The following is a 70,075-nucleotide window of genomic DNA, read 5'->3' on the forward strand; positions in this document are numbered from 1 at the left end:
ACCACGTCTCCTGGAAGAAGCTTGCACAGGAAGCCGCAGCCCTCCGCCAGGCTTTTATCGCTGACGTTCCCAAGCACGCCCCTGGAGACGAACGTGACGACGCCTTGTGGGGCCACGCCGATCAGAAACTTTAACACGTTACAGCTCGGCCCCAGCCCTTGCTGTTGATGCTGCTGGTGGCCCCGGGAGACCGGCTCCTCAAAGGGCACCGTGAAACAGTCGATGATGACGGCACAGTCAGGGTGGGAGGCACGGAGAGCCGCCGGGAGGTTCTTCCTGAGCTCGGCTCTTGAAGGCCAGAAGACGGCCGTGGGCACCAGAGTGGAGGACATGATGTTGACCATCTGATGAACAGTCCTGGTCACCATGCTGACTTTCACTCCAAAGCGGTAGGCCAGGTCCTGGTTGCGGAGGTCCAGGCGAAGTCGCATCAGTGTCAGCAGCAGCTGCTGAAACTTGGAGAGCTTCACGTTCTTCATCCCCTCCATGTGAGGCGCCAGCAGCCACATGACTGTCTCTAGGACGAAGAAGTTTGGTAAGCCCGTGTAAAACTTCACCTTCTCTGCATCGTTCCTCAAAGAGCTCTCAGAGAGCGACATTCTCTCCACAGACTCCCTGAGCGCCTGGTTCTCCTTCTTCAAGACTTTCAGAGCGTCCTCAAAGTTCACCGACGCATCAGACACCTGAGCAAACTTCCCTCTCTTACTCTCACTCATAGATTCATCATCGTCATCATCCTCTTCATCCGTGCTAAGAGAAGAGGAGGCACTCTCCTCCAAGTTGGCGTCTTGCTCCTCCTTCTGAGGATGCTCCTCCGGGCCCGTCCCCCCGGACACAGAGCTGCCCTGACCCTGCAGGAACAACAAGGCGTTGGCAGCTTCCACCCGAGCTTCCTGCTTGTCCAGGACCTCCAAGGCACTCGGCTCCTTCATCTCCGGGGACGAGGGAACTGATGTGAAGACAGAAGGAACATAATCTGGCGAGCGCGGATTCTTAACCTGTTTACCTGCATGTGGAGAGACGATGGAGTTTTGTTAGTCTTGATTTGTCTGCCTGAGTTTTGTTAGTCTTGATTTGTCTGCCTGTGTTTTGTCAGTCTTGATTTTGTTAGTCTTGATTTGTCTGCCTGTGTTTTGTCAGTCTTGATTTGTCTTCCCTTGGTTTTGTTAGTCTTGATTTGTCTGCCTGTGTTTTGTTAGTCTTGATTTTGTCTGCCTGTGTTTAGCAGTCTTGATATTGTCTGCCTGAGTTTTGTCAGTCTTGATTTGTCTGCCTGTGTTTTGTTAGTCTTGATTTGTCTGCCTGTGTTTTGTTAGTCTTGATTTGTGTGCCTGTGTTTTGTTAGTCTTGATTTGTCTGCCTGTGTTTTGTTAGTCTTGATTTGTCTGCCTTTGTTTTGTCAGTCTTGATTTGTCTGCCTGTGTTTTGTTAGTCTTGATATTGTCTGCCTGTGTTTTGTTAGTCTTCATATTGTCTGCCTGTGTTTTGTCAGTCTTGATTTGTCTGCCTGTGTTTTGTCAGTCTTGATTTGTCTGCCTGTGTTTTGTTAGTCTTGATTTGTCTGCCTGTGTTTTGTTACTCTTGATTTGTCTGCCTGTGTTTTGTTAGTCTTGATTTGTCTGCCTGTGTTTTGTTAGTCTTGATTTGTCTGCCTGTGTTTTGTCAGTCTTGATTTGTCTGCCTGTGTTTTGTTAGTCTTGATTTGTCTGCCTGTGTTTTGTCAGTCTTGATTTGTCTGCCTGAGTTTTGTATTGTAATTGTCTATCGTATGATTTGTAGCTGTGAGGTTTTAAAGTCTCACTGTGTCTGTGTTGTGTTGTAGACGTACCTGCCTTGGGACTATGTATGAAATTTAGCATCTGTGCTAAGTCTGGCACATTTACATTGATGCTCAATGCATTAATTTTGATTAATGTGCATTGTTCCAACTCATTGAATAAATAAATGAAATTAAAATATATAAACAATTTTTTTTGGGCATTATAAACATTGTAGTAATTCATCATTAATGATTACAACTTCATGATTTGGGTGAATAATGCCACAGTTTATATTTCCTTACTGTTTGTAATGTTAAATGCGCCATAATGTGAAGCTCTTACCATGTAGTTAGATGAAACCATGTCTTTTAAGATGGATCAATAATCCTCCCCTGTCTGAATGTAAGTTGATGCATTTAAAAGTCTAAATTAAAGCTCTATAATATAAAACAGCCCTGTACTCATCCCCTCGGCTCTGTGCTGCATTCATACCTGAGATGAAGTGAGTACTACACAGCCGACTGCCGTCGTTCGGCACCCAGCCCTCTCTGTTCACAGCAGCGATCCAGCGCTGCTTCCTCTCCGGGTCCCGGGGGAACCGGTAGAAGGATAAGGTGGTGCCCGGGGTCCTTCTGTTCCTACAGCCTGACACCACACATGTGTGAACCATAGTAAGGCCACGAAGAAGCGTGGAGGTGTGCGCTACTATTTGTTGGGAGTGTTTTGACTCCCAAAATGGCGGCCGAGGAGAGGATGAAAAAAAATGTCGTGATGTCATCAACGGTTGTTTGTATGCAGGGTTCTGATTGGACGGCGAGGCAAAGACGTCACTGTAATGCGATCCATGCCTCCCTGCTCGTGCGTTGATGCAGCAGAGAGCTAACGGTTAACAGTGACACGAGATCATCCAAGAAATGATGATTTACAGAAATTATATTAAATTAAATCAATAAAATACACATTTGTTGTCTATTAAAAAGCTGCATGATTTAATTAACCAGTTTAACAGTGTGTTAGCTGAGTGCTAAGTACAACTAATTATATTCTACAATTCATGGTCATATTACATACCATATTTATTTTTATTTATTGCTTAGTTTGTCATTACCAACCATAATCACACCATGTCAACCTGTCACCACTGATTTTTTTTTAATACTGCCTGTAATTACTTATATTTAATTTAAATTCCATTTGTAAAATTGTATATATCCAAATTGTACTCTAGCTTTATTTACCTATTGTTATTTTTATTTTTTATTTTTTTCAACAATATATTTATTGTGTTTTATGACAAGACAAATACTAATGGTACAATTGACATACAATACACATTATACCAACAACATAATCCCTCCAAATGGATGAATGAAAATGAGTAAAATACAATAGAATAATACATGAATAATACAATTTAAAAAATAAAATAAAAAGCAAGGCAAAAAAGAATAATAGTAATTAAATAAAATAAGTAAATACACAACACAGCACCACTTTTCAATCAATTCACTTCGTAATGTCCGAGAAACTCAATTAAAGGTGACCAAATTTCTTGAAAATCTCCCCCCTTTCCCCTGACAATATAAGTAAGTCGTTCCAATACAATGCATGATGCCATCTCCTTCACCCACATATGCATTGAGGGCACATCAACTTTCCTCCAGTATAAAGATATCAACCCCCTGGCCTGCAGGAGTCCAAAGTCGATGAGTTTTAGTTGTCTTGAGGTAAACGTACAGTTCTCTGGGTGTTAACCCAACACACACATCCTTGCTTGAAAAGGCACACTCACTCCAGCGATCTTAGATAAAGTTTGTACGACTGACTTCCAGTAATTCTGTAGTTTTGGACAGTCCCAGACACAGTGAAACAGAGTACCCTGTCCTTCCAAACATTTACTACAGGTATCTGGGATGTTGGGTGACCAACGATTCAATTTGACTAGGGTAATATAAGTTCTCATCAACCATTTTTATTGTAGGAGTTTCATCCTTGTAATAATTGATTGTTTTTGAGCCTTTAAACATGCCGCTTCCCAATCTGCCTCATGTATATCCTCCTGATCTCCACGCACTATTTTTAATTTTAATTTTTACTTATTGAAACTTTTTCTTGATTGTACTTATGTCTGGGTTGCTGTAACAACTGAATCCCCCCCCCCCCCCGGGGATCAATAAAGAAATATCTTATCTTATCTTATCTCTAATGTTGTAGTTACCACAAAGTTGTATTAACCGACTTCTTGTAATAACCTTTTTATTTACAGTCTATGGTAATAACAGACGTTGGTCGAATAAATCAACATGGCGGTCAGAAATGAAGGACAAGCACAACAATATATACAGAAATATTGTGGCATTCATTCACATTAGACAACACATGAGTCACTTTAATTAAAAAGAAAAAAAGAAAGGTACTTTATTAATTCGATTTTTCCACTCATGGTACATTCTTTGGTCATGCTATACGCACAGTTTGGTGTATATACATACAATCTTATGCACACACATGCAGTGAACATGCTTAGGGAGAGATGTCAGAGTGAGGAAGCTGCCATCAACCAGCGCACCCCAAGTAGTTAGGGGTCTGGTGCCTTGCTCAAAGGCCCCTCGGTAGTGCCCAGGCAAGTGAACCAGCACCTCTCCAGCCACCAGTCCACTTGCCAAACCTTGTCCATGCCGGGACTTGAACTGGCGACCCTCCGGTTGCCAAGTCAAGTCCCTGTGGACTGAGCTACTGTCTCTAAAAGTAGTATGGGAGGTAGAGCCTTCACTTATCAGGCCCCTCTCCTTTGGAATCATCTACAAGTCAGGGTCCAGGAGGCAGACACCCTCTAATTTTAAGATTAGGCTTCAAACTTTCCTTTTTGATAAAGCTTATAGTTAGAGCTGGATCAGGCTTGGACCAGCTCTTAGTTATGCTGCTATAGGCTTAGACTGCTGGGGGAACTGGCACACTGGGATCCTATCTCACCCCCTTCCACCCAACCCCCCATCACTTACTTTAACTCTCCCTGTCCCATTAAAGTTACTAACCATAGACCTTTCTGGAGTCCCTGAGCTCCCTTGTCTTGTAGGTTCCTCTGAACTGCTCCAGCGGCTTCTACTACTCATCTCATCACTATCACCGCTCTCTCTCTCTTATTCTCCTCTATCCCTCTTTCTAGACCCAACCTGGTCGAGGCAGATGGCTGTCTAGCATGAGTCTGCTTCTGCTCAAGGTTTCTGCCTGTTAAAAGGAGGTTTTTCCTCACTGCTGTAACTAGCTAAATACAGCTAGGTGAAATGCTCGTGGTGGATTAAGGTAGGGTTAGACTGAGTCCTTGAAGTTGGGTCTCTGTTCATAATTTGACATAGAGTGGTCTACGAAATTAAATTATTAGTAGTGTAGAATGGATTTCAGAATATAAACTAACACTTTGCACTTCTCCTTGTCCATCATTAGTCAAACTTTATTTTTAAAGTTGAAAATCTCAAGTTTATTAATATTCTGAGCAGAACTGTGTAATCTTTTATTATATACAAGACAGTTTAAAACTACAACAAAGCCACAGAAGTGCACTAACGAGCCATGCTTCAGTAACATTTACAGTGTAGGTATTTAACATCAATTCATTTTTACCAATCTTACTTTATAGTGTCAAGATAACACGTCAGGATTCATCTTATTAAGTGTTGTCTCTTTTTTGCAAAGTACATATATGAAAGCACGAGACACAGCAGGGGGCCGTCATCTCTGTGACAGGTTTCATCTGGATGAGAGTGATGCAGCCTTTAGTTGTGCATGCTCAGAGTGTACACAGAGGTGTTTCTGGCTCCTCCCACATGCTTCAGCCTCTTGAGCTCCGTCAGACAGAGGATGTACACGGGGGTCCGGGGTCCAACATTAGTAATCCTCCTCAGCTCCTCCATCTGAAACTCTGCCTGTTCTCCTGCAGAGGGCGCCACAGAACAGTGAATGGTTAGAGGCATGAGAGGTCGAAAAACTTGAATTACTTTGGTCTTCAGTGTGTTGAAGCCGGTTGAAGCACAGACCTGAGTATCTGTTGATGCTGTGAACAGCCTGGTTTAAGCTGCTGAGAGTCATCTGCTTCAGGTAGCTGGGTAGACTCTGGAACTCGCTCTCTGACACCAGAGGTAGACTCCTCGCTGTAGAAAGAGGACTGGACAGAGGAACATGTGTTGAAGTTTAAATCTTATTAAAAAGAAACTAACATTTTTAAACCACAACATATGTGTTGACTTTGCATCAATGTCACATTGGTGGCACCTGGTTTTGGGAGTTACCTGTTTCTGTCTTTCTCTGGTCTGATATTTGGGTTCACAACGGCCACGGCAGTCTTCTTCTTCTGAGCCTCGGACAAAAGCTACAAAATAAAATAAATTATTCATGTTTAAAGTTAGATTTTTTGAAGCTTTTACACCTTTTTTTTTTATTCATAGAGGAGAGGACAGCGTAGGTTACTGGGAGAGAGTGGGGGGAATGACACGTGGGAAATGGGCTGCAGGCTGGTTTCGAACCCTGGCCACCTGCTTAATGGGCGCGCAACTTAACCATTAGAGTAAGTCCACACCAAGAAATTATTAATGTTAAAAGCAGATAAGAATAGAACAGCATGAACATGTCAATTTGCCTTGTTTTGTGGTTCTGGATGATCCACCCAGAGTCCATTCATGTTGTTTTCTTTGTAATTAAGAAAAAAGAGAGGATCATGTCTGAAATGAATCCACTTAACCCTGCTTGAGGTTTCATCCACTCACTTTACAGATGTCCTGTGTGACAGAGCTGAGGTCAGGCATCTCCGGGGTGCTGGGGTCCTCGTAGTCCATCCTGGCGTTAGGGGTCCTAAGGCTGAACTCCTGGCTGTGTCCATCCAGCTCCAGACTCTTTACAGTGGGCTCCTTGGTCGTCTCTTTATACTCACTGGTCTTCTTCTGCATTTTTGCACTTCTCTGCAGGTTAAAGAAACATTAATAAACAGAGTGTGTATGCAAATGAAGTATCTAATGATGACTGTTTTTCTACAGTGGTGTTTAAGGATTGAACATTTTGTTTTAGTCGTACACTTTGTAAAGTATTTCCGAGCAGGGACTCCAGGTTTGGCATCTCTGGCATCTGCTTGTCCTCCGCACCCGTGATGGATATATCCGGTACATTGTATTCCCAGGTGCGTTTGGAGCCGGTTGTTCCGTTAGGAGGGGTTGTTTGGAGTTCAAAGCTGTGGCTGTCATCATCAGTTTGCATTTTGATGGGCTCATCCTGCCATGCTCTCTGAGTGGACAACAACATTTGCAGAATGAGCAAGCTGAGATATTTCCCCTTCACATTTCTGTTCACCAAAACCACAAAAAATATGAAACTATGTTTTTATTTATTTACCTTTTTAGAGCTGACCAGTCTGTTCACATACGGGGTTTGAAAGGCAGGGACCTCAGGGGTGGTGGACAGGTTTTCAGGCAGAGTAGGGGACCCTGGATCATCACTGCCTGGAGCCTGAGGGGTGCAGTGACTGTTTGTCTTCTTAATCTTGAACCCTGGGGTGCAAAATACGGGCGCCTCTGGGGACTCCAGCTTATTTGCTAAAGAGAAAAAGGAAGAAAATTTAAGATAAGATAAGATATTACTTTGTTGATCCCTGTGGGGAAATTCGGTTGTTGCAGCTTCACAGACATAAGCTGTTAGTTGCTGTTAGTTATCACAAAGCAGGTTGTTTCATTTCTCTTGCTTGCATTTTTATGTTTTGTATAGAAGACAGTGGCATTCCTGTTCATTTCCTCAGTATTTTAAAGGTTTAAGTTGCTGAAATCATCTTAGAGTATCTTCATCAGGTGTTTTTTCTTTTTGATAACTGTATTCATTGGAAGCAGTTTCACAGGTAGTGAAGCAACAGTACAGTGTGGTACAGAGGACTTCCATTCTTCCCATTTTTCCCCCTCTTTTTTCCCTCTCACAGACCCAACCCACTTGTACTTCTAAAAATATTGTGTAACCAATACAGACTACATACAACAATTACACAAATAAGGAAAGTAAGTGAAACAGAACCAAATGTTAAAAAAATAAAAAATTAGAAGAAAGAAAATAATTCAATAAAGAGGGGGGGAAGTGGGGGCCTCTGTCACCACAATCAGGCAGGGGAGTTAAAGATTCAATCTGATTTAAGAGAGGACTCCAAATTTAAGGAACCATAGAGGGAAAACCTGAGCTTCTCAAGTCTAATAGACAGTAACAACTCTTTCACCCCTCTGTTATAAGATGCAGGTTGCGGGTGTTTCCATTTGAGGAGTATAAGTCGCCCGGCCAAGAGGGTGGTAAAGGAAAGGACAGTCTGTATGACTTTAGAGGTAACAGGCTGCAGGGGCCAAACAAGGCCAAGAAGGGTTCAGGAGTGATAGTTATATTATATTCTGTGCTAAGCGTTTTGAATATTTCAGACCAGAATGTGGAAAGCCTGGGACAGAACTAGAACATATGAGAATGGTCGACTAGGGATTGTTTGCTCCTCCTAGCTCACCCCCTTCCCCCCAACCCCCTCATCACTTACTTTAACTCTGCCTGTCCCCATTAAAGTTACTAACCATAGACCTTTCTGGAGTCCCTGAGCTCCCTTGTCTCGTAGATTCCTCTGAGCTGCCGTAGACGTCCTCCTGCTGCGGACGATCTGGACTCCAGCTGATACGGACGTGCTGGACTCCAGCGGCAACAGCTACTACGACTCGTCTCATCACTATCACTTCTCTCTCTTACTCCCCTCTATCCCTCTTTCCAGACCCAACTCGGTCGAGGCATGATGGCTGTCTAACATGAGTCTGGTTCTGCCTGAGGTTTCTGCCTGTTAAAAGGAAGTTTTTCCTCACCACTGTAACTTGCTAAATACTGCAATGTGCAATGCTCATGATGGATTAAGGTGGGGTCAGACTGAGTCTTACCCTGTCTTGAAGTTGGGTCTCTGTTCATAATTGGACATAGAGTGGTCTAGACCTCCTATGTTTGTAAAAGCGTCTTGAGATAACGTTTGTTGTGATTTGGCGCTATACAAATAAAGATTGATTGATTGATTTTACATGAGTCAGTTACATTGGGTTAAATCCAAGATAGTCTCAAATTAGTGTAGTGAGCTTTGTGCACAGGAGGCCTTGCTTTGCACAGATTGAGGAGGAGAGAACCAAACGTAAAACTTGTTGCCAATAAACATCAGGAAACAAGGTTCCCAGCTCCTGCTCCCAAGGATCCCTGGGGTAGGGTCCTGGGCTGTTAATGGTAGAATTAGTAAGGCTGTAGATGCTCGAAATTAGACGCTTTTGTTCAGGATTAAAAGCCAGTAGGGAGTCTATTAGAGTTTTCAGGGGACAGGTGTTTTTATCTAATCCCTAGTATTTTGTTCTTGTGCAAATACTACATTTTGGAAGGTCAGTGACTGCTTCTGATACTTGAACAATTAACCCTTTTGAATCATGTTTATCAGATTTATTTCTGTTAAGCAATTAAAGAAATGTGGCTTTTTTCCATTTGAATAAAGAACAGTAATATTTGTCAGTGTTATGTGTTTAAAAAGTACCTCGCCTGAGTTTTAGAGGTTTTCAGAAAAGCTCCCAAAAGACTTTAAGTTCAGTAAAACATTGAACCCAACAAAGAGAAGGAGGAGATCCAGTAGAGTGACAGGAAACATGCAGGGACTTCTTACTGGTTTAACAATCTTAGATCCACCACATCAATAGGATAACAGTGAGAGCTCAGTTATATTTAAAAGTGAAGCTATGGAGGTTCAGAAGGAGGAAGATGTGTAAGTGTCATACCTTGAGTCTGCAAACTCTCCATCAGAGAGTTACCTGGAGGTGCAGGCATGTCCTGTGATGCTCTGTTAAAGAAGAGGACATTCATAAAGCACTGACTAAACCATCTGAGTGCTGCAGATCCTGCACCGTGTCAGTAAAGGCCAATAAAAGGTCAACACTGAATACATCTCGTTAGACTCATTATCTCTCTACCTTTGGGGCTTTGGAACGTTCTTCCGGAAGAGATCCATAGTGAAGTCGTTGTTCAGACACATGGTGTGCTCGGAGATCCCAAAGTCATGCATTTGTGGCGTCTGAAGCTCATCATCATCCATCCGCAGGGCACATTTTGGAGTCAAGGGCATGGGTGGGGGCGCTGGGGAGCTGAGTGCAGGGTGAGGGAGACTCATTTCTGGCATCGGGGGCACTTCAGCGCACCACGCCGCCCCCGCCAGAGCTCTTTTTAGTTGCATCTCAGACAGGCCAAAGTCAGAGAGCTGAGGGGTTCGCATCACATCGGTGAAAGGCGGAGGACCTGGGTTTGAAGGCGACGTGGAGTCATCGCCTCTCGCCTCCTCCTGGCTTCCCTCTTCTTCTGCTGCGTTAGCTTCATCCTCGTCTGCTGCTTCATCTTCGGCTTCTGAGCCCTGACTTTTAGCCTCTGTGGAGGAGAATGCAGAGTGGAAAATGAGTCATTGAATCAAAGAACCATAGATGAACTAACTGTCCATAACCTTTGTAGGCAAGGCAAGGCAAGGCAAGGCAGCTTTATTTGTATAGCGCATTTCATACACGAAATGTGTAGACATAATTACTTCTACAAACACTTCTATTTTGTCTTCCAGCTGCAGTCATTACTTACTGGTTTGTTTCTGGGTGTCTTGTGGAGCTTGGTAGCCATATTTTTCCCAGTGTCCCCTCAGTGTCTGGATGTCCTGTGTGACCCTCTGCTTCATCACTCTACAGGACTTAATGAAGCTGCTCACTTCACTCTCTCGGGCTTTCTGCTGAGCCAAATGTTCCTGGATCTGTCCCTGTGAGAGGACAGAGAGGATCAGCTCGGCACACTGCTATTAAAAGTTATCAGGCCAACTGACTCATGAAGCATTTAAAGACAGAACTGACACGTTAGTACAGAATATCATGAAGAGGGATGAGTTGTGATTTTGGAATATCTGATTAATCGTCACATCACTATCATCTTTCTCCCTCTATCCCTCTCTCCAACACGGTAGGTCTCAGCAGATGTGTGTCTAACATGAGTCTGGTCCTGCTGGAGGTTTCTGCCTGTTAAAGGAAGTTTGTCCTTGCCACTGTAACTTGCTAAATGCTGCAAAGTGCTCTGCTCATGGTGGATTAAGATGAGATCAGACTGAGTGCTGTCTGGAAGATGGGACTGGATCTGATTCTGTCTTGATGTAATGAGGTAAAACAGCCTGACAGTGGTTTCAGGGAATCTGAAAGCAGTTTGCTTAATGCCACTAAACAACAAAAAACATCCACAATGACATTCCAAATAACATAAGACACCATAAGAGCCATCTCAGGTAATTTGGTAAACTCTTTGAATAATCGGCGAATAGTTAGCAGTGATTACAGTATTTCTCAATTGCTAAAACACATTTCTTGGCATCCTACATGCTTTTCTAAACACTATAAGCACAAAACCCAATTTTCAAACTACATTCACCAAACCTCTGACTCTTCCTGCAAAACCAAACAATGTTGTCAGATCATACCCCAGGTCAATCAGAATCAAAACAATACTCAGCAGTCATTACACCCTACATCAAAACACTGAAAACACAAAGCTCAGGACATGAAATAAACAAATACAATTATTATTATTATTATGAAGCTTTAGACATAATGTTTATTGTAAATGAGAAGCTTATTACAGTGTAATCTACAAACTCAAACTGAAGTGTTTACAGTATCTACAATCATTCAGCCACAGCATCAGGTCTACATACTGGGTCAGGCCACAGGACTTCATCCACATCACAGGCTACATTCTCCCTGGCCAGGCAACAAGGGGAAAACCCCCCTGGTGTGCCGGATCCAGGCTTATATTGGTTTCCTCACATCTTTAAAGTGTGATCAATTTTGAGTGGTTGTGCTTCAAATGTGTTTCACTTTTGCTACCTGTGCTTACCATTATGCAACACAAGTGCATCACAGTGCAACATGTGTTTTAGTGAGTGGGAATATGTTTGGAAGTTGTGTCTAACAGGTGAAAAGTGCTTATGGTTTTGCCAAAGGCGTGACTGATTCAATACATGGGTTCAATACGGTTTAGTGTTTTAACAATTGAGAAATGCTCAAGGAAAAGCTTTTGTATTTCAGTCTGTGGTGTTAAACTATGGAACAGTCTCAGTATGGAACTAAAGCAATGTCTGAACATAATTCAATTCAAGAAGAAGTACAAAGAAATGATTTTAATAAGGTACAAGGAGGAAGACAAGTGTATATAATCACGAGGGGTTTACTTTTGTTTGTTAGCATAAATATGAAGATAATAGATGAAGATTTGACATGTGGGACTGCACTCATATAATGGCAGAAAACAGTGAATAGAGGGGTAGGATTAGATAAGTTTTAAACTTCTTCCTACTCCTTTTCATACATGTAGAGTAAATTGTTTCACTGCTTGCTAATATTGATTTTGTTTCTTTTGTAAAACTGTTTCTTTTTATTTTATGTTTGTATAACTCTTTCTTCTTTTCTGCTTTTTTTTTTAATTGTATTTTTTTTACTTTTACATGTTCGAAATAAAGTCATCAAATCAAATCAAATCAAATGCTTTAATCTAATAGTATTTTTGCTTGAAATGCCCATCCCTAAAAATAACCTTGTAAAAACTCTTTAGAAATACTTTATGAGAAAGTATTAATTCTTTAAAATTTTATTGAGTATTTAATGTAATATATTTGCAGCTAAAAAATTATTTTCACATTAAATTATTTGATTCTTTGTCATACCAAATCCCATTTAAAAATCCGTGATTATTCGGACACATGACAGAGATACAAAATGATCTGATAAATTCTGATCAGCTGATTATTTACATGTTTCATCCTTTTATATACAGTCTATGGTTTTATCCCGTACCTTCATGTTACCAACATCACAGTTCATCTCATGATACGCTCTCATCGCTCTCGCTGTAGTTTCTGTAAATAAACACACAGTCGTATTAATACATGGAGAGCATTTAAATGTTTATAAAAGCTGTAAAGTGTCAGAAAGTCTTAAGTCGTCGTTGTCTCACTCACCACTGTCATCATCATCATCTTCGTTGTTGTTTCTGTTTTCAAAGTCTGTCTTCAGCTTCTCTGTCTCAGTCTCTAAAGTCACAGACAGTTTCCTCAGCTTGGAGAAGAATCGAGCCGTTGGATCCATCTTCGGTTAAATAGTCTGAGTTGTGAGTTTGAACCATAGACTGTAAATAAAAAGGTGTTAAATGTACATTTAAAATAACTCTCTATGATCCAAACTCCTCACAGGCGGTTTGTTTACCTTTTATCCTCTGGGAAACTTTTTGATTTTGGCGCCTCTTCCGGATTAAACCGGATGCTGCTTCTTCTTCTTCTACTCTCATTTTAAAGGCGGATCGCAAACAAAATTACTGCATACTGCCAACGACTGTACCGGAGGGTAACATCACAGTTTATACTTCATTCTACATAATGAAAATATAAAAACAAATAACTAAATAAAAAAAAAAAAATGAAGCAACTAAGTAATATATATATTTATATACATATAATAGAAACAAATGATAATACAAAATATTAATATATGTTTTTAAAAAGTAAATGAATTATAGAAATAAATCAATTACTAATAACAATAAATAAATAAATAACTAAATAAATGATATCATAAGATGTAAACTTGTTTCTATCAGCAATTAACTAGATGTTTCGTCTCCTTCTAGTACTTTGAATTACACTTAGGACGCAAACTCTTTGTGTACGTCCCCAATCTTGACTCATGTTTTTTCTTTATTCTCAGAAAATGTTATGTTTTTATTTTTTTATTCTTTTTGAAGAGAATTGTATGAATAAACAGTTTAATAATGTTTTGTGGATGATTAACGAATTAACTGCATGTAAAAAAACCCCACATATGAGCAGTAATTGCACTTTTTAAATACTACTGAATATTTTAAATAATTATTGAAGAGCCATCTTTTCTCTTTGGACTTCTCCTCGAGGTGAGAACATTAATATCCCAACAGATTTTACTTGATTTTACTATTCTATATAAATATAATGTGTTTTTTATTGTTGTCTTCTTTTCCTTAATACCTTGTTAATCACTTTGGTCAACATGGGTTGCTTTTAAATGTGCTATATAAATAAAGTTGATTTGACTTGACTAATACATGTGGAATTATCTGTCCAATAACTTGAGCACAGTATTTATTATCAGTGTCTTGAACTGATTGATCATATGTTCCCTGTGTGTGCTGTGATGTGCTGTTGTTTCACTGCAGCTGTAAATAAAGTATATTTATCCATTCTGAGTGATTAAAGTTTTTTCTTATCTTATCTCATCGTAAGGGACATCCACGTCATCTATAAAACCTATTCCTACATGTTTCTGAAAATTAAAACCTCTGTGTTAGTTATTAGAATTGTGTTTGTAAAGTTTGTGATTTGAACGGACCCTATTGTTATTCATTAGAAAAATGGGCTCACTCTCTATTTGTAAACATGATTTATATTTAAATTAATTCAGTTTTAATTGTGTTGACTCAGCAAATCAGTAAACACTAAACTAAGGTTTATTTATTTATCTATTTTGCTAACACAATAACAAAGAAACAGTCAGAGGTTAAACAAAGAGGCACTGCCAGAGGGCGCTGTTGTCAGTCCTAAAGGTCAGGAACACTGACCTCTGCTCAGATTTAGATTTGCTGCACGCTTTGCTTGAAACTGCAGTCAAAGAGCGGGCTGCTGGCTGGCTTGCATTCTTCAGATTAAAGGTTCTGGAAAGAAAAGTGATAATGAGGATTAAAAATGTTAATATTTTTGATTCCACTGCAGGATTTTGAAGCTTTTTATTTTCAAACAATTATTCAAAATTCTTGCAATGTAAAATGAATGATTGTTACTTTGGCAAATATGAACTGTGCAGTGAGCAGGTGATGGGACAAAGGGATAACAAACTGGGATTATTGAAAATCTTTTTCAGGAGTCAAAATTGTGTCTTAATTTAAAAATAAACTATAAAGTTGGTTAGTTTGTCTAAGAAATGAAACAGCAGAACGGACCCATAAACAAAAATGTGATGGAGCCATTTCTGAACCCTCCAAGCTTTGTTTTCTGCACAATATGTTCTTTGAAAAGTGTTCTAATGATGTGCAGATATCTGTGACAGACCTCTGCTGACAGTACTGCTGATATATAAGACAGGTTTTCATTCTCATTCCCAGAATTCGCCTCAGAAAATTAAGAACAGCTGAATCTTTTATTCATCCTCCTGATGCAAGAATTTTGTTAGCATTAAAAATTGATGCCATGTTACTTTGTTTTGAGCATCAAGTGTGAGAGGAAAACTCCACTCCCAACGCTGCAGATTACACTTTTCTTCTCAGGAAAGCATCAAAGTTACCCACAGAACCAGACTCTGTGCTTTTTAGAACACTTCCTGGGGCTTTTAAGGCGGAGCTGACCTCGTGGTGGAATAACACAACCCAAGCCGGGTCTCACAAACTGGTGCGTGACTGTGACTGGACTCATCATGCTAAGCGTGTTATGTAAATGTAAATACGTGTCCAGATGCATGACAGGAACATCTGTGTGCTTCTCTTAGGCTAGCATTAACCGGCTCATGCCCTATTTTTGTTTATTTATTTATTTATGCTGTTTCACTCTTTAAGCTAATGAATGGGAACTGCTGTTAGCTAGTCAGAGTCCTGCTCACCGTATGTGTGCACCAGTCTGCCAGAACAACCCACTCACCATTCATTACCTCTTATAGCTGTATTTATTAAATATTCAAACACATCTTGTTTATTTTTCATACTTAATTTGTTTACGGTAAGAAAAAGAAAAGAGACAGAAACAGCAGGGATTAGATGATTCACCAAATCCTGCTCAGCTTATTTTAATCTCCATCAGTGTAAATGTTCCTTTAAAGCTGCTGTGGGGAACTTTTGTTTTGTGTCAATTCTGGCGCCCCCTTGTGGACAAAGTGATACCTCTTATATCTTGTCCTAAACATGCAAAAGTAGTGTTGTTAACAAAAACCTCATCCTGTTGTCTTTTAACAGTCAACTTTATCAGGCAGTGTGATTATGTTCCATGAAAACAGTCAAATAAAGGCTGTTTCTGAAGTGAGATGTCCATCATCTGGTCTGACACCTACTCCACAGGCATTTAAAATGACAACAGAGAAGGTGTCAGTGTTGTTGCTGATGGTCTTGTTGGCTATTGAGGGTCATAAAGAGGCATCGGTATCATTTTCAAGTTAAGCTAACTTGGCCATTACTGACTTTAAAGGCCCTGTGAGGAGTTTCTCAGCCGGTTCAAAACTCCTCACAGGGCCTTTAAAGTCAGTAATGGCCAAGTTAGCTTAACTTGACAAAGGCTACAGTTAACCGTTAAGTATGGAAACATCTCGTGCTGTGAGTGTAACAGAAAAAATATGATCATTTTAAAATCAGTAATCATACCCATATCAATACTTGGTGGAGTATTATTGATTTCTAAAATAAGTAGCCATATAAAGGGGTAGGATTAGATACATTTAAAGGTGACATATCATGCAAAATGGACTTTTTAATGGTTCTCCACCTGAAATATGTGTCCCTGGCATGTCTACAAACCCCCGAGAATGAAAAAAATCCATTCTGCCCCTGTTCTGATTTCTCCACCTTTCTGTAAATGTGTGTGAAACGAGCCGTTTCACACTTCCATGTTTTTGTTACGTAACAACAATATCCGGTCTGTCACGGAGTCAGAGCTCGGACCTTGTTCAGCCCATAGACTGTATAAAATAATACTGAATCCCTCCTCCGTTTTTCATTACCTGCACACATGTGTGCAAACAAGGAGCTTAGGAGGGAGGCATGCTAGTTGTAGGCTGTCTTAATAAACACAAAGGTCGGTTTGACTCCCCACGTCTGCAGATTTGAAGATATAGTGGATGATTTTTATTTATCATGGATAAGTGCTAGCGCTAGTTAGCATAGCTACATAGCTACATGTTCATAGCTGTAGCTGTGTACCAAGACACACGTCGACATACTGACAAATAAAACAACAAGAAACACTAAATCTGTGACCAATGGTTCAGAAAGGTCCTGCTACAGGCGCCTCTCCGTCAGGATCAGATTCTGGATCAGATTCAGAGGGTTGAAGTAACGTGATCTCTGAGCAGCCGTGTATATTCAGCCAACATGTAAACATTAGATCAACGTGCTGGAGAGCCGAGGCACATCCACTTCCTGAGGGGGCGTGGTCAGAGAGAAAACAGAGTGTTCTGAGGAGGACTGAAGAAGAGGGTTTTTCAGGCAGACCAAAATCTGATTTCAAAGTGTTTTTTTGAGCATAAACTTTAAAGACATGTTTTGGGGACCTCTTAGACCAATATATATTGATGAAAAAAGCGTGATATGTCACCTTTAAGATATCCTACTCCTTTTCGTACAAATTGAAATGTTTCAGTGCTTGCTGATGGAAATGATTAATTTTGTTTTTTGTTATTTCTTCTTTGTACTTGTATGTTTTTTTTACTGGCATATTCACTCTAAACTGGACTCTCTGCACCTCACTAGTTTTTAGTTTTTATTTATTACTTTTTGTTTGTTTGTTTGTTTGTTTTTATGATGTTTTAATGATGTATGCTTTTATGATCTGTAAGGTAACCTTGGGTGATCTGAAAGGCACCCAAAATATAATGTATTATTATTATTATTATTTATTTTTACATATTCCAAATAAATACACCAATAATATGGTCTCTCTAAATTGCCCGTAGGTGTGAGTGTGTGCGTGAATGGTTGTCTGTCTCTCTGTGTTAGCCCTGTGATAGGTTGGCGACCTGTCCAGGGTGTACCCTGCCTTCCGCCCGAAGCCAGCTGGGATAGGCTCCACCCCCCCCGTGACCCCTAACGGGATAAGCGGTCAAGATAATGCATGGATGGATAATGATAATGATAATAGTACCTTAATTAGCTTAGTACAACCGTCAGTTTAACTTGTACATTTCCAGTATTTGCAAAATTCTATGTGCTTATCTTTTATTTTTCAACAGATTAAAAAGGTTTAATAAAAAAACAACAAAAAAAAAAAAAAAAAAAAAAAAGTTCATGGAGTGTTAACAGTAGGAAGTGGGATTAAAGTCTGTTAGATTTGGCACACTATTTTTATTATTATATTATTATACAGTCGACGTTTGGCACATGATGTTTGGCAGTTTCCAGTTCCTCATAATTAAACATCTCTCTCTCTCTGAGAGTTTGAACCTTTTGAAAATATCTCCTGAAGCCCTCGTTATGATGCTTTTTAGAAGTAACAAGTGAAGCCTCATGATATTGGGAAGCAATGTCCCTTAAATCCTCCAAACTAACCCAAATCTTTATTTATTTATTTACAAACATCGACTAATTTACATTTTACTACATTTACAGTCAACAGTGAGCTGATAATATGATTAAATCTGCTAGTGAGAGAGGAAGTATACAGGATGCAAACACACAACACAGGACTAAAAAGAAACAAGAAATGACAAATTGGATGCCAAAGAATTACAAAGAGATTCAACATGAGCACAGGGACACAAAACGCAACAAGGGGATTAAAAAAAGGCAGAAAAACAACCACAAAGAGACTCAAAAACAACAATTGGGAGATGTAAAAGTTCCACAACGAGATGCAAGGGGACACAAAATGTTTAAAGATACAAAGAAAAAGAGAGAAGAGAAATCTAGTAGATAGAAAAATTGAACACAACAAACCTGCATTGTGAGTTCCAGTCTCAGTCTCAATGACTTGTCCAGAGGCCCTTTGTATAAAATGCTGTTCATGACTCAGAGTTATTAATGGAAACTAATTAATGACATAAATTCACATTGCAAGATTTCACATGATTAAATATACACCATACATTTAATGTAACTATCCATAATGTGATGATGACTTGTGCATTATGTCTGTAACTTGAAAGACAGATCCCTCACCCCTGCTTGTTTCAGGTCATTGCTGAACCAAGAAGGTGACACAGGTGTCCCATGTTCGAGCAGCACCTGAAGAGGCGGCTGACGGCGCTCTACAACCGCCTGATACCGACCTGCAAACCTAAACAATGGGTGTTGAGGGAGTTGTGTGTCAAGGTCGGCGGAGGTGCATTACGGGTCTTTGTGTTTGACTCGCCTCCCTGAGGGGGTCATTAAACTTTAATTCTCTCTTATTTTACGAGTCATTATACAGAAGCATGCACCCCGGCGTCACTGCAGCTGCAGGAGGTCTGAGGTGACACAGCAGTCCAGCATCCATACATGTACACAAAACAATGCATTTACAGCATTCAGAAATCACTCTAAAGTGCAGCTGTTGTGTCATTATGCATTCTTTGTTAATGCATCTGAGCAGGGAATTAAGAGAAATTAATTTAGAAGTCCATTCAGGAAAATAATGCAAAACCAGTTTATCTCCTCACTCAGCGACACAGCTGTGCAGGATTAAATATTCAGTTTCCAGACCAAAAAGAAACATTTTGACGGAAAAACATTGGGATCCCGTGGGGGGGATGATGCATGCTGCATCTCTCTTTTTGGTACGAAAATAAACTGAATATTTAATTTAGCAGAGCTGTGACCTTCTACTGTCTTTTCCTTGTGAGCTGAGTTGGCAAATTCCCTTTTGCCTACTCTGTTGGTGAACGAAGCAAACGTCTTTTTATCTATGAAAAGGAGCAACGGCAGAAAGCTGCAACTCAAATTAATCTCAATACTTGTTCTCTGTGGAGTTACTCACATAGGTGTAAGTTTTGGACCCAAGACAGCCAGTATTTACCTTCATGCATGGGGTCAAAGCTTTCTCATCTGTCTCTAAAAGTGTAGAGCTCTCCATCTGTCCTTCTGCCTTTAAGAAAGACTCCAACAAAGACGGTCCACTGTGAGGAGAAATGGACCGAGAGATTATCAAACATCAGTGCATGACCTTTGTTTTACCCCACATGAAACTCTCTATACAAGCCAAATGTGCAAAATGGCAACACAGCTGCCATAAAGACAGACAGCTTCATCAGCCCAGAGTTCACTCATCAGGAGGCTTTATGGTGTGAGGGAGCCAGTTGCAGTGGATTAGACTTAATGCTGAAGTGATTTTGGCTTGAAATTGGTGCTGAACGAGTGATTTGTTTGCGTAATGCTCCTTACAAAGACTTGTTTGCATGTGTAGGGCAGATTTGCATAAACGCAACGAGTGGTGTAAAAAAGCTCGGTGCTGTCAGTGAAGCGCAAGGGATTGTTTAATTTGGCTTCTCTGTGCAGTCAGAGCCGATCATGATGAAATTAACCAATAAGCAGCTTCACTGACTAACTGTGTTCTGTGTGATGATGTTAAAATGAGACTCCAAATGTCAGGATGACAATATCTATCATTTCACTACTATTATATGAAAAACTGAAAATGTGACCCCTTCCCTTCCCAAAAAGTTACCATGGACTGTATGAAATGATCTCCCCCATTGCTGCGCTCTATAACACCAAGCATATCATATTTGATACATCCATTTTTTGAGACCTCTACATCATCAGTGTGATATATTTTGTCTGGTGTATACAATCAGATCCATGCAGTGCATAGGTGATCCACCAGGTGTGAGTAATTCATGCACCAGAAGGACGTCACTTGAGACATCCAAAAAAGTCAGCGGTGGATCAGAGACCCACTCGAGTTTTTTTTTACAAATCTAGAAAAAGTTTGGGTGAAAAAAACTTTCAAATTGTTACTTAAACTTCAAGAGGAATAGTTACTGGATTGATGCAATGTAAAACACATTAACCCTCCTGTTATGTTTGTTTCTTAGGGACAGCAATAATGTTCCTGGGTCAATTTGACCATATTTAATGATTCAAAAGTGTCAGATCCCAAAAAATTCCCTATAAACATTTTTTAAAATCTCATTATTAACTCAATTACTAACAATTTAAATCAATATTTAGTGCAATTGTGTTTTTAATCATGGTTCAATGAGCATAACTCGTTGACTCATTTTTTTTAATGAAAATTCATGTATTCAATGTACATTGGAAAGCCCTAAATATAATTACAATAGTTCTACATGACTTAGAATTTAGTTTATTTTATTTTGTATTTTATTTTACTTTATTTTTTTATGAAGTGATGTTGATAAATTATTCTACATGTTGATTGCGCTAATTAAGCCAAGCAGAAGAATTTTCACACTGAAAAAATACTTTCAACATTTTTCTTTAGATTTTTGAACTTTAAAATGGGACAAAATAACCCGCAACATAACAGGAGGGTTAATATTTCATTACTTAATTTATAGTCAAACCATCTTGACAATGTGTGTCAAAATTGATACAGCAGGTATTTATTTGCAGATCTGTCAGTCATAATTTTATTAAATTGCATACATTATGCATTCCATAAAGCAACATACAGTCTTTTTATAATTGAAGAACATGTTTAAATGACATAATGAGGTATATTTAGAGTAGACATTGAGATATTTATAACGTATATTGTATTTTTATATTTGCAACCTGCTGTATCATGATGATTGATGACTGGTTGAGTGTTGCCTTGTCTCCCTAGTAAATAATTGTCTTTTGCTCATTGGTTTCAACTAAAAATTGAACAATTCAGAAAAGAAATATACAATAAATCAGTTTTTTTTTGCTACAAAATATGTATGATGTTGTCATGCGATATGGAAATAAATAATTTCTAGGTTTGAAATTACTTGGGAAAAATTTGAAGGACACTCAAAGTTTAATAGGCTAAAAATGTTTTTTTTATATGTTTTAGTTTAAAAAAAAAAGAAGGAACTTTGAGCAAAAAAATTGCACCAAAATCCCTGATGTATCAAATATGATACAAATCAAAACTCATATATGAACACTGCTATTTAATTTCTTCTTTTTTAATTTGTCAGAACGTCCAACAAACACTCCATTTTCAAAGAATTAGAATTTCCTGACAATCATTTGATGCTTCAGGCTTCACAGGTTTGGATCCTGTCCATGAAGACTACAATGAATGGTTGACCCTGACAGAGGGCAACACACACCGGGAACATGTCTGATTTTGTGCTGAGTGTGCACAGCTCTCACTTTGATAACACAGGATCCGGATCGCTCGTAGTAATGGCCCTGTAACCCCACACTCCTGCAGCATCCCCCGTGATTTCCCCCCAGGGACAGGATCAAAGGCGTTCTCCAAGTGAGAAAGACAAATGTAGAGTGGATGAGCAAAGGCCAGAAGACTTGCAATTAAGAGGGGGGGAGGTGCTTTATTTTATAATTCCTCCATTCTGATTATATAAAAGCAGATCATTTATATAATGAGGGGTGTGTTGTTGTTGTTTACCTGGAGGCTGCATGCTCGGCTTGTGTTGACATGATCCAGAAGTTAGTTCAGCATTTGCAATATGGTATGTGGTCATCTTTGGGATTCATCGCTCTTCTTTAAGATAAGATGAGATAAGATATTCCTTTATTCGTCCCACAGCAGGGGAATTTAAGTGTTACAGCAGCAAAGGAGATCATGCAAAACAGTATAAAGCAAACAAGAGCATATAAAATAGAAATTATTAAAACAATATTAGCAGTTAGAATTAAAGAAGTAAAAAACAGCATATCTTGTGACGTATATACACAACTAAAAAAGTTATTTTACAAATATTTACAAAACAAGTGAAAAAAGAAACGAGTGGGTGACATCACTGAGACGGCGTCCATGTTTTAATGCAATTGTTGTTTTTTCCAAGCGGCAACCTCTGGTCTCAAAATATGAGTCCAATGTGGAAGTGCTAAAAACTGCAGTACCTCGAGGATCCACTTGAGGCTGGCTCCAGAAGTACCAGAAACCACACACACACCCATTCAAAAGAGACGATCTTTACAGCTGAAATAAACATGTTTACAGCCTGGTAAACAAAGACAAGAGACAAGTGTAGTCTGGATAGCTCATTTCTTGATCGGCACACACTGTATGGAGGTGGATTTTTTCATAACGGGGTAATATCAAAGATATTGAGATTATGAGTCTTCCAATGAGAGGCACAGCTGACTTGATTGACTGGTGGGAACACTGTAGCCTCTTTACGTCACAATCGCTCAACAGCAGCAATATGTCTCCCGCTGACAACTGGCCTCAAAACAGCTCTTCAGAAACAGATATGTGACGTCATGGATACTACATCCATTATTTATACAGTCTATGGTGTTTTCCCATTCTCTAGTTCAGCATCCAAAATATATAACATTCTCTTTCCCTGTGATTGACACGCTGCCACTGCTGTGACCTTTTCACAGAGACAGATCCACACTTATAATTCTGTGTTGACTTCCTCCACATTATGCAGGATGTGTTGTGTTTTGTTTCCCTCTCCTTCAGGCAACACAAAACACATCATACCTCTCGCTGTGTCAGACAAAAGTAAAAACTGCGTACCCAATTACTTTCATGTCTCAAACTCTTCTGCAAATGTCGCCAAACAATCGTCAGACAGAGACCGCAGCACACTGCAGTGTATGTGTGGGTTAACCTTGGATAACCTTGCATCACTGTTTTTCTTTACAAAGAGTTTGTGACATCTGTGAGGTTTATTTTGAGGAAAGAGAGGAAAGAGAGGAAGTCGGATGGTCCCACAGGGCCAAGTGTTCACTTCAGTTAAGGGAGTGAGCCAAAACAGTCTTAGCCGGCCTCTGTTCTGCTCTAATGATGGGATTTGTAAACACTCATTTGTTCAGCAGGCTTCTGGATGGGTTAGTGAGCAGACAGAGATTATACAGTGTGATATACAACTCATTAAAGCTGCAGGTGCACATGGAAGCAACACAAAGTACCCCTGTTCTATATGCACACATCAGTATCTTGATCAGTTGCACAGTTTACATGAAAAACTTCTGGAACAACTGATCTGTTATTTTTTCTACAGGTATATATATATTGAGTTTGTTTGCATTCACTCTCAGCCCAGACTGGATGCCAATAATATAGGCTGCAGTTTGTTTAAGTCACACTTTATCATTTTGGCTTTGATTGTTTTTTCAAGGGCTTCAAACTGACATCAAAAATTAGTCAGCTTTTCAAAGTTATATTTTTTGGCATGTCAACTTTTAATGGATAGGACAGCTGAAGAGAGACAGGAAATACAGGGAGCAGAGAGTAGGGGTCAAACATGCAGCATATGGCTGAGGCCGGGAGTTGAACTTGTGACCGCTGCAACGAGGACTATAGCCCCTCTATGTGGGGCGTGCTTACGGCCAAATTCAAGTGGATCCGTGTCCAGTCCGTCTCAGACAAAAGAGTTGATAGGTTTCTATTCTAGTCAATGTGTGAACTTACTACGACGGTCCTGCTCTGGTGGGTGTAGACCAAGCGGCAACCTCCGGTCTAAAAATATGAGTCAATGCGGAAGTGTTAAAAGCTGCAGTTCATCGAGGATCCACTTGAGGCTGGCTCCGGAAGTACCGGAAGTCACATACACATGAATGGGGAAAAGACGATCTTTGCAGCATTAATAAACATGTTTACAGCCTGGTACAAAAGATGAGTGTAGTCTGAATAGCTCATTTCTCGATGTCCTCTCACTGTGAGGGGGGTGAATTTTTTTCTAATTCGGCAATTTCGAAGATATTGAGATTACCAGTCTTCCAATGAGAGGCTCAGCTGCCTGTGGGAACACTGCAGCTGTTGGCTAGGAGGCTCAAAGCCCGCCTCTTTACGTCACAGTGGCTCGACAGAAGCAATATGGCTGCCGCAGCCGATTGGTCTCAAAACAGCTCTTCAGAAACAGATGGGTGACGTCACGGATACTACGTCCATATTTTTTACAGTCTATGGTGTAGACGGACAAGAGAGCATGGAGCTGGACCGCAGCGGATAGGGGACATGGATATGGTGCAAGGCCAGTGGTGCTCCAATCAGCATTTTAAATGCTACAACCTATTTTCACTTTTGGTTCCTCTACAAGCAGCAGCCTACAAAGTTTAAATATGAAGCCAAACGGAAGTGCAAACACTGCAGTTCCTCAGGTGTCCACTTGAGGCTGCCTCCAAAAGCCAAGGAATCCCCATTGAGTCCCATTTTAAAATGCCAATTTTAAACAGCAGATTTAAACATGTTAACAGTCGGCTACAAAAGTACGGACGCCCTGAGAGGACATGATTAATTAAATACATTTTATTGTCTCTGTTTTCTTGAGATAAGTTAATTTCCTCGTCATCTCAAGATTAGAAACTCTGTTTTCTTGAGATAACAAGAAAAAGAAGACGATTAAAACGGATAAATTAAAATGTATTTAATCATGACCTTTTAGGGCTTCCATACTAAACATAAAAGAGCACATTTATATGCTAACCAAGTAACTTCAGGTTACAGGAAACTCCTGTTGTCAGATTCTTTAATTATTTTGTTTGTTTGGGTTTTTTTCCACAAATATTGTTTAGAAATTTTTGCCTCAGTAAAGAATAAAAATACTTCTTTTTAAGGAGACATTTATCTTACAGGGGGAAGATCAAAAACATCCCATTATCACGAGAAAAACAAGTCGAGATCTCAAAATAACAGAGAAAATAAATGTATTTAATCATGTCCTTTTAGGGCTTCTGTACAAAACATTACTTTGGGTATGTAGATTTTTTCTTTATTCATACAAATGATAAGAAGGTCAAGGGGTAACTTTTTTTTTTGTCAATGCTGCCATTTTTATTGTATCAAGCCAAAGATTAATACATAAAATTGCACAGTTAGGGGCATGGCTGATTCGACTGACAGACAGGTATGTTGTAGCTGTTTGCCAGGAGGCTAAAAGCCCGCCTCAGCTCCACCTCTTTGGCGATGTTTAGGTGAATCAGGTTAGGTTGAGTCAGCTTTCCAGTATGGTGCCCAACATCATTGGGCTTCAAGACGTCTCTCCAGGAATCATTAGGTGACGTCACGCAGACTATGTCCATGTTTTGGTCCCTGCCTCCCCAAAAGGTCAAAGCTGTTACTTTCTGACTGCCAAAGATCAGCTTAATGTCAGTAACTCAACACACCCAGTGCCACAGTGAAACAAACCCTCATACACAGCCTTTATTCGGCCCTCAGGTCACAATTAGAAACAGTTGTGTGAGCAGTTTAAGAGAGAAGAGATATTAAAAATAAGTTCATTAGCCACTTTTTTCAGTAAGGTTAGCTACCAAAACAAAACATGAGACAGGAAAGTAATGGATTTATCCTCCAAATAACATCAACAGAGGAGAAGATGGGAAGAAAAGGAGCTGCTTGTGTGGTGAAGCTCCATCCTGCTACAGGACACTTGGAGGACGAGTGGAATGGAGACAGGATGGGAGAGTGGGAATAAGAAGCACAATTCCCCACTGTAATGGCTCGCTGCTGTGACAGACCAACTTGGCTCGGTGTGCGTGTTTGGATGAGGGAGCCAGCCTGCTGTCCCCTCACACAGCTGTTTCATAAGCATATTACAGGATTGGCTTTAATTTGGTCGCCTTCACAGTGGACTTGACATGCCTTGTGTAACATCAAAATAAGCGTACTTTCTGAGAGAAAAGGAACAAAGAAATCTATTTTTTACCTTCTGATGAAGCAGGTTTATTTCAGCCTGGGGGATATCGAAAGCTGTGTTCACGTGTGCAGAAAAGTCCTGAAAACCTGTAAAAACTCTCCCTGACGGGCTGCATGTGTGAATGCAAACAGCTAGAATTTTTGGCCAGACTTTACCCATGTGAACTTCTGCCAGCTCCCAGGAACATTTCTGCAAGATGTGAAAGTGCAGCAAGAAGTATTCAGGTAAATTCACTACAAGCGAGCATGCAGCAGGATGTTTATATAAAGCAACATGAAACCTAAGTTGCAGAAGGAGTCGTTTTACAGACAACAGAAAGCTGTCAGTACATCCATCTGTTTGCATGAGTATTGACATAGCGGTTTAAGCGTGAGCCCCATACACAGAGTCTATAGTCCTCATCGCTGTGGTCGCTGGTTTTACTCCCAACACATTCCCTGTCTCTCCTCGGCTGTCGAAAATGCCCAAAAATATAACTTAAAAAACAATAAAACGCAAAGAGCAGACATTTTCCTTATTAACAGGGCTGTTCTTGTCCAAACAAGGCCTCAGATGTCATGTCCTTCCTCTCCAGGCTCACATCCTCTCCCTCTTCCCACCACCTCCTTCATCCCACAGGGAAAAACATGATACTCTGAGTAGGGATGTAAATTCCAAGTATTTTCCGTGATCGATGCTTGGAAATGTTAATGATCAATTATAGATTAATCATTGCCAAATGCGCTTTTTTTCCCCAAATCAAATATTCCTTTACAACACAATGTATCTAACTGACAGTATTGAATATCTACAGATCGTATTGAGGTGTTCAAAATGTTAAACATGCTGAATATCAACGTGTGGAGCAGGCTCATAATCTCTGCAGACATACAGTCATAAAAGTGAAGGCTCAGACTTCAACAAGGGAACTGAACAGAAACATAGTTCAGACTCACAGAGTCCAGTTCTCTGTCTACTCGTTCTTATTGTCTATAGTCTTAACTGAACTGACCACAACACAATTTAAACAAGCTTGCACTCCTCAGTATTTATAGTTAATTATCAATTTATTTATTATTGCTGCTGCTATTTTATTATAACCTGCATCGGTATTCCTTTTTAGACTTGTATATTGCTGCTACTGTGAACTGTACTGTGTATATAACCTGTGATTTTTTTATCTTTGATATCTGCGTGCTGTTTTTCTGTCCTTTGGTCTTACCTGGCTGCTGGAATCTGAATTTCCTGAGGGAACCTTCCCAAAGGATTAATAAAGTATCTATCTATCTATCTATCTATCTATCTATCTATCTATCTATCTATCTATCTATCTATCTATCTATCTATCTATCTATCTATCTATCTATCTATCTATCTATCTATCTATCTATATTATTGAGAAAAATAATCATGTGAACACGGTCAGGTGTCAGCCGGGAGCACAACCGGGTCATAATCAGTCCGGCAGCGGAGAAAGAAAGCACTCGTGGAGACCTGTCACTCAGCCACAGCCCCAAGCTGAGCGTCTCTCAGCTGGGGGCTTCAGCTGACTGAAGTGAACACCTTCAGATTCACATCACCACATGCTTTAAAGCTGGGGTTGGCAGTCTTGGAAAACTAGCATGAATTTGAATGTAGCATTTCCTCATGACTCCGTCTAACCCCTCCCCCCGCTCACATGCACGAGCGCCGCTGACTTGCGACCATATGATGGTGACTGATTCAAAACTGGTCCTCACCAAAACATTATCATAGTGAAAGTTAAAAACTCAAACAAACATGGCTGCTGTTAGCACTCACAACTGTCATTCTAGCATTATCCAGTTGTACTGGTGACACGATATCAGGAGAAAAGTTATAATACATATATAAACTGTAACAGCTCTACTGTTTGTTAAACGTGTTCAGTGTAGATGTTCTTAATTCCTACAGTGTTGACAGTCAGTGAAGGCATCAGGAGAGGTGTAGAGTGTGTGAGCGGGAGAGAGGAGAGACAAGAGGAGAAGTTCTTCATTCATTCAAACATTGATTGTTGTTTTGTTGGTTGGCGTGATCACGGCCGACAGTGACCGGTTATTAAAGATCAACGTGTTCACGAATCGGCTCGTCATCCCTACAGCGTCCGGACAGACGCTACAATACATCTACATTTTCTGTAGGACTTACTAAATGTCATTCATTCTTCTGCTTGTCAGAGCCCCCGTGGTGAGAGCTTTTTAGACTCTGATCCGGACTACAGTCCTGAGCAAAGCACCTCATCAGGTCAGAGGGGACAGGCCCGAGGTCGAGCGAGAGGGGCAGTAGATAGAGGCAGGGGAAGCAGAGACAGGAGACGGGGACTCAGAGTACACGCCGGGGAAATGTACGCGCAGGAGGCGGGCAGAACGGCAGGACGGGATTTGAATGGTTTAAAATTTTGGCACCCAAAAAAGGCTGATTGGTTGGTGTTTTCCCAGGTTTACTCCGGCTGTAGATAGCAGCTTTTCTTCGAACACATTATGTATTGATTGCCATCAGGACATAAAGATCATTTTAACCAGTAGAACAAAAAGTGGATCTAAATCTGATTACCAACCCCAGCTTTAAACTTAAAACACCTCCCTGATAGCTGAATGAAATATGAGACCACATGATGTTTGTTCCACGTGATAGAAAATCAAAACAAAAATATGTGTTCAAGTACGTTCTTAACAATCAATTAATCCATACTTGATTAATTGTTTACATCCCAAGCTCTGAAGGACATGTGTGAACAAACACTTTTGCTAAATTTAGGAAGCAGAGCTCAAGAAAATGTCTAGGAATTTTCAGGAGAGCATATGTGACAGAGAAGTTAAGCTTTACTTGATCCTAGACTTGAGTATCTGACTTCTGTGGCTATCAGAACAAAAATAAATCCCCTTTTTTATTCCAGATACTTTCTAAGGTTTGAATGTTTTGCCACTAAGATGTGAAATGTTTGATTGATGAAAAACTGAGACCAAAACTCAACAAGGAGTCAGAGAGTCGAGGTTTAACATCTTTACTGCAGAGTTTTGTTTATTGCTGATAACTGGATAGGAGTACAGAATAATGCCCAGAAAATATGTACTGTATAGTAATTGTTCTCTAAACTATCCATCTCATCCACAGAGAGGCGTCCGTTTTTGTTCACGTGAAGAATCACTCGCAGTCTTACTGTCCATCACATGAGTGTCCAGGAAATATCCGTATCCTCTGTTCCTCTTCATACTATATAAAAAAAAGTCCAAGTACGGCTTCTGGCCTCACACGAGCCCACCATCCGGGTTGATCTGAACCATCTTGTCTAAGTCCTTCCTGACATCTGGGAAGCCCTCCAGCGTCTCCTGAAAGTCGTCCCAGGACAGAGAGAAGCACTGGCAGTCCGTCAGAGCCTTCACTGTGGCCAGATGTTTGCCTTTGGTCAGCACACATGTCTCTGTTGTGCACACAGAGAGGGGAACCACACAGGCGTGGTTAATGAGTGACAGGGGGTGAGATCGGACAATTAATCCTAAATTAATTCACCAGACTCAGCTGAGTTGTTTCGGGAGGCCTGCTTAGCTCTAAAACTGCCGCTGAAGTTCACTGCCAAACAGATTAAGACCTGCTCCTGCTTAAAGTCAGAGAATTAAACAAATCCCCAAAACGGAACAGAGAGGGTCGTCCACTCAGAGAAGCACAAATTCAAAGGAACGGAGGCTTGTGGATGCGTCCGGTCTGTCTGATTTAAAGAGAGCCTTGAATGTGGAGTGATGAGACAGCATTTTAAAACTTCAAATCACACTTCCCCTGCCAGAAACTTTAACTCAGATCAGAACGGATCAACTGCTTCCATTTCACAGACGTAAATCCAACATGTAACCTCTCATTGTTGTTATATCCACATAAAGGAGGCTTAATCTTCCATTTCTGGGTGTTTTCACTCTCTTTTAAAACTCCTCTTACATCCACAAGCTGCATAAAGTAATAAACAGTGATTTCATGTAAGTCTAGTGCTGTGTTTATGTGATAACCGCAGCAAAAAAAATGACAGCAGCTGCACCGTTTCCTAGAAAAGCATGATCCCTGTTACTGTAGATAATCCACAGAGCAAACTGGACTCTCTCTGTTCCAAAGGACTTCTGTGCAAAATAAAAATATGTTCCAGAGCAGTCTTTGGATTATCTCACTGGTAAGGGTTTTTTTGAGGGACAGGGAAAGACCAGATTTTGAATGGAGTTTGGCAGGATATCTTTAAAAGCAGACGAGAAGCCCTGCAACACTTTATTAAGGAAACTAATCTGAGGGAGTAACGTGTTCAAGAGATTAAAGGAAGCTCTGAATAAATAGCTTGAAGCTCTTATGATTGTTTCTGCTCCTTTGTACCTTGAATTATTAAATACTTGAACAGCTTTGTGTACTTTTTGCTTTTGGTAATAAAGCTTCTGCTTCTGTCTCGGTCTACAAATTTCGTGAGCGGCATCGTTAACCACATTCTGGTGACCTTATCCGTAGTCCCTGATGTTCCTCCACTTTTATTTCCTCTCTCTTATTTCACACTGCAAAAACTCAAAATCTTACAAAGTGAAATTGTCTCATTTTTAGTCTAAATGTCTTCTCCCACTTGATTTAAGATGAATCTACTTAACAAGTAACATTTGAGCGAGATAGAGGGACTTGTTTTAAGACATCTTAAATATCTTGTGAAGTCAAACAATCTTGAAATGATCTTGTTTTGAGTTTTAATTTAGAAGAAACAAGGTTTATTTTATATTTCAGACATTTTTCAAGCTGAGATCTTATTTGTAGAAGACAGATAATCTTGATTTAAGACAAACACTTTACTTGATTTAAGGAAATGACTTTTATTGGAGAATCTAAAATAATAATAAAATAAATAAATAAATAAATAAATAAATAAAGAGAAGTTGTTTTTAAGGGTGGGTTTCAGTTTTCAGGCACTGTTTCTTCTAAATCAGATAAAATTATAAATCCTCAAACTACATGCACACAATGAGGGATGCACCGATCTGATCCTGGTATCAGATACCTGCTAGGTAACTTGTTTATTCAGTCTGGCTTTTATGTAGGGTTTAACAATTTTATTACCTACCTTTTACTATAATATTGATTTAAATGTTGCTTTATTATTTTAGTAATTTTAACTGTTATCTTATTCTATTTGTATGTATTTATTCATTCATTGATTTACTTAATTTGTATTTATCTACTCAGTTTTATTGATATTTTTAGCCTTAGTTTTATTTTCATCTCTTATCCTTACCCTTTTTAAATCTATTTATTTTAACTATTTGTATTCTTAATTTTGGTGATTTAACTTATTTTAATTACACATATTTTATTTTTTGGTGTGCATTCGTCTCTATTTTATTTGATGTTATCTTATTATTTTTTAATTTTTATAATTATTATTTAAATTATTATTATTATCTTCCTCTAATATGTCTTGCAATTATTCATTTCTGCTGCTTTCTTGTTTTTCAATTTCTGTAAAGCACTTTGGGTTGCATTTGATTTGTATGAAAGGTGCTGTATAAATAAAGCTTGATTGATTGATTGATTGATTGATTGACTCAAAAAGCTAGATTGGATATCGGTGACAAGGGGCCGATATATAGTGCCGATCCATATGGCAGATCTCTTCATCTCAGCTCTATGCTTTGCTGTGTTTAAAACAGCCATGTGCGTCTCCTATGTCATCAGCGCCGGCCGGTCTGTGCATTTATCCCCGGTGGAGCATGATGGAGGATAACTACAGAGGCTCTGCAGTTTAGCTGCATGTCACGCTTATTTTGCTAACAACTCTACCGGAAACTTGCAACATGTGCAGCGGTAATGTTTCAACGGATGGCAGTCACCCTGAAAAATATATTGGGAGTCCAAAGGAGGAAGTTAACGTGAGCTGTAGCCGACTGCAAAGAAGCAAGAAACTGTCTAATAATGGATTCAAAGTGTGACAAAGCGGACAGGTTATTGGATTTAATTGTTCCAGATCCTTGAAATGAAGGGATTCCAGCCTCTGGTTTAGCACTTAGAACCCAGGAACAGTTCACCATCAAGTCAGAAAAGCCTGATGTTGCCAAAACATGATTCTATCCTCACATTAAGGAATAGAGATTGTTAAATCAATACCAGGATCGGATCGGCAGATACCAAAGCCCAGGTATCGGTATTGGGAACTAAAAAGTAGGATCAGTGCATCCCTCCACACAATGAAACACCTCCTTTAGAGCATAGCTGGCTTATCCTAAAGAACAACATGACTGAATATTAGTATATCCAGCTCACTATGAGAAGACATTATATCTCAAAATGAGACAATTCAACTTTGTCATCTTATTTCAAGTACAAGATGTTCTTAAACCTAGAGAAGTGCCGCTATAATACAACTCAGATTAAGGTGAATATATCTCAAATGAAGAAGTTGACATGAAATATATTAGTGCAGAAATATTTTTTTGAGTGATAAAATATGAATTGTTATCATTCCTGTCTTATTCTGAGACACTAAGCTTTAAAATACTGTAAAATATTGCTTAAAATAAGTTTACCTGCTAATTTTAAGATCACAGTTTTCTAAATATTACGTCTTATTTTAAGAAATCTTACCAAGCACATTTTCACTTCTTCTATTGGCAGATTTTTTTGCTTATTTCAAGATAAAATTACCTTTTTCTTGTTTTTGGAGTGGCATTTTTCCCTTTGAGATCCCTCTGCTGCGCCTGTCTAAGAATAAAAAGATGAATCCAACTCACCTCCGAAGTAGTCTCCGTCACACAGCTCCTTCTCGCAGGTCTCCGTCTCATAGAGGACCTGTCCGTGGTCGATGAAGAACATGCGATCGCCCGGGGCGTGCTGCCGTACGATGACGTCTCCCTCCAGAAAAACCTCGTACTCCAGCCTGAGGAGGATCGTGTTGATGAAGTATTCATCTCTGTTCTGAAACATCGGCACCTTTCTCAGCAGCCGGCTGCACATCACCACCACGATTTGCTGTTGAACAAAGACAAATGGATCAGAGATGAGCAATACATCATCATCATCATCATCATCATCATCACATATGAAAGCAGATGAAGTGAAGCTGCACCTCTTTGAGCGCCGAGGACACGGTCTTCATCACGTCGTTCTCGTTGAACCACTTCCCTCCGTAGCGCGCCTGGTAGTAGTTGGTGATCCGAAGGCACAGCTCGGGTGGAAGCTTCATGAAGGTCATGTAATGCTCCAAACGACTCATCTGCAGAGAGTCACAGTGAGAGAGTCTCAGGATACATGTACAGAAGATGTAACTCTAAGCAAGCTTTACTTCCAATCCACTTAATCTAACACCTCGCCCAAACTCTAACCACTCAGGCTGGACACCGGACTCTCACCCTTCGAGGTTTGATGGATGACTTTCCACCTTTAACCCTGAAGCACGTGTAAACACACACTACAGCTGATGGATCAGACGGACACAGAAGGCGTGTAGGACATGTGCCGTCCCATGCACGGCCTTGGCATCCTATTCAACTTGAGATGGCGTCATTTTCTTTAATGGAAAGGTGTAGTAATGTTCTCTCCATGTACCTAAGCTTATTCTTTCACATGAGCAGGGTCACAATAATGACCAGAAAAAAGGGATGTTCTGAGGTGACTCAGTTCTTAGTAGTTTAAAGCTGCTGTGAGGAACTTTTGTTTTGCATCAATTCTGGCGCCCCCTTGTGGACAAAGTGATACCTCTTATCTCTTGTCCTAAACATGCCAAAGTAGTGTTTTCAACAAAAAACTCCTGTTGTTTTTTTTACCAGTCAACTTTATCAGGCAATGTGATTAGTTTCCAAGAAAACAGTCAAATAAAGGCTGTTTCTGAAGCAAGAAGTCCATCATTTGGTCTGATACCTACCCCCCTCAGGGCGGTTTCAGGCATTAAAAACGACAACAGAGAAGGTGTCAGTGTTGTTGCTGATGGTCTCATTTGCTATTGAAGGTCATAAAGAGGCATCAGTATCATTTTCAGTCTGTTTCTCAGCCAGTTCAAAACTCCTCACAGGGCCTTTAAATGGAAATTCAACAAACTGACTAGTCTGAGGGTACGAAAACACAAAAAAAAAACCTGTCAAAATTGAGCACAATTTAGAACAGCAGTGGTTTGCTAGTGTGGCGAAGGTTAGCAGAGCTAGCACCACATGCCTGTACTGGTTACACATTCCTCCGATCGAGTGGTTATATATCACAGCATAAATACAACTTTATCTCCATTTACTAGATCAACATACTGAGAAACCATGCCGATGTCATCTGTGTTTGTTTACATCCAGGTAGTAGTGCGTTAAAGCATTTTAGCAGTAGCCATCAAGCAGAGCTACAGCCCCCCCTAGTGGTCGATGGATGCGCTGCAGCTTAGACACAACGTATGACAAACACCATCATAATAAAAATATCAATAAGGAGTGTTTCTGGTGCAAACTATGCACATCGAGGGTGACGATGTGATCTTTAACCTTTAACCCCCAAAGTAAAACCAGTTTACTTTTGAGTCCAGCAGGAAGATTGAGCCAAATTTAAATTCCTTCCAGGGTTTAGGAGGCACAAAAACTCCATATCTGTGCAGAACTATGCTTCCAAATAGGTTCCTTATCTTAGCAAGAGGAAAACAATACAATAAAGAATCAGGTTTAATATATGAAACTAGATGTTTGTCTTAAAACTCAGTCGGACATGATAATTTCAACAAATATGTGGTCGAGCAAATGAAACATACTGATAAGGAATTGAAGCACTTTACATCAAAAACATAGAGCTCTTCTGCGATTAGATTAAAGCACTTCTGATCTGCTAAAGTAATGCTAAACTGCAGAGTACAGCTGCATCACTTCTAAAAAAAGGACCTTGCTCTTGTACTCCTTGGCTGCTGGGTCAGTGTTAGCGATCATGGTTGTCGCGTTAGCCACAAGGACGGTGTACATCAAACAGCCGGACACCATGCTGACCATGACGATCCACATCTCCACGTAATCTGAAACACAACACACAGGCTCAGTGTCTCCTTCATGTGATGGGAGAGATATTTATAACTGAATATTAGACACATGAGAGGGTTTGTTTTTTTTAGCCAGGGATGAGGAGAATCGATAAGTCTCACTTGTTGGAGCGTCCATGGAGCCGTACGAGAGAGCGATCATCTGAGAGAGGGCTCGGAAGACTCCCCATGAGTACTTCACGATCACCGTGGCGTTCTGGAAGATATTATTTTATCTTTAGGGATGCTTTTTTTGCAGATCTGAAGTTTCACAACAGCAACTTTACACTCCAAACAGAAACGGGTTCAAGTTTTGTGCCTAGAAATTACTTCAAGCCCGTTGTACAAGCTGAAACTATTGAGGACTTGTGCTTCTTAAAAAAACAACAACAGTGAAGCCATTAGACTCATGATCTCAGGCACAAATATTTAATTAGATGAATAATAGAAGAAAAAAAAACAGTTTGGAAGGGAAAAGTAAAAATTAAATTTAAAATAAATAAATTAATATAAGATAATTAAATGAATATATCAAATTAAAATAAAACTGTTAAATGAAAAAATGCAAATAATGTAAAATACTTAGTATTAGAGATAGATGAGTAATTATGCTTCTTTTGTGTTGTGTTGGCTGAATCTAATAAAAAACAACAACAACAATGAATCAGACTCATGATCCCCTCCAAAAATATTAAATTAAATTAATAAAATAAAATGAAAAAGTTAAAAAGAGAGAAGAAAACATAAAGTTAAAATTATAAATAAATATGACATAAATAAAGAAATATATCAAAATTAAAAATTGTAATAAGAACATTTCATAAATAAAAATAATTAAAAATAATAAGTTTAAGAATAATAGAAAAGTAACAGAAATAGATAATTACTTTTGCTTCTTTTGTGTTGTGTTGGCTCAAAATTAAATAAATGAATAAATAAATTAAAATTTGAAAAAATAATTAAAACATCTAATGAATAAAAATACTTAAAAAGCAAATTGATTAGAATAAAATAAAAGTAATTTTTTTTCAGAAGTTGGTCTCACCATCAGGTTTTCCTTCCGGACCCAGCAGTCTGATGGAAACTCCTCCAGCATGGGGACGAAGTACTGGATGCAGCCGTTCCAGTGACACAGCAGGAAGATCATCATGAACAGAGACAAAACCCTGAAGAAGAGGCGGACCACCTCCAGGTTTGCATTCGACACCTGCCAGGAGAAAACACGACTTAATAACACAGAATGTCCTCTTTCTAATCCTTTAAAGTACCAGCATGAAGATGACATCATCATCCAAACATCCTCTGCAGTGAGGACATAACAGCATACATTTTTCTCACTGCAGTTACTGTGATTCCTGACTCTTTAATCACCTCCTGCTAGGAAACAAGGCAGAGTGAGCCATGATGGTAATCAGCCCCTCAGGTGCTCAGTGACCCTGTGCTTCCTATCACAGGAACAAGTTCAGTAATGCGTGGATCATCTACCTGGAAGGTGCCCTTATGTTAATCCACGTTTGTACAATCAGCTTTTTCTGTTCAAGGTCAAAGCGTGGAAACAGAACAGAGGTTTTACTCTGAATCCAGACTTGGATCCTGTTAAAGTCAAAAAAGGGAGGAAAATCCTGAAGAGGCCGTCGTCTGGAGCTACGACTGTTGTTAAGTATTTAATGGAGCTCAATTAGTTGTCTCTTAAAGGTCAATTAAAGAACAGGCATTACAAATAGAGCAGACCGTGAATCCTTTGGTGTTTGGTATCCGTTAATCGCTTCAATTTTAACCTGAACACAACATTCAAAAATTAATTGTTTAATTAAATTTTGCAACAAATTAAAGTTTCCAACAATGTGACCAAGAAACTGATTTTTTTTTGCAAACATTAAAGACTGAAAAAACAGTATAAATGTTATAAAACCTCAAACTGTGTTCATACTGTTTCATACAGAAGCGTATTGCATTCACTTGAGACCAAAATAATCCTCTGTTTTTCTGAATTGCCAAGATATAGCGCCTCACTTGCACTAATGGGCTATCTAGTACTTTGAGCATCTGCTCAATGGCCTCTTCAGTCTCCACCTGAGTGCGTTTCAGAAGCATCATCTCATATCCTTGAAGCACGACTGACCCTGCAGAGACTCTTCAACAGCCTGCAGACCAGAACGAGTGTTACATCAGAGAGAAAGACTGCAGAGCCCGAATCTGCCAGTGACATCCACAAACTCATACCAGGAATCAAACATTACTAATCCATGTCATGCAAAGACAAGAGCATCTAACAATGCCTTAAACCGAGACCATTAAAACATTGTATTAAACTGAACGGTCAGAGCATGTTTGCTTCCTTGAGAGGGAGTAGTATCTGTGCATTCAGAAAAGCAGAGGCCTCTTCTTTTTCTCGAGTGAATGCAACACGCTTCTGTATCTTTATTTATTTATGCATGATGTTGATTGTAGAGACGCCAGTGACTCTTTTAGGCTCTCTTACTTTCTACTCTGCATCAGTTTATGAAATAATCACACTTCAAATTTTAACTGTATAAATTCTAACTCTTTAAAGCTGCAGTTGGTAGAATTGGGGGAAAACAACAGTACTTGTTTTGTGCTGTGTTTGGCAAAAAAGTCATAACACTCATCAACAGCCGTCAATAAATGAGGTATTTTGAGATTATGGCGAGATCTCTGTGTTTTCCTCTGCCTCTGTATCCAGCAATCTTTAAATTCCAATCGCTCCCGTCAGCTCTGACCAATCAGAGCCACTCTCCTGATTGCTCCTCCTACATCGTCCTGATTGAGCGTGCACTATGATCTGTTTGTGGGCGGGGCTTACAGGAGCAGAGAGAGGGGAGTAGTTAGAGGGAAATCTGGTGTGGATGGTAGTGTTGACCTTTGAAATTTCTCCCTGAACTGATGTTTATTCCAGGACTACCAACAGCAGCTTTCAATATTGTTATTTCTTCATGTTGTTTGTGATAATGCAGAAGACTCCAAGCGCTCTCATTCTCATGCTGTTGTGAAATGTAGTTTTTGTTTGTGATCCATGTCATCGTGTTTTCTGAGGAGCCAAAGACAACCTGCACGCACAACATTTTGAAATGTTGCATGACTAAATATCTTAAATTAACTTTTCTAATCCATCAAATGCATCCTGTGCAATTCTTCGTAGTACCACTCGACTTACTGGTACCCCCATCAGGGAAAACCTCTGATACAGCCCATTGCATTTGCCTGAAAAGACAACAAGTTGAATTGTAAAAAGTAGAAATCAGAGACGATGAGCTCCAGCTGATGACAGGAAACAAAATCAAGACTTGACTGAAGTTCCAGATTTATGCTGCTTAGACTAGCTTAGACAGTTAAATATTCCACTAATGCATCACTGATCGGTAGTCCTGTTTTGCAAATTTAAGTGTTTGAACTCTATTATGTCAGCTTAGGTCTTATATGAGGTTTCTGCATGGAGGGGTAAACTTGTCTGAACTTCCTGCAACATCTGAACTTACTTTCTCCACTTCGTTGAAGAACCTGACAAGCCTGGACACCCGAGCGAGCCGGATCAGGCTGAGGATCCGCACGAACATCAGGATCCTCATCATCTTGTTGGTTTTGGAGGGGTTGTCATCGTGGTTGTAGTGTAAGTCCTGAAATAATCAGAGACAGAAACTCAGTAAACAGCTTTCTGTTGTGTAATTTGATCTATTCAAAGTATACTAAAGCACTTAAAGAAAATATAAACAACATATAAAAGTTATTGCACACAAATGAAAACAAACACAATCTCAGTGTTTACATGAAACTTGCAGATCATAAGGCTTCAATTTCCAGAGCATGTCACAGAGTTTATGTTTGGGTCTCATCTCCTGTAGTTATCATCTTCAGAACAACTCCTCACAGCTCTGAGAGAAGTTTCTAATAATAAACCCAAAACAAACTGAGTGCATAATTTGTTTTGACAAACTCTGCTGCACACTGGTGGCTCTTTGCTGCTTCGACACTCTCTCCTAATTATTACCGCAAACAGCAGAATGTATCCGATCGGGAAGGCGGCGATTACGTCCGGTATGAACCATGTCCTCAGGTAGCAGACTCGGATCCGCTTGATGTCCAGAATAGCTTCCTGCGAAAGAGGACAGAACCAGCAGAATGAGCAGATGGATGAGGATGCAGAGCAGCACGTGCAAGACCCACATGTATAATTTAACACTTGAACTGAACCAATATTTTTGGGGAGTTTGTCCAGAAATTAGAGGAGACAGTGTTGTTAGAGGAGATTAGCTGTGTGTTCAAAGGAGATCCATATTCATTTGGCAGTGGAAAATACATTTAGAGAGGAGATCTCAAAAGTGTTTGATTTATGTCTCCTAGACAACAATGAGATCTGAATGAAAGCAAAATGAGACTATAGCTTATGTCTCCTGTTTCTCATTCTTGCCTCCAGAAAAAAGTCGCAAAAAGTCTGAGCTTCGTCTCCCTTTCAGTTCAAAAGGAGATCTGGTCAGAATCTGAAATGATTCTCAGGTATTTCTCAAGTGTTGTGACTCCTTTTGAGCTCAGGTGGAGAAATCAGGGAGCTCTCTCAATCTAACCTCATCCATTTGTTTTTGTCAGAATCAGTTTTTGTGTCTCAAGTTGAGCTCAGATGGAGCAAAGAAAGAGCCTGAGCTCATCTTTTCATGAACATTTATAGTGCCCTGCAAAATTAAGATTTCAATGCGATTTTCCACAAACTTACAATTCTCATTAAAACAGAGCAGTTTCAGGCATTAAAATGACAACAGAGAAGATGTCAGTGTTGTTGTGGATGGTCTTGTTTGCTTTTGGGGGTCATAAAGAGGCATCAGTATCAGTTTCAGTTTGTTTCTCAGCCAGTTAAAAACTCCTCATAGTGCCTTTAAGAATAAATATATTGAAAGAGGAAAAAAAGAAAAGAAAATTAGCCATTAATGAGATCTCTCATTTAAGTCTCAAATAAGACTCATGTTAAGGTCTCAACTATTTCTCCTAGTGAATTTTAGGAGAAACTAACGGGAAACGAATGAGAACAATTTGAAACTTGAATGAGGCTGAAATGAGAATCTCAATTTTGTCTCCCGAGACATAGAAGAGAAAGCCTAGAGCAGTAAAATTTTCCTCCGGGTGTTGCCAAAAGCACAGACATGAATTTTTCAAACTGAGCAGCGGAGAACCAACCGGAGATAAATCTGGAAAAACCAGATGCCTGTGCGGTCCAGAGTAAACACCACAGATGTGCTGCTTTTGATTGGCAAGATACAAGTCACACAGCTTGAGCAGATGAAAACAAAAGGGGGGTAAATTCTGCGTCAAACTAAATCCGGTATGTTAAACTCCTCATTCACCCAATACATCATAATCCCTGTTATAAAATCAACAGCAGGTGCCAATATGTCCATGTCCAGGCGCTGCAGGAGAGGAGTCCGTTAATCTAGCCTTTCGTGTATTCGGTAGATTACAGATTGAGCAGAGATGGATTGTGTGTGCTTGTCTGTGCAGGGATTATAGTCCATCAGATTGTGTCTGAAAATAGAGCAAAGCCACCCTCACCTCGCTGTCCTCTGCTATGATGCCCATACGGAAATTCAGAGCCACATCTATCAGGAACAACGTGTCTGAAAACACGTTAAAGCCTTCCCACGCCAGCCCGCTGTGCCCATCCAGAAACGCTATCTCCATGGGAATCCCAATCAGGTTGAGAAATGTGATCGCCATCATGCACATGATGTAGTAACTCCTGCAGGGGGGGAGAGAAAAAAAAACATATGTGAGCATGTGCTACTTTCCTCAGATCTGGTTTCCCGTGTAGGATTGTGCTGCAAAGTCTCAGATTATTTGCCAGAAGGACTCATTAGAGCGTCACGCTGCAGCCGGTAAGGAAAGCTGATTTATGCACATGAAATGCTCTGATACTTTAAACAGCACGCGGTTCGATTGCCTGGCTCAGATAACTCCCCGCTCTCTGATCCTGATTGTTTCATTCCCTCTCTGTTTTCACTCCATGTTATCACCTTACAAGCTATTAATAACGACGCTGCACGCGCGAGGAGAAACCATCCATCATCAAAAACACTGCTCAAAGCTCTGTTTTATCCTCATAATCCTGCAGCTTTAAAAATCCCCTCACAGAGATGAAATGACGGGACCTGTACTCATTTCATATTCTCTTATTGATTGTCTACTGTTGACCCTCTTTCAGGATGCGTTTCGCCTGAATTTTACTCTCACTCAGCCGGATTTCTCCATCATAATGAATTCTTCTGGCCTTGTTTTCATCACAAAGTGCAAATCCTGCTCTTATTTGCTCAATTATTTTTCTGCTGACTCATGCTGAAAATCTTGATAAGGGACGTAATATGCAAGGCTGCAATTAATTGTCAGTTCCCTAATTGACTCACTTTCTCCATGCCCTGTTTGTTTGCATTATATTATGTTCTATTTGCATACACACGAGTTGTTTCTTTACTAAAGTGTGTCCTGTGTCTTTAAACTGCATGCCCTGCTTTTGTGTTTTTTCCTTTGAAGTATTTTAGGTAGCCTTTAAACACCTTGGCCAGGGACTAAAGATGGAAATTAGGCTTTTTTTGGGCTCATTTCCTGGCACGTTTATCACCTTGTTTTTAAACTACCTGCGCTGTAATCCTGACAACAACAAACAAAGCTGATTTAATCTGCAGAGTTTTATCTGGTTTAGTTGATCCCTGATGCAAAGTGACAAAGCATCTTTTAAAAATGCTTATCATCATCATCTCCTAAAAACCTGAGTGTCGTTTCCTAAACTTGCCTGTTACCCTTTCATAACACTCTGAAACTATAAAATATTCAGTCTGGTGCAGAAAAAGTACAAGACAGACAAAGTGAGGAGCTGGAAAAGGAAAAGTGGGATAATCTTAACACTTATTTTAACATGCTGATGAAGCAATGTGTGCATTTTTTCCAGCTCTGATATGGAGAGAAATGAAAGATGTATGATGAAGTGTCTGAGCTCAGAGAGTGAAGAATCACCTGCAGAAACTTAGTGAACTTTTAAAGGATGGAGGTGGAGGTGGAGGTGGAGATGGAGTTCCAGCACAGCTCTGGCCCCAATCTATCAAACACATGAACATACCTCATGATGCTGAACGGGTGGATGACCAAGACTCCGCTCTGGAGCTGTCGTACGCACTCCTTCTCCACGGCCATCTCGCTGCCGTACACGTACAGCGACTGGCGGTTCACCTGCGGGAGAAGCAGGGCTCTCCATCCACAGGTTGCTTTGGTGCATCCCACGGCGGGACCTTTCAGTTTCTCCATAGCCCGACCGAGTCCCCTGTGATCAGCCGAAAGCACAGGCCATCGTCCCTCTGCTGGTGCTGCTGCCTCTGCTGCTGCTGCTGCTGCTGCTGTATCTTCTTCTCAGGACAAGTGAAGTCTGACTCTACCCGTCCTGACCTCCCCTCGTGGTCACAAGGTAATTTTCCATCAAGGCTCCCAACCTTCGGGCTTATTGAGGCTGTGTGGAGCGAGACGAGTGGATACCCGCCTTTCTCCTCCCTCCCTCCCTCTCCCTCTCGCTCTCGCTCTCTCTCTCTCCGGCTGCCTCTCTCTATTTCTGCCCCCACCCCAACCCTTCACTTCTTTTCTTTTTCTCGCAGCTCATCAACTATTCAGTATCTGTGTCTCATCCTCACATGAATCAAGCCATGTCAAAAGGGGGGTAAGGTCCAGCTCACATTAATACTGAAGACAATGGCACGTGTGTGTGTGTGTGTGTGTGTGTGTGTGTGTGTGTGTGTGTGTGTGTGTGTGTGTGGAGGGATCACAATAACTGTCATGTGAACAAGACATCTGGCAGCGTGCGCAGGGAGGAGTTCAGTGCGAGGCTGCTTCTGTTAGGGATGTAATTAAACACTGAGCTGTGTTACCTGATGCTGTACGTATGCTCTTAGCTCGGAGCCAGCTCCTCTGCTGTTTGTTTGCTATTTTAACATCAGAAACAAAAACAAAACAGGAGATGAAACATCTCACTGCGAGGACTTCAAAGTGGAGGAGAGAGAGTCTGTCAAATTAGGCTGTTTTGTTTCTGCATCTTTGGGAGGATTGCTGCAAAGTTTGAAATATGCAGAACAGAAGCAGCACTCTGAGTTTAGCAGAGGGTTCATGTCAGAGAGCAAGGTGAATTACTGGCAGCTTAGAGCATGCGATGTGCCTAATAATGTAGGGGGACCATTTTTATGAGATTAATGCCATTCTCCTCGCTCGATGTTATCAGTTAAGAGCTACAGGAAACTCTGCGAGTGGTAACTTGTATTTATAGCTCAGATTCACAGGCAGGATGATGTCGTTTTGTTCAGTTTGAGGTCGAATGAAATGCTGCTGGCAAAGACGCGTGCTTGTGTTTGTGTGTGAATCCCGTCCAGGTGCACGCTCTCGCCTGATTTAACAGGATGAAGCAGTTTAGATCATGTTTGGATTTCACATCTATTGTGTTTCTCTCTTTGCAACCTGCATCATTTAACGCAGGATCGACTCCTGAATATGATAATCTTATGGCATCCACAGCTTGGGGAATGCACTTTCAAAACATAAATGACAGATAGTGAGGATGTCCCAAACGGATCTCAAACATCTTCATAACGGTGAGAAACTGCTGCAGTTTTAGATTACAGTAGTGTAACCTCCTCACACAGCTCCACAGTATTTATATCTTTCATATACTCTTTTTTCTGTCCAGTGTAACTCAGTAAACAGGTAGGAGGTCTAAATACTTTCATTGCATGCATTACAGGGAAATGGTACCAACATATTCACATGTTTTCAACTCGCTATAAGTTCCTCTGCTGCTTCATCACTCTGTCTGGTGTCTCCTTTGTCCACGCTGTCACTTCTGTGTAATGTTTATGCAGCCTAGAGAAAAAAGTAGCAGGTTTATGTAAAGTGATTCCTCTCAGGTAACTCAAGGAGAAGCTGCAACAATGCTGGGAGAAGCTTTCCTCAGAGTTAAAACATTCTGCAGAGACATTGTTCCTGCAGGGAGGCGACTAAAGTTAAAGCTGGGGTTGGGAGTCAGATTTAGATACTCTTTTTGTTATACTGGTTACAATGATCTTTATGTCCCGATGGCAATCAATACATAATGTGTTCCTAAAAAAGAGCTGCTATCTACAGCCGGAGTAAACCTGGGAAAACATCAACCAATCCCTGCCATCAGGAGCCAAATTATGAAACCAATCAAATCCCATCCTGCCGTTCTGCCCGCCTCCTGCAAAGCGTACATTTCCTGTTTGTTTGTGGTCATCAGGTACTGGTCTGCTTTCAGTCCCTAGAGTCAGAACGAAACATGGTGAAGCAGCGTTTAGTCATTATGCACCACATATCTGGAACACACTCCCTGAAAGCTGCAGGTCTGCTCCAACTCTCACCTCTTTTAAATCAAAGACTAAGACTTTTTTATTTGTCACTGCCTTCCTATCTTAGATTATTTTAACTCACTTTAACCTAATTTTATATTGAACATATTTCTTATTCTCCTTTTCTTTTCTGTTTTATTATATGTGTCATTTTAATTGCGCTCTTTTATGCTTGTCTGAGTGTCTCCAATGCTTTTAATGTTTTAATGTAAAGCACATTGAGTTGCCCTTGTGTATGAAATGTGCTATACAAATAAAGTTGCCTCGCCTTGCCTTGCCTTGTGTTTTTAACTTTCACTATGAGAATGTTTTGGTGTTTTCTTTGGATGTGCTGAGGACCGATTTAGAATCAGTCACCATCATATGGTCGTGAATGAGCGGCGCTCGTGCATGTGAGTGGGGGCGTAGTGTTGGAGGTAATGGTGGGGTCTACCGCCATTAAATGTAATGCTTCGTTTGGGCGTTCACCTGGCTCATGCATGCTGCTAATCTTTTTTTTTTTTTTAACCATTATTAGAAACGGCTCGTTTTCATCGCTAATGGCTGGACATGGTGCATACGGGCCCAGGTCACTAAAGCGATGTGTCACTCTGCAGGAACAATGCCAGGGAAACCAGGGCTTGTGCAAGAGGTGACTGCAAAAAGCTGCAAATATCAGATTATCAACAGTATCAGAGACGACACAAGCTTCAGTGTTTGAAACAAAACTTAAATCATGACTCAAGACTCCACCCATGTGATCACTGATTCAACTTTTGTTACAACAGCTTTAAAGAGAATGTCATGTGATTTGTTATGTGTTGTTTTTCTGTTTGTGAAGTTTTGTACTGTTTAAATATTTCATTTTTCCCCCCAATTGTTTGTCTTCTATGTTTTTAGATCTTCCTGCTCAGGGACCACAGCTCTTCAAAGCTAATTCTGACTCAGCAGTATTGATGTGCATGGTCTCTGTCAAATAAATAATAAACTAAACTGAGTCTGCACATGGCTGCATGGTGGTACAGTAGGTAAGGCAGTTGCCTCACAGCAGGAAGGTTGCCGGTTCAAATACCCGGTCAGACATGAGTTTGCATGTTCTCCCTTTACATCCAGGCACTCTGGCTTCCTCCTGCAGTCCAAAAACATCAAAAACACCAAGCAAATTGGTCGCTCTGAATTGCCTGTAGGTGTGAGTGTGTCTGTCCCTCTATGTTTGCCCTGTGATCGTTAGGCGACCTGCCTTCAGCACGATGTCAGCTGGGATAGGCTCCAGCCCTGAACGGGAGGAGCGGTCACGATGATGGATGGGAGGAATCTGCACAAATTGGGTGTGTGAAAAATCCAATTTAAAATATTTCAAAACCAAGCTGCAACCTCCAGTGGAGCACAAAATGCTCCTCTTACGTCCACTTTGGTGCACGAAGCTGTTAATCAGGAGTCTAAAAGTCAGACTGCAGCTCTGTGCCTGTTTCTAGACTGATGTCGAACGCCATCGCTGAGCATCATAACGCCTCTTCAGCGTGTCACTGAGACCACATCCTTGTTTACACAATCTATACTTTGACCACAACATCATTAATAATCATAATCATTCATCCCTGCAGCCATTAGGCTTCACAACTCTCTAGCCAATGGGAGATGAGCTGACAGACACCTGAATTACTTGTTTTATGTGATTTTTTATAATTCTATCTGCCAGACACTTGAATTTCCCTTCGAGGATTTATAAAGTAAATTCTATTCTATTCTATTCAATCAAATAAACATTGATTAACACCTCAGATGAATGCATTTTTATGATTTGAGTAATTTAATCATTGAATGTATATTTGATCCACTTTTTCTAACTCGAATGCACTTGAAGTGGAAAATACAGTGCACACAAATCTGACTGGGATCAAGTATTGTTGGATACTCGGTACAAAAAGACTGATCAGGATCAGGGGGAAACATCCTACATCCTGGCATCACTACAAAGACTACAAAGAAAGTTTGTTAGTTATGGACCCCCAGAGAAGCTACACATACTGTAATAATGTTTGGTTAAGTATGTTAAATTAAAATACTCTGTTAGAGTCAGGGGAAGATTGTGGTCATGTGTTTTCTGTTGGAAGATTACAGGATGCAGAAGATGCCTCAGATCTGTCATCACTTGCATGTAAAGACAACACATTTCCTGATCAGTGCAAGTGTTTACTAAACAAACAGTGTCCATCTCTTCCCTCAGAGGCTTCCTGAGGTCTCTCTTATATTTTGTTCTGTTGAGGTTTTTATTTCCTTTTTTTTTTTAAGGGGATTTGTTTCTTATCCAAATTGAGGGAGCGAGGACAGATGGTTTATTTTACAGACTGTTAAGCCCTCCGAGGCAAACTGTGATTTGACTTGACTTGATTTGACTGGCTGCCTGGTGAAGTGCTTCTTAGTTACTTTTGCAGACTCAACACCGGACCTCTCTAAGGGGGTCATGGCATCATTACCATCATTATCCACACTGACATTTGCCATTAGGCAAATTAACAGATGTGTCTGCAGTGTTGTGGATGGGTCTCCTTCTTGTTAAGATTCACTGAGAGATGATGCTACAGACTGACCCAGAACAAATTGTCCTGTTTTCTCTTAGTGAGAACTGCCTTTAATGTTCTGTGTGTTCGTCAAGTCTAGATAATTACTATGATGAATGAGTGAATATAAACGCACTTTAAAGTGACTATAGCTCAAAGAAAGACAGATAAAGTGTACTTACACATCTGCCCTCCTGAAAGTTGAGAGGCAGCAGAAGATGCGGTGGCGCCCTGCTCCTCTTCTCAGTCAGGGGGGAAATTTCTGCAGGGAACACCACAAACAAAAAACAGATTAAAACTGAGAGAATTCAAAGGATCCTTCCACTCAGCTCTTATACTTCACATTATTTTTTTTCACCGATGCCACACATCATGGATTCTGATCCCGTGCAAAGTTGCAGGAGAGGGTTTTTTTTCAAACAGAGGTGCATATCTTTTACACAGTACAGAGCAAACAAATGATATGCTTACTTGCTCATTTATCTAGCACACAGCTGCCCCCCAAACTAGAATAAGTGAGTCAGTGCTCCTGCTTACGCATTCCTTTGCTGTGCTGACGCACTGTGCACCCAGTAGACATGTGAAAACAAACACATACCTACAGTATTGCAGGAGAGAAAATGATCTGTTTTCATATTAAAGAAATCTCTGAAGCTTTTGTTGTGTATATTCTACCCACCACTGGCAGCAGCAGCAGCAGCAGCAGCTATATCTGACAGTACAGCAAATTACAGCAGCTGATATTGAAGAGCAACAATAACAGAGACAAGAATTTCAACACGTGCATTTTAATAAGCAGCTGCACTCGTGTGTAGTCGTACAAGAATGACATAATTCATGAATAAAATAACAGATTTTTTAAATTAATTGACCTAATTTGGGTTTTAACAGTTATTTATAAGTGAAAGTTTAACTGTAAATATTCATTTGGCTGCTCATAGTGATCTGAAACGTAATGGACTCAATCAGAATGTGATTTTTGGTAAATCAGGTCACATGACGACAAATTTAGGGAACTAAAAAGTGCAATTTTCTCCTCTTTTTTTATGTTTAAGAGCAAAAACACATCTAAACTTCCCTCAAGAACAGTTTTTTTTTAATTAAAGCAACCCTTTAACCTCTGTTTCTATCAGTTAAAGTAATAAATATTGTCTTTAAGCAGGTTTTCATTTATTGCAGAGCTTCAATGTTCCCGTAAAACAAAGACAGCTAAAGGGAAAGAGGTGACGGTTTCAGTCTCGGGTTATCTGGCAGTTTAAAAAAAGGTTTATCTGAATTTTTACATTATAATGTGAATAATAGTGTAGCAGCAACTTTATCATTGCTGAGCAGCAGAATGATGAATCTTACATGAATTAATTTTTTATAGGTCAGAGCAAATTTATGATTTGTGGCCGTATGAACGTGGGGGTCGTGGACGGGTAAGTCAGAGCCTATTCCTATAAGAACAAGGCAAGTGGGTAGGTCACCTCTTGATTTAATATGTACGGTAGCCCAGAGTGGACATGCATCCCTACACATTATGCACGCCATTTTTCAGTGCTAACAAACTTCTTAAGGGCTTGACTTACTCATGTCATCATCTCCCATGTAAACAAGTTAATTTCAGTCATTTCCCCAAGATATCAACTTCTTATTCTCAATTTCTCAGGATAATAAATCAGATTAATTTATCTCATGGTCTTGAAATGTCAAAGCTTGTTTTCCTGTGACAACAGGATAACTTACTGGCGATCTACGACACAATAGACAGGTAATTACGGTTGGTCAGGCTACAACATGCCATGCTGCTATTCCTAACACTGACAAGGTAAGGTAACTAATCTATATGTTTGTTTTGCGCTTTTTCAACTCTGGTTGTACAAGCAAAAGTCAGTTTCTCCTGAAAACTGTAAATAAAATTGTTGGAAACCAAGGAATAACATGTATGGATGCTGGTGATTCAGTATCCTGGGCATAGACTATAAATAATGGACAGTAATGGATGGTTTATTTCTGCTGTAAAGATCGTCTTTTTTGAATGGGTGTGTATGTGGTTTCCTGTGTTTCTGCAGCCAGCCTCTAGTGGACGCTCGATGAACTGCAGTTTTTATTGAGACCGGAGGTTGCTGCTTCATTGGGGGCCGGCAAACCAGCTTATAGGTGCATTACTGCCACCAACTGGGCTGGAGCGTTGAACTGGAGATTTTAGGCAGTAGAAAAAATTAAATAATTTAATAAAATCAAACAGACAACCAAAAAAAGAAAAAGAAAAAAGAAACAAGCAAAACAAAACTTAATAAATAAAATGAATAAATAACTAAAAACTATTTTTTTTAAAAACTAGATTCTCCTTGCTAATTTCCAAAATAACCCTGCGAATTAAATGTTATAATGAGTCAAAAAGATAATTCCAGAAACTAAAAATGACCTTTCCACCATTTTTGTAGTCCTTGAACTACAAAACCTAGCATAAAACTGAGCCTCACTACAAGACATTATAAGGATTTAAACAAACTTTTAAACTCAACAATAAAACAGTTTTAGTCTCAAAGTATTCCTTAATAACTTCACAATAATATTAAATCAAAATCCTTACTCTGTATTCATGGTTCTCTGCTCTCTTGAGTTCTGTTATTCCTCTTCTTCCCGCCGTTGTTTACCTCACTACATATCCCAGAAGTCATTGCGGGCTTTCATAATCACGTGATATTGTATAAAAGCCGAACATGTGAGCCTCATAGTTGCGTGTTGGTTTCATTTTGAAGGTGAAGCATCAGCTAGCTCGAGCCACCGACCTCCATACAAGTAAGTTGTGTAACTTAGCCTAGCCTAGCTTAACTGCTACTTTAGCTAGCAGGTGTTCAAGTGTCACAGTTTGTCTGAAGCTAATCTAACCCTTTTATTAGCTGCCATGACACGTGGGTTGAACGTCTCTGCGTGTGTGTGTTTATGCTTCAAGTTGGCAAGCGTTGTGTCTGACACATGTTAGCCTCTGTTAGCTAGCTGAATGTTAGCGTTATGCAATGTCTGCATAATGTTAGCTTAAGCTAGCAGCTAAACCAAAACAAAGTGACACATGTGTAGCACATTTAAGGGTTTTCGTCTATTTTGTGCTCTCACTACTAACATTTAGAAATAATAATAAACGTCATGACTTGTGTAACATGTGCATAGACCAGGTGATCCTGACATCCTGGCCATTGTTGCATCACTACTGCTCATGCAAGAGTCCCTGTATGAGTGATCTCCATTAACACCAACCCTCTGATATTAACTCTCTCCTCTCAGTGCAGCAGCTTATTCTGTCTGCACACAAGCAGAAACAACTCTATTGAGCAATGATTAGGAAAGGGAAGTTTCTCTGTGATGCAGCATTCTTGCATCAAGTAAGCATGAGAGCTTTGCAAGGTTAGAAAAGGAACATTAAGAGTGTTTAAAAATGGCAAAATAAGACTTAGAAATTCAAAATTTAAAGCTGCAATGAGCATTCATTTGGTCCAGTCTGAACTCTGCAATGTGCAATAAGTCTCAGAGTATACCTAAACTTTAAGTACACTGCAAGAACTCCAAACTAAACAAGTGTTTGTCTCATTTCAGGTTTAAAAAAAAAAAAAAAATCTTAGACTTTTATAAAAAGCCACACTCCTGAAAAGTCAAGAGAAATGTCTTTTTTATTTGAAGATTGTACAAGCCATTAATAATTTGCAAATGAGACAGGTGTGCTTGTGAAGTTTCTTGAATTAAAACCTTATTCTTATTTCAAGAAACTTTAATGGTACATTTTCTGCTTCCATTGGCAGATTTTTTTTTTTTGCTCATTACAAGCAATTCAGGTCTTATTTAGGGCTTTTAGTATCTTAAAATGAGACATTTTTCTGGACTTTTTTGGAGAATGTGGCTTAAGTCTAAAGTGTTTTTTACTAGAAATAAGATACTTAGTTTTGAGTTTTTGCAGTGTAGTTAAAAATGTGTTTGAGAAATGCTTAAATGTAGTTTTAATAAGGCTTTAAATCTTTAATTTGTGTTGTATTGGTCTAATTTTGTATGGTTCATTAGACAATCTGCAGCTTAATTATTTTTAAATTAATGAATGTAACAGTTTTAATTCTTTTGTAGTTTTAGCCATTAAATATTTGATATATTTTATTTAAATGGGAGACCTGCTATAACATTCACACAGGTGATTGTAATTTCCTGATTAGCAGCCTTCCTCTGCAGGAGGAACCAGCATACTCGATTTGAAGATGGTCTAGTTCTCTTTGAATTATTTTTTTCCTCACACTCCAACACTAATTTGCAGAGTATTAGGACCCTGAAACATGCAGCACACATGACCTCATTAATATGCTTCACATTTGTGCTGCCTGAGTTGTTCGCGCTGCCACCTTTCTGGAGAAATGGGCTCATCAGGGGAGATAATTAGGGACATCTGGGAATGGGCCAAGGCTTGTCCTTAATTTCAGACTTATTTCCCATGCTTGAGCTGCACATAAGAGCTTCTCTAAAGTTGCATAATTTCTTTCCCCAGTTCAGCCAGAAGATGTCGACCCTGTCTGCAGCCAGCGTGGAGTCCTCCGCCGAGATCGTTGAGAAGAAGCCACTGAAGCCATGCTGCGCTTGTCCAGAGACGAAGAAAGTCAGGGATGCCTGGTGAGCATCAAGATGGAGGGGATGAGATTTATCGCAATTTTACGAGACCACACATTCTAAGTGCCCTTTCTTGTTTTCCTGCAGCATCATTGAGAAGGGAGAGGAGAACTGCTCCATCCTGATTGAGCAGCATAAAGACTGCATGAGGGCGCTTGGCTTCAAGATCTAAACACTCCCTTTTTTCGGTTGCGTGTGGTAAGTGTCAAATCAGATGCATGTGCACACTCGTTCAGTGGCTCTGTTCGTGTTTGATCAAAGTTTTTAACCTTGTGCTGGGTCATTTGTATCCCACAGCTGTTACTGATTCATCTAGGAGTTAAAGCAAACAGACATACATTTAACTGACTATGAATAACGTTGGCACCAGAATATATTAAAGTTGATTTAGATTACTGTAGAATATGAACCATAGAGGATTCTACTTGCATGCTACAAAGGTCAGAGTGAAGAGATGCATTCACAGGAAGGGCACAGCTTGTAAAATTTCATTGCAGCACTAAGATAAAGGAGCAAAACTTCCATGTAATTATTTTTATACACAAGGTACACAGTTTGTTTCATGGGGGTGACAGCTGTGTTTTCCCTGTCTGCAGTTTGCAACACATTAGGTAATCAGTGTGATCACATTCACACTAAAGCATCCTATTTGACATGTGCAGTAATTAGTAAGCAATTAATCTAACGCTTTATGTAGATGTTGCACCTTTAGTTTGTAAAGTGAATGTGATCCTGCTAGTTGATCTTCCCCTCCCTAACGTATTGTGACAACCAATGACTGACCTGAATTGAGTCACTCTTGTGTGTAATGAGCTCCTGCCCTCTCAGTGAACCCACTCAACGCCTGTCTCTATTCAAACCCTACACATTTCCAGCAGTAGAGGCTGTTTGTTTTTCAGCAGCTTCACTTTAGATCAGCTGCGTCTCTTAAGCCGTTTTCATAAATAGTTGTGCACAAACCGCAGGCCACAGCGTCACATAACAAAGGGCAGGGACGGGAGGAGCGTGTGGAACATGTATCTGTTGTAACATGAAACACGCCTGAAGCCTCGAGGATCAGTTCATATTTCAGCTTTCCTGGAATCGCCTTAATGTTTGTGCAGAAATCTCCAGGCATGAGAGTGTCGACGTTAATGATGCAGAAACTGCTTAATTTATTGAGATGCTTCTCTTCACTTATCTCATTGAGACTTTACTTCTGGTTCAAAGGATAAAATTAAACACATGCTTTATTCTCTTTTTTGCAGTGTGTTGCTGTGCAAGTTGAAGACAACCTTGGATCTCCTCTTCTCCTTTCTCCTCTTATTTATACCTACGCTGTGAGGGAATCGTAGTGGTGATGCACTTAGTCTCTGCTGGGTCGACTGTCTTTCTGTGATTGTTTTTTAAGTCTGCAGAAAATGAGAAATGTGTGAATATCTAAAATGATGTGTGAAATTGAATAAAAGTCCTATGCAATAAGACTCTTTTGTTTGCAGCATTATTTTGGGTTCATGTGTTAATCTGACTGGTCTCTTGGTGAATGCTGCTTACCACAGTTGCTGTCCCTGGTATGCACTTGGGCTTAAAAATAACTCTTGCCCCTGCAAAGTCAATACTTGGCATATCTGCATTCTTGCTCTGTAGTGTGTCACTGTTACTGAGGTGTGCCTGGCAGTGGACACAAACTTTGACACATTCTACACTTGTGTTTTAAACTAAATTCTCCTTGCACTGGTTTAAAGTTTTTGTTCTAGGTATAAGCAACCAGTTACCTGCTAGCTGAATGTTCCTTTACATCCAAATCTGAAAGTACTACCAGTTTACTGACTTTTTCAAAAACTTGATCCATGCTCTGATAAGAGAAGTGTGAAAAAGTTATGCAACAGTCAATCTTCAAAATTGCAGCTGTGAAAATGGCACGTTCCCAAAATTCACTAACTGGATGACCTCTAGCAAGCCCATCTGCACCACCAGGGGTCCCTTTTTCACACTTCATACCATGTGTAGTGACCTGCTGTTGGAGGTTATGCACATTTATATACATAAAGAAATACCCAAACTCTTGAGAAACATTTCATTTAAGGTATCAACCATTTGTAAGAGTCAAATCACATATCTGAAGACTCTTTCCAAACAGAGCAGGTCTAGACTGTACTCTATGTTCTATTAACAAAGACCGAACAAGACAGGATAAGATCCAGTCCCATCTTACAGACAGGACTCAGTCTGATCTCATCTTAATCCACCATGAGCAGAGCACTTTGCAGCATTTAGCAAGTTACAGTGGCAAGGACAAACTTTTAACAGGCAGAAACCTCCAGCAGACACATGTGAACGCTTTAAGACAGCTTTTAGAAAATATATTTTTTGGGGGTTTTACACTTTTATTCAAGAGAGGAGAGGACAGTGGATAGAGCAGGAAACTGGGAGAGAGAGGGGGAATGACTTGCAGGAGAGGGGCTGCAGGCTGGAGTCGAACCTGCCTGGGCCGCCTGCTATATGGGCATGCAACCTAACCATTAGGTCAAATCTGCACCCTTTAAGAAAGCTATTTTAACAAAGTGCACAAACGTATATTATGTTACTCTTCTGTGACTATATTTTGCTTCAAGATTTATCAAATTAAGACAACCATATAAACGAAAAAATGCAGTAAAAACATTGCAAAATACCAAAAAGAATAGAAACCAAACTCATAAGTAGAAAATAAAGATCCATCCCGGCCCCCTTGCCGGGACAGACTTATTTTATGGATGTTTGATGAGGTTTAAAGTGCAGCGTCAGTACGATGGGATACAATAACAAAAGTTAAGGCAGTACAGTAAAGTGCATTTACAATAAACACATTGCAAGTCTGATTTGAAAAGAAAATCTTTCTCACACGGTGTGATATATTTGAACCGTTGGGAGGAGGTCTGGGTTAAATGTCCAATCAAATCAAATCCACTTTATATTTATATATATAGCACATTTAAAAAAACTATCAAGTTTAGCAAAGTTCTGCACAGTGAGGTAAAATAAGTTAAAACAGAGAACATAAAAATGCTGTCAGAAAATAAAGTAGAATAAAATAAAAGAATCATAATAAAACACTTTAAAAAATAGTTTTAAAAAACAGAACATTTAAATAAATGTTAAAAAAAATATCCATGTTATCACACCATCTTAAAGCAGCTGGATGCAGATCAAGCTCGCTTTCAGCTACCTTAGATTAATTCATGTTAATTCAGTGCCATTAGAAAACGCATTTTGGCTTTATCTTGGATTCAGTTGAGAGATAAAGTTGATGTGCACTCTTTAATATTTGTTTATCTACCAAACTTCCACATGGCAGAACCTACAAGCTGAATATAAGAACAGATTGTATTTATCTAACACACATTCTCATACAGAGATTTAGATATGCGTGCTCTCTTTGAGTAAATAAAATAAAAGGTAAATAAAGCAGAGAGGAGAGATTTCTGTCAGACTCTTTGTGCTGAGTCCTCCTTGCTGTGAGCTCAGGAGGATTTGTGGAGCTGTAGTGGTGTCAGCGGGTGTTTATACCTGAAATCTGACCTGTGCTGTCATCCTACTGATTTCAGTGTCTGTAAATATTCTCCGGCTGAGCTGTCCCCTGTGAGAAACTGGACTCTGACACTTTTGGGCGACCGAAAACGTTGTTGTCGCTGTAAAGGAACTTTTTCTTAAAAAGTGAGTGACACTCTTTGAGATATTTGTCATCGTCCCTCTCCTCCCTCCCGTTTCCTGCCTCTCTCCCTCTCCGTCTCTCTCTCTCTCTCTCTCTCTCTCTCTCTCTCTCTTTCTGTTATGTTAAGTAGCAGGCCTGCTTTCTGTCCACCACTCTCTCCTCCTTGGGTTTCAATTCCAAACATGGTTATCCTTCTAGGGCTCTACCGACGCCCCCCTTCCCTTATCCCCGCTCTTCCAGCTGTTGGCTCCACAGTGCAGGCCGGTGGCTGAGAGAAAAGACAGAAAACTGCACTCGACAGGAGGACTCGGGGTAAAAAAAAGGAGGTAGGAGAAGCCAGAGGAGAGAGGAAGGGGACGCAGAATGAGAGAAGAAGAAGAGGAGTCCCATTCCAGCTGTGTTTCTAAAACAAACAGAGCTGTGAGAACTTCTTCACACTGAAGGATTTCCAGCTGCACGCCAAGGGAACAAACATTTACTCTTGACATTTCTTGGTGGACTTTGTTGTTTATCTGTGATAAGGCTTTCATTTAACCCAAACATCTTGTTGTTAGTGTGCCGGGACAGAAATAGCACTTTCATTTGGATAAGAAGTATTTTTGGCTGCTCAGCTCGTCATTTGAGAGTTTGAATCATGAGCACAGAAAACTTCACTCTCCTGGACAGCTTGTTCTTCGCGCCTCTCTGCGATGGCTGGACCAACAACACCGAGGGAGCCATCTACCACTTGGGAAACACCATGGTCATCCTCGGCTACATGGGTGGCAGCGGGGCCTACGGCTGCCTCTTCATCTTCGGTTTCCTCACCCCGGCCTTTGTGTGCCTGTCCCTGTGGGGCTGGATCACCATGTGCGGTCTGGACGTCTTCACCTGGAACCTGCTCCTGCTGCTGGCCTGCCTGGCTCAGATCTGCCACCTCATTTACCGGCTGCACCAGGAGGGCATACCCAGAGAGGAGCTGTCCTCCCTGTACCAGGCGGTCTACCTGCCGCTGGGCGTCCCTGTGCAGGTGTTTAAGGACATTGCAGGAGCCTTTGAGAACAGGGTGGTGGAGCTGAAGGCGGGGCAGACATATGCAGTGGAGGGGAAGACGCCCATCGACCAGCTCTCCTTTCTGCTGTCTGGGAGGTGGGGCGTGTGTGTGTACTTGTACTACATAATGAAACCACAATGACTGCATACATAGAATAACACCAACTTAGAGTGGGGCAAAATATCAAAATGGCACTATATAATCATCCTGACTTATCTTATTGTATTGATGAGGCCAAATATCGATTTAATAACACCCCTCTAACAGATTCCCCTTCAAACCTGACCCTTAGTGTCTCCACTTCCTCCTCATGTCACTTGACCTTTGAGGGGCTTGTTTGTCCCATTGTGCGTTTGTCTTGCAATTTATCAGTGATCAGCAGAATCACAGTATTGTAAAGTCATCTTCACTAGCAAGGACCACGCCACACAAGGAGATAAGTTTGAACATGTAATGATTTATTGTGCGTCGTGTAGCCCAGCAGAAGGAGACTCACGATGGGGGTTACTGATCTTGACCCCAGGCTGTACCTGGAATTAGACAAGGGCACAGAAGAAGCGAACACAAGTTGAGTAGTAAGGGATAAGGGTTATTGAAGCAGAGTAAGGGGAGGAAGGGTGGGTTGAAGAGTAACAGACCAACAGTTGAGTAGGCTGGCTACGTTTAAGTAGGCTTGTCAGGTGATTGAGGATGTGGTTTATGCATGGTCCTGCTCCTGAATTTAAGTTAACACCTTAACTTCCTATAATGGTGACCTGGTATCGCCTTGTACTATGAGATTCCCTCCCTTACAACTAACACACTTGCCTTAAAGCAGTAGTACAACTCTCTAAAAACACTTAAACATGAGCTAAACACTGACTGATTTGGTTAAACCTTGCAGAGCGGATGTTTTTAGCTGATTGGCGACAACAATCATGGCAACAAAACACCGGTGTGGCTGCCAGATGAGGTTGCTCGTTCCATAGACTGAATAAAACATGACTGTCCTCTCGGTGACTTCAGCCAGTGGCTTCTGAAGAAGCTTCATGAAACTCAAAGATGGCATTCACCAAATTGGAAATGCCGACTCAAACTGGCTCCAAGAGGTGTACAGCTACAACAGCAGTCCCTAATTATGAGTGATTTTGCATAACTCTCAGCCTTCAAGAAATCAAAGCGGATGAATTTCATAAGAATGCATCCTTCCTAAAGTTGTTGTGATCAACTAAATGAGGTAGAGACACCAAACTGTTTTTCTGCCAGGCTGTAAACATGTTTATTTCAGCATTTCAATTTGGGCTCCTTGGTTTTTGGAGACAGCCTCTAGTGGACACTAGAGGATCTGCAGGTTTGTGCACTCTGCATTGGCTTCATTTTTCCAACTCTGAAGTAATCACTTGGTTTCAGCATCCAGTTTATGTTGCATGTAGTTCATATTGACGGGACGTAGTCAAGCGGCAACCTCAAGCGTTGAGAAATGAAGCTGATATGGAAGTACCAAAAACTGCAGTTCCTCGAGTGTCCACTTGAGGCTGGATGCAAAAGCCCCAGAAGCTACATACACACCCAGCAGACATGGAGTAAGATTAGCCTCCAGTGGCAGCTAGTTTGCAGACACTGAACAGGTAAAAATCTAATATTAACTCTCCTTTTATCTTTGTGTTTGGTCTCCACCACCACCTTATAAAAACATCTTACGCTTTTGCTTCTAAATGCGCCACTTTCTGCACAAGCTAGCTGCTAACTGAGCGTGTTTTGTGCAGATTAAAGAGCAGAAAGCTATCAGTGTGTGTTTCCTGCAGTATTTGGTCACATTAGTATCCAGCTGGTGTGGTATTAGTCTCATTTTCTCATCTTGTTGTAGAAAACCGCCCATTGTTTTCAAATCGGCTCCCATTCTAACTGCCGACTGCAGATCTGTGTTCCTATTTCTGACTCTTTCATGCTGTTGGCAGCCTGTAACTGTAACAGGAAGCGAAGCCTCTTCATCCAAACATCCTCAGAGTAGAGCTGCATTACATTTCACAGTCCTGGAGCCGACACAAGAGAAATGTTGTAAACAGAGTATTTTTGTCTGTGACTCACTGCTGTGCCGTCCCTCCGCACACTGCCAGCTGGTTCAATGATATCTCTGTAGTCGGGACAGGAGCAGACAGTGACTGCTCCTTTTAACTTAAATTAAATGTTGGCAGACGACGGCTTCTGTGTGAGCCAAAGTTAGAACAACAGACTCAAAGCTGAGGAGGATTGTTTTTCTAAAAGCTCTACAGTATGGGCTTTTTTTTTTAACTGTCTGACAGGCTTACATGGGACATTTTCTCAGATATAAGATGAGAATTAATGATAAGTCTATTTATTTTTTGTTCTATGGTACCATTAACATTTCTAGTGATGGCGTGCACACAATTTAAGACATTCTCAATAATTTTTTACTTTTACTCCTCCACATTCTGGAGACAAATATTACATTTTCACTCAGCTATTTACAGCCTCTATTAAAACATGCTTTGCATATTGTTGTTTTAAAACACAACGCTTATATTTAATGATGTTTTATTGCAGATTAAACCAAACAAAAGTTCATAAAGAACTGAAATAGACCTTACCTGTACTAGCTGCAAATCTGATCATGCTTCCATGTTTATGTATGAAGCATGATGAGGCATTTTGCAAAATTTGCACTTTTACTTTTAGTATGTTAACGATATTTTGACACTTATTCCTTTGATTTTTCATTTTAGTATGATTTCAAATGCAAGATGTTCACATGAACCATAATTTTAAACAATACAAAAAAATACAATTTCACTTAAAGCTCTTTTAAGGAGTATTTTAGCTGGTAATATAACAGACTGAAACTGACACTGTCTGAACTACAAAAGCAAAAGAGATCATCAACAACAAGATTTACTTTTCAGTGTAATGATTCTGGGGCACTGGAAGCCTGGTATTAATGTCCATGCGCCCCATGTATAGAGGCTGTTGTCCTCCACACAGGTGGGCCAGGTTCGAATCCAACACGTGGCCTCTTTCTTGCATGTCATCCCCATCTCTCCCTTTCTGATTTCTGACTCTGTCCACAGTCCTATCTCTCTCATATAGGCATATGTAGAGAAATAATAGCACTCTGCCAAAACATCCTTTGTTTGTGTTTTCCAAAGCAAAAATGTATGGTATGAGATACAGTATGTCTGACTGTTAAAAGGGAAGCATCAAATTTAGTCAGAAAACATCATTAATCATGATCCGCAGAGAGATGAACCATCCCACTTTGTCCACAGGGGGCGCCAAAACGTTGCAACTGAAAAGTTCCTAACAGGAGCTTTAAAGATAAGATGTTTCTTTACATCTTCCACTGACGTCCATGAGAAATCTCCTGTTTCATTGTTTTTATGCTGAGGAAGACTTTTTGCAAAACTTTGAAGCCTGGCTGCAGAGATTTCCTCCCTTTTGTCCAACAAGCTTAAAAGAGGTCAAACTCCGATGTCTGGCTAAAGTCTGGCTCATGATCGGAATCTAAGTTCACTACAGAGGTTTTTGCCGGTTCAGGGATTTCTTAAGGCCATGCAAAGTTGGAAGATCATTTCTTTATGGACCTTGCTCTCTGCAGGGGTTTATTGTAATGAATCAAACAGGTTGAATCAAAGGTTTGTCCGACCTGCAGCACCAAAGTTAAAACACTTTAACGAACGTCTTAATATCATTTCATGGTGAAGCATTGAGATTCTCTGCCAAAGAACTGAGGGGTCCAAACCCAGAGAGTCCAAAAGAGAGAGATGAACACCAATCTTTTGGTCCTTTAGTGTCTGTTACAAAACAAAGCACCAGCTGTACAGGGACACTTTTAGCACGGTGGAAATCCTTGCCACTGGCAGTGTAAAGTGCTTTAAAGGGTAATTAACGCGGCAGTGCAGAGCAAAATGCCTCTTAATTTACACCCACACATGAGAGGAGTCTAAACTGGGACTTTTAGCTGTTTTAAACTGCTGCAAAGAGAAGCTCTATGATCCACAAACACTTTCATGTGCATTCATCTACAAAACAGAATACTAAAAACTATATTTAGTTTTCTAGGGGTGCAGCCCGTGACCCCTTTGCATGGTTTAATTTAAAATATAGCCATCATTTTGTTTGTTTTTACAGTAATGGATAAAATACTGTATGTTTTTATTCTTTCTTAGAAATAAAGTAAGGATGAGAAGCATTTCCTGGGAAAAGTATTTCCTGGAAAACAGACCCTGCTGACGTAATCAGCTGAAGGATTTAGTGTTCAGAGTGCTGGGTTATCTCACTCTGCGGAAGTTATTCTTCCTTCGAGTGAAAATCCAGAGTGAAAGAATTGTAAAGTAAACTTTGCACGATCAATTTATCTGCAAGATGATGAATTTATGTTCTGTTTGAGGCTTCATTTTCTTCAGACTGGTCCTGCAGAGTGACCTGCAGCTCTCTGTCGACTCTCATCACCACCCTGTCTTTCTTTTGAACTCTTTATCTCTCTCTCTTTCAGGATAAATGTGTCTCTAGAGGGTCAGTTCCTGCACTACATCCACCGCCACCAGTTCCTGGACTCTCCAGAGTGGGAGTCTCTCAGACCCAACGAGGAGGGAAAGTTTCAGGTAAGAGACTCAACTTATAAATGAAATAACTGAAATAAGGCTCAAAGTTGGAGGTTGAATTAGTGCTGTGAAGGAACAGGAAACCAGTCTTGGGTATCGAGTTGCTTTTTATCAGACTGATCAGCTGAACAGGAGAAAGCAGCCGACCGTTTCCTTCAGGTGTCTTTGTTTCATTCAATTAAAGTAGAAACAGAAGCTGGAGGTCAGGTTAAACATTCAGTTTGTCTGAAGGCCAAACAAACTGTGCTGAGGAGAGGATCAGTGAAGTGCACCAATGTTAATAGGCCTCCATCTAACCACTGACTTTATTATCAATTAGTCAGATATTTAGTTTCAAATGTAGTTACCTACTGTTGCATGACTATCAAAAAACTAGATTAGTCACAGAGGGGAATACAGGGATCTTTTTGACGCGCTGACTGCAAGGGAGGAAGCATGAAGCCATTACTGCAATTTGAGTGTTTTATTTAACCTTCTCGATAAACATAAATTCAAACATATATTTAATGAAGGTAGGCTTGCAGAATTCGACTATGTGGTGGTAAGAAGTTTCAGCGGTCAACAGAAATATCAGCACCCTGCCTCCTCTCTCCCTGCACCAGGCAAAACAGATTCACAGGCAGTGCAGGTGCTATTCATTAGGCAATCAGTGACACACACACACACACACACACACCCACACAGACCCACACAGACACACCCACACTCCAAGTGAAAAGTGGGAAACCTTTCCCTGCCTTTACACCTACTTAATACGTTTTCTTTTTAAAATAATCCTGTCAGAAATAAACAAAAATATTCTGAAAAAAAATATAAATAAAATAACAGTTATAATAATAAAAACAATATGATAAAAATAATGATGATAATATAATATCAAAAATTTAATTAACATTAAAAATAACCAAAAAATACATCCCTATTTATTTAACATTACATTATTAACAGATGGCTTGTATTCATATACAGTTAAGGTGGAAAATATTGTGATTTGCCTGTAGGTGGAAAGGAATCTAGAATACTTGTGAACTAATCCAGTTATATTTGCATTTAATGTAACTCACCGAAACACTCAAAACACCACCCCTGATGTTGAGTGTATTTAGTGCATTTCTTTCCCAAAATTTCTAGAAATATTTGAAGCCTATCCTACATGCATCAAAAATATGAACAAACTGAAAGCCTACTTGTAAAACAAACTGCTCCATTTTACTCCTGGTGGTCAAAACTCCTGCAGTACCTCAAGTGTCCACTTGGGGCTGTCTCCAAAAGACAAGGAAACCCATAGACTGTATGAAATATGTACGCAGTCTCAGTGATGTCACCCTTTGGTTACTGAAGCAGAGTTTTGAAGCCTAACATGAGGCAAAGCGGTGGAATCGAGGCGGGCCTTTAGCCTCCTGTTCCCGCCTGTCAGTCAAGTCAGCCATATCCCTCATTAAGAAAAACTCATAAACATCTTCAAAGCGAATGAGTTATGAAAAAATCCCCCCTGTACAGTGTGTGTAGATAGAGAATTGAACAGTAAACATGATTATATTTACTGTAAAGATAGGCTTTTAGAATGAGTGTGTATGTGGCTTCCTTGGTTTTTGGAGAAGGCCCCAAGTGGACACTCTTGGTACTACAGGTTTAAGCTCTTCTGCATTGGCTTCATATTGCAAGACTGGAGTTTGCTGCTTCAGGAAACCCCCGTAGTCCTATGTTAAAATTCTCAGTTTTAATGAAAAATTAAACATGTTTATTTTGTTTTTGACATGATGCCTCCTCAGAAACCAGCAGGTGACATTACTGAATCTATGTTCATGTTTCATACAGTCTACACCTTTACTGCTCTGACATTCAGGTGTTTTCTCCACTCATTCCCTGCAGGTGACCCTGACAGCAGAAGAAGACTCCCGCTACATCTCCTGGACTCGCCGTCGCCTCTACTCGCTGATTTCAAGGGAGCGCTACATCGCCCGTCTCTTCTCCGTCATGCTGGGCCACGACATCGCCGAGAAGCTCTACAACCTCAACAACAAGCTCTACATCAAGAGCGGGGTGCTGCTGGACATCCGCCTGCCCAGCCTCTACCACGTGCTGGCCCCGTCCTCGCAGGGCAGCGAGGGTGGCAGCGGCAGCGACGGCGGCTTCAGCAAGGACCCGCAGGGTGAAGATCCGGCACCGGCCTACCAGACATCGGATCCAGCTCAGTCTCAGCTGCAGGGACCAAGAAAGACCTCCCAGGATGACACCAAGGCCCCCCAGCGTGACCGTTATCAGAACCAATGGTCAGACCCGGAGCTGCCCTCTGGTGAGGACTCCACCAGCCTGGTCCTGGAGGACTTTGCTGATGTGGCGGGCTCCTTAACGGATTATGGCAGTGAGAGGGATTATTTGAGGTAGAAGGGAGAGGGTGCTGGAGCTAACACACTGGGTCACCACTTAAGCTACATGTAAGTACCTCACCTGGGCAGAAGGGGGCATGGGGGAGCTGCGTGTGCATGGATGGCTTGCAGTGCACATTTCTTACTAACCCTGCTGCATTATCAGAGAGTACAGGGCGGGGCAATAACGCTGATAACAGCAGATATAAGACATACACTTTGTCCACAGGGGGCGCCAGAATCAACACAATATAAAAGTTACTCACAGGAGCTTTAAACATGATTCTTAATGCAAGACTTTTATTTTATTTTTCTACTTTGTTGCTAAACTTCTTTAACTTTAATTACAGTTTGTATAATATTTATTTGACCACCTATTGAGACACAAAATCTCTTAAACAAGGGAGTCCTGGCTAAGATAGCAGCATGAAGTTTCACACAACGAACAAACAACAGACCATAACTAGAAGAGGGTACATCAACCAGTGAATGAGCAATGTTTAGCAGAAATACATGTGCCTTTAGGGGTCGGATGATCCTTTCTGGTTCTGGTTTAAAAACACCGTTTGATGAGGGGCAAAGACTTGTTCAGTCAGTAAATCTCACAGTTTATGAGCTTGTCCCTGAATGCCAAACATGTCACATGACAAACCAAAAAATTAAGGACATTTGAACGTCTTATTTGATTGAATAGTCAGATAAGCTATTATAAGCGGCTGTGGCTCAGTGGGTAGAGTCGGTCGTCTATCAATCGGAAGGTTGGCGGTTCGATCCCAGCTCCGGCAGTCACATGCCGAAGTGTCCTTGAGCAAGACACTGAACCCCGAATTACTCCCTCTGTTGTTCAGAGGTGTGTGAATGTGAATGAATGAGATTAGCTAACACTGATGGTCCCTCACTACATAGCAGCCTCTACCATCAGTGAGTGACTGGGTATGAATGGGTGAATGTGACGAGTAGTGTAAAAGCGCTTTGAGTGGTCAGAAAGACTAGAAAAGCGCTTTATAAGGACAAGTCCATTTACCATTTAATGGAGCATGTGATGATACAGCTGTTCTCAAATCTTACATTAAAGGAAGATTTGCTTAATAAGAATGTGACATGATTACCTGAACTAGTGTCAGCCAAACTGCAAATGCAAATGTGTCTTTAACCTCTAACGTCTCGATGAGGGGGGCGGCTGGGTTGTCTGTGCAGGAGGAGGAGGAGGAGGAGGAGGAGGAGGTGTCTTAGTTACTGTGACTCTTCCTGTGTTTATGTTAGTACATGTTTCTAAGGAAAAACAGCTGTGCATGCAGAAGAGTGTTACAGTAAATGTTCCAGACCATCACCTGTTGGGTTCACATATCGGCTCACCCTGACTTCATGATGTGGACATTTTACAAGGAGGGTCTGGCAGGAAACCGTCCAGACAAAATCAGAGTGAAATAATCAGTGGTTTGTGTTCACACATGCAGCCCACTCAGACAATGTAAGGACATTTCAGGAGTGTGGTGCATGTGTGAAAAGGGCTACGCTGCAAAAAAGGTTTTCCTGTCTTGTTCCTGGTGAAAGAAATATCTCATCAGACTTTATATAATCCATTTTACCTGACAAGTCCAGGTAGATGTCTTGCTTCCAGGTATTACAGGTTTAAATACGACTGGAATTGCTCATAATGAGTAAAGAAATGATGCCTGTGGGCTAAGACAATTAGCAAGTACGTTTTTCTAACTCATTACAATCAATTGACGTCTTAATCTTTGCTTCTAATATCTTAAAATAAGGTTTTTATCTTGACCTGCAAGGTGAATTTGACTTTAAGAAGTCTACATTGTATTTTCTATGAGAAATAAGACAGAAACACTTTCTTCATTTTGAGTTTTTTGCGGCCCCTCACTCAATCCCCCTCACTTCTACAACCAGTCATGCAGCAGCTGGTCAGCTCATGGGGCAGCTTGCTAAAACATCCATTTTTAATCCAACACAAAAAACTGATGCCATACCTCAGATGAACTTCAAGGTGACATATCATGCAAAATGGACTTTTTAATGGTTCTCTACCTGAAATATGTGTCCCTGTCTACAGACCCCCCGAGAATGAAAAAAATCCATTCTGCCCCTGTTTTGATTTCTCCACCTTTCTGTAAATGTGTGCTGAAACGAGACGTTTCAGACTTCCGTGTTTTTGTTACGTAACAACAATATCAGGTCTGTCACGGAGTCAGAGCTCGGAGCTTGTTCAGCCCATAGACTGTATAAAATAATACTGAATCCCCCCCCCTCCGTTTTTCATTACCTGCGCACATGTGTGCTAACAAGGAGCTTAGGAGGGAGGCATGCTAGTTGTAGGCTGTCTTAATAAACACAAAGGTCGGTTTTACTCCCCACGTCTGCAGATTTAAAGATCTAGTGGATGATTTTTATTTATCATGGATAAATGCTAGCGCTAGTTAGCATAGCTACATAGCTACATGTCGTAGCTGCAGCTGTGTACCAAGACACACGTCGACATACTGACAAATAAAACAACAAGAAACACTAAATCTGTGACCAATCCTTCAGAAAACATCCTGCTGCCTTTCTGGCAAAGGTCGGTTTTACTCCCCACGTCTGCAGATTTGAAGATCTAGTGGATGATTTTTATTTATCATGGATAAGTGCTAGCGCTAGTTAGCATAGCCACATAGCTACATGCTCGTAGCTGTGTACCAAGACATACGTCGACATACTGATAAATAAAACAACAAGAAACACTAAATCTGTGACCAATCCTTCAGAAAGGTCCTGCTGCAGGCGCCTCTCCGTCAGGATCAGATTCTGGATCAGATTCAGAGGGTTGAAGTAACGCGATCTCTGAGCAGCCGTGTATATTCAGCCAACATGTAAACATTAGATCAACGTGCTGGAGAGCCGAGGCACATCCACTTCCTGAGGGGGCGTGGTCAGAGAGAAAACAGAGTGTTCTAAGGAGGACTGAAGAAGAGGGATTTTCAGGCATGCCAAAATCTGATTTCAAAGTGTTTTTTTGAGCATAAACTTTAAAGACATGTTTTGGGGACCTCTTAGACCAATATATATTGATGAAAAAAGCGTGATATGTCACCTTTAAGTCCAGCTCCACCAAAAAGAACGCAGCCACATTTTTTGAAACAGGATGAAAAGGTTTGAAGTGGGAAAGGAAACTTCTGCTTGCTGCTTTGTCTGCCATTATCCCCCCCATTACCTTAAATGAAATCCTTATTTTTAGCTCGTAATATCTCCAAATAAGATTTATTTTTGGACGTTTCAGGTCAATGTGGCTTTTATGAAGTGTAATGAGATGTTTTCGCCAGAAATCAGATGAATACACTCAGTGAGATTTGAGTCTTTTGCAGCACAGCGGCAGCCATCAGGTCTGTTTACCAAAATACCTCAAATGCTCTTTAATCCGCCTCATATTAGATGAATGTTTAAGATTGGCCTGACATGAATCAGGCTGGATGGGAATCTGTTAGAAAATGAGAGAATCCAAACCACATCTGCCAGAGCAAATAAAACATGAGCAGATTTGTCTTGTTCCCGGCTAGATTTATGGTCCAGCCTCAGCTGTTATGTAATTAGATTTCTGGCTCTTTTTTCCTTTGTTTGTTACATCTCATCACAATCTGCTTCCCTTTCTGCCGGCTTAGAATACCCAGGAGTGAAATTAAAATATATCTACTGTTAAATAAGTTTGGTTTAAAGTTTAAAAAGGAACTGCAAAACTATTCTATGATAAGCTCGGTGCTTCCGGCCTCATTATCTTTGTGTTACCTGGATTATTAATCAGTTTGAATCAGTCACTCGAGATTTAAAGTCTCAGCTGTTCTGAATCTGTTTGCTTTGGCTCTGCTTCTCACAAGCTTGCTCTCCTCTTCAGTAGCTGAGTTGCATTTATTCCTCCAGACAAAAGAGGAATAAGAGTTTAGCACTGAATGACTGCAGAGTGAATCCACCACCTCCTGGTAGTGTGTGTGTGTGTGTGTTGTGAGTCGGGCTTTGACATTGAGCCCTCCAGCAGCTGTGGTCCTCTCTGATGAGGATTACAGTCAGGAAATTTAGGGGATGTCCAAAAAAAATCCAGTGCCATGTTATTAATTCAGCGTGCCCACCCTGTAAGCACACTGTCTGTTAATTCCTTCATCCCCTCCTCGGCCCCGCCCGCAAGGACTACCAGCCCAAAATCAGCCCTCGACCAATCAGAAGTGGAGGATCATGTTTCACAGCTGGGTGGTGGTGGTGGTGGGGTCAGCGCAGGGTTTGGGTTGCAGGGGGACGTGAAACAGAAGGCTGAATCTGTCACTGACTGTAGTAACACGACTTCAGTGTGGACACAGCAGACTCAGACAACAGAGGGTGAGAAATCAAGAGGTGCTTTCAACTGCTGGAACTTTTCCCAAGAACTTCCTTCCTTTTGAGGAACTCAAACCAGGGTCTAAATTTAGTTTCTGGGTAGTTAATCCTCCCTCTTGAAAAGCCCCTGCTCAGTGGTTACTACTTTCCAAATGTCAAGGAACTTTAGGGGGCGAGGCCTGCAGTGTTTGTATTTCACCCTCCGTCCACAACATCACACACACTTGATTTAATAACTCCTTTACATTTGTCTTCTCTGAGCCTTATAGTGTGAATGTGTCTCCGTCAGCCCCCAGTGTTACAGTCTGAAGAGTGACCCTGTAAACTGGAGACCTTCAGCTGAATGTGTCAGCGTTTGTCGAGTTTACAACAGCTGCTGAAACGTAGAAGGAGTCCTCGGGAATGCATCTTATTAAAAAGTCAAAATATCCTCATCAGATATTTAATGATCATCTAAAGACGTTTGTGAGGGATGCATGCAGCTGAATGTCGCCAGTTTACAGGGTCGCTCTTTAAACCAGAACACCGGCTGATCTTTGCTGTTACGGATGTGTTCAAGGAGAGCCAGAACCCAGATGCAGAGTCGAACAAAAAACAGTTTATTTTCAAAGTAACAAACAAAAATTCACCTTGACGGGAAAACGAGACTACGAACGGGCAAAAATAACTAAAAGTGTCCAGGAGGGAAAAACTCGCTAGAAAACTAAAACTAGAGTAACTACAAGAGAAACGCTGAGAAAAACACTTAGACAGGAGATCTTCACGAGAGCGAGGACACACAAGACACGAGCATGAGCGGGAATCTTCTGGCACTGAGGAGAATTTGGAGCAGGCTTAAGAAGCCGGGCTGATTGCGGGATGAGAGGCAGGTTTTTTTCTTGTGAGTCTCGCTCCCGTGGAGATCGGCCCCGTCCCTCTGCATGTACCTGCTGAGGGAGAAAGAGAAAAAGGATCAGGTGGGAGGGCAAAACACAAAAGAGCCAGATCATGACATCTGCTTTGCTTCAAAAATCCATCTTCGTGCATTTTGGGCGTTTAAAAACGACCTTCCTCCTCGCACTTGTGTAATTCCAAGTGTTGATTCAGTGAATTGTCCATTTGCAATAAAGCTCGATCAAAAACAGCACAAGAGTAATCTCCATCATGCTAACATGCTAAAGGTTGACTGTAGTGTCCCACATGATGATGCCGGCCTGTCTGTCTCCTTCTATGCTGTCATCTTTGCTGTACAGTCTTTATCTCTTTCTTACTGCCTCCACTGGTCTGCTAGTGTAGTGCAATTACTTTTATTGCTTATCCATGCATCACTTACCTGGTTCGCATAATCTCCACGGTACTTCAGGCAGACAAAAATGGGCCACAGGAACCATTAAGTTCCTTGAAGAGTAGTTCCTGGTACTTCTGGTGGAAAAGCACCTTTAAAACCTCCGTGGAAAAGTATGATACTAGAGTACAGCTTTAGGATTTTTATGCTGTTCTAGAGAGAGCTACGCATCTGCACAGAAGCTGCACATTGCTGAAAACAGTGGAAGTCTTCACACAGGAACACAGTTTAAACATTTGTCCCTCTTGGAGCCCCCAAAAAACGCTCACATATGTCAGTGGTGTTTGATTCGACACAGTAGCATAAAGTTCTCCTGTTATCCGTCATGTCACTGTAAAAATCACTTCCCTATGTTCTCTTAACTTCCTCCTAACCGAAGCTTCATTCTGACTCCACAGGAGGTGATAGTGGTGGGAATCTTCCACCTCGATTCCAGAGAGGCAGAGCGCCGCTGGCTCCCACCGACACGCCCAAACTGTGAGGACAGTCTCTCCTGGAAACACTTTAATATTTAGAGTATAGCAGTATGAATGTGCCACATGTCACCTGTAATGACTCTGTCTCCTCTTCGACCTCGCCCTCTGTCTCTGTTCTCAGTTCATGTCTTCACATGCTCCTTCCATTCTCTATTTGAGTTTCAGTTTGGGTGAAAAGAAAGCCGATTGATTTGAAATCATTTAGAAGAATCAAGATTTGGGGCCAATATTTTTAACCCTGTAGAAATGATTCAGGCACATTTAAAGGTGCAGTGTGTAGAAATGGGAATATTTAGCGACATCTAGCTGCCAGATTCTAAATTCAAAGCTCCCTTGCTCATCCCTCCTGTCGGTGAGGCAATGGTGGCCTTAAAGGACAAGAAGC

At 40.6% G+C, this 70,075-nt stretch overlaps 5 protein-coding genes and 1 long non-coding RNA gene across 11 annotated transcripts in view; 2 read left to right on the forward strand and 4 right to left on the reverse strand.

The window, feature by feature from the left end:
* The window catches only part of LOC117820818, a 3,395-nt gene extending 886 nt beyond the window's left edge, over nt 1–2,509 (reverse strand). The window contains exons 1-2 of the mRNA XM_034694758.1: nt 2,253–2,509; nt 1–1,006 (exon numbers count right to left, since the gene is read on the reverse strand). The exon at nt 1–1,006 is cut by the window's left edge and continues 886 nt beyond it. Coding sequence (XP_034550649.1) covers nt 1–1,006; nt 2,253–2,430 — 1,184 coding nt within the window. The 5' untranslated portion in view covers nt 2,431–2,509. The remainder of the gene's footprint in view (nt 1,007–2,252) is intronic.
* A 2,678-nt stretch (nt 2,510–5,187) lies between these two features.
* ska3 (spindle and kinetochore associated complex subunit 3) lies at nt 5,188–13,169 on the reverse strand. 2 transcript variants are annotated; one of them, XM_034694420.1, is made up of 12 exons: nt 13,055–13,169; nt 12,811–12,977; nt 12,647–12,708; nt 10,398–10,569; nt 9,749–10,196; nt 9,557–9,618; nt 7,140–7,339; nt 6,825–7,031; nt 6,521–6,712; nt 6,047–6,126; nt 5,795–5,922; nt 5,188–5,691 (listed from the first exon to the last, which is right to left on the reverse strand). In XM_034694420.1, exons 2-12 carry the CDS (start codon nt 12,935–12,937, stop codon nt 5,534–5,536), a joined length of 1,836 nt encoding a protein of 611 aa, XP_034550311.1. In that variant the 5' UTR covers nt 12,938–12,977; nt 13,055–13,169; the 3' UTR covers nt 5,188–5,533. The 2 variants fall into 2 exon arrangements, with proteins under 2 accessions (XP_034550311.1, XP_034550313.1); XM_034694422.1 differs by lacking the exon at nt 13,055–13,169 and having other exon boundaries at nt 12,811–13,048.
* Nucleotides 13,170–19,566: 6,397 nt separating this feature from the next.
* Nucleotides 19,567–22,206, reverse strand: LOC117819801. The gene is made up of 3 exons (XR_004632628.1): nt 22,111–22,206; nt 21,855–21,957; nt 19,567–19,663 (listed from the first exon to the last, which is right to left on the reverse strand). It is a non-coding gene; the product is annotated as an uncharacterized LOC117819801 (long non-coding RNA).
* Nucleotides 22,207–29,302: 7,096 nt separating this feature from the next.
* Nucleotides 29,303–50,089, reverse strand: hcn5 (hyperpolarization activated cyclic nucleotide-gated potassium channel 5). 3 transcript variants are annotated; one of them, XM_034694147.1, is made up of 12 exons: nt 49,814–50,089; nt 47,418–47,497; nt 42,312–42,393; nt 40,857–41,043; nt 39,307–39,411; nt 38,798–38,935; nt 36,346–36,507; nt 35,424–35,517; nt 35,170–35,297; nt 33,390–33,536; nt 33,055–33,292; nt 29,303–29,735 (listed from the first exon to the last, which is right to left on the reverse strand). In XM_034694147.1, exons 2-12 carry the CDS (start codon nt 47,419–47,421, stop codon nt 29,563–29,565), a joined length of 1,458 nt encoding a protein of 485 aa, XP_034550038.1. In that variant the 5' UTR covers nt 47,422–47,497; nt 49,814–50,089; the 3' UTR covers nt 29,303–29,562. The 3 variants fall into 3 exon arrangements, with proteins under 3 accessions (XP_034550038.1, XP_034550039.1, XP_034550037.1); XM_034694148.1 differs by lacking the exon at nt 42,312–42,393 and having other exon boundaries at nt 49,814–50,085; XM_034694146.1 differs by lacking the exons at nt 42,312–42,393; nt 47,418–47,497; nt 49,814–50,089 and adding an exon at nt 42,415–42,819.
* On the forward strand, nt 49,892–53,327 carry LOC117820404 (cytochrome c oxidase copper chaperone). Of its 2 annotated transcripts, none has more exons than XM_034694149.1 (4): nt 49,892–50,022; nt 51,746–51,867; nt 51,952–52,062; nt 53,112–53,327. In XM_034694149.1, the coding sequence occupies exons 2-3, from the start codon at nt 51,758–51,760 to the stop codon at nt 52,034–52,036; spliced, it is 195 nt and encodes a 64-aa protein (XP_034550040.1). In that variant the 5' UTR covers nt 49,892–50,022; nt 51,746–51,757; the 3' UTR covers nt 52,037–52,062; nt 53,112–53,327. The 2 variants fall into 2 exon arrangements, with proteins under 2 accessions (XP_034550040.1, XP_034550041.1); XM_034694150.1 differs by having other exon boundaries at nt 49,893–50,022; nt 51,751–51,867.
* A 2,440-nt stretch (nt 53,328–55,767) lies between these two features.
* The window catches only part of popdc2 (popeye domain containing 2), a 15,572-nt gene continuing 1,264 nt past the window's right edge, over nt 55,768–70,075 (forward strand). The window contains exons 1-4 of one of the 2 annotated variants that reach the window (XM_034693274.1): nt 55,768–56,665; nt 61,060–61,168; nt 63,041–63,464; nt 69,613–70,075. The exon at nt 69,613–70,075 is cut by the window's right edge and continues 1,264 nt beyond it. In XM_034693274.1, coding sequence (XP_034549165.1) covers nt 56,172–56,665; nt 61,060–61,168; nt 63,041–63,464; nt 69,613–69,695 — 1,110 coding nt within the window. In that variant the 5' untranslated portion in view covers nt 55,768–56,171 and the 3' untranslated portion in view covers nt 69,696–70,075. Of the gene's footprint in view, nt 56,666–61,059; nt 61,169–63,040; nt 63,607–69,612 lie in introns of both variants that reach the window. The other variant, XR_004632630.1, reaches the window with a different exon arrangement.

Source organism: Notolabrus celidotus, chromosome 10, assembly GCF_009762535.1.
Source record: "Notolabrus celidotus isolate fNotCel1 chromosome 10, fNotCel1.pri, whole genome shotgun sequence".
Taxonomy (NCBI): Eukaryota; Metazoa; Chordata; class Actinopteri; order Labriformes; family Labridae; genus Notolabrus; species Notolabrus celidotus.

Excerpts from the sequence above, each read along its gene's own strand:
- LOC117820404 (XM_034694149.1), top strand. The coding sequence starts at position 51,758 with ATGTCGACCCTGTCTGCAGCCAGCGTGGAGTCCTCCGCCGAGATCGTT. Across the intron at positions 51,868-51,951 it reads AAGAAAGTCAGGGATGCCTG|CATCATTGAGAAGGGAGAGG; the intron begins GTGAGCATCAAG and ends GTTTTCCTGCAG.
- hcn5 (XM_034694146.1), bottom strand. The coding sequence starts at position 42,599 with ATGGAGAAACTGAAAGGTCCCGCCGTGGGATGCACCAAAGCAACCTGT. Across the intron at positions 38,936-39,306 it reads GATACATTCTGCTGTTTGCG|GACTTACACTACAACCACGA; the intron begins GTAATAATTAGG and ends TGATTATTTCAG. Across the intron at positions 35,518-36,345 it reads TCCGGAAGGAAAACCTGATG|AACGCCACGGTGATCGTGAA; the intron begins GTGAGACCAACT and ends AATATCTTCCAG.
- ska3 (XM_034694420.1), bottom strand. The coding sequence starts at position 12,937 with ATGGATCCAACGGCTCGATTCTTCTCCAAGCTGAGGAAACTGTCTGTG. Across the intron at positions 6,127-6,520 it reads TCACACAGGACATCTGTAAA|CTTTTGTCCGAGGCTCAGAA; the intron begins GTGAGTGGATGA and ends TTTATTTTGTAG. Across the intron at positions 5,923-6,046 it reads CCAGAGAAAGACAGAAACAG|TCCTCTTTCTACAGCGAGGA; the intron begins GTAACTCCCAAA and ends TCCTCTGTCCAG.